Source organism: Heterocephalus glaber, unplaced genomic scaffold (assembly GCF_053883595.1).
Source record: "Heterocephalus glaber isolate CG9 unplaced genomic scaffold, H.glaber_assembly_v1.0 deba00001613, whole genome shotgun sequence".
Taxonomy (NCBI): Eukaryota; Metazoa; Chordata; class Mammalia; order Rodentia; family Bathyergidae; genus Heterocephalus; species Heterocephalus glaber.
The window spans coordinates 15,056,114-15,128,202 of NW_028258384.1; the positions used below are offsets into that span (position 1 = coordinate 15,056,114).

A 72,089-nucleotide genomic window follows, 5' to 3' on the forward strand; every position below is an offset into this window, starting at 1 on the left:
TACTTTTTATTACTTATATCAAAGGGATAGTTCAGAGCTCCTTGTCAGGGATTTATATTCCTAGCTTGTTCTCCTACTTATTCAGTGGGTGACCTCAGCAAATACTTTAAACTTTTCCAGTCTCAAATTTCTCATCTATAATATTAGCAGTATAGATAGAATAATTCTTTAAATGTTTTACTATTCTAAATTTAATAAATCTTTGATTTAAAAAATGTAGGCTGAATATCATACATCCATTCTCGGCTCCTTAAATTTTGCTAACTGTTGGCAAGATTGTTTAGAAAATATTTTCCTTTTGAAAACTAATTTACTATAAGGAATTTAAGACAAAATAATTCATTAAGTATGTACAGGTTAATAACATCTCCGAAATCTGAAACTCTGATTGTGAATAAGATGAAAACTTGGAAATAGGCACAAAATTTTGATTCGATATAAGAAAGAAGTTGTAGCATATTTACCACTATTCAAGTTAATATTTTAATTATATAACAACCAACATTGTATAGACACTGAGAAAACCAAATGAGGCTAAGGAAACATCAGCTAATTTGTCTATTATGTAAAATTGGCTGATTCCATAACATTATACTCAAAAAAATTTTATGGTAGGGTAGAATTGAAGTTTCTTCTTTTGTGATATATCTTACTTACTGTGAATGTTTCCTTAAAATAAGATGTTGAGAAGAATACTGGAGCATTATTTAGATTCAAAGTGATAAATTAGTCAAGTATCCCAGGAATATAAGAAGGGGAAGTGCCATTTGGAGTGCCCCATGATAGCCCTTTTGGTATTAGACACTTGTTTGGACCTCCCTTACTCTTAGTTAACACACTAGCCTATCTGGATTCTGAGTTTCTAGCAAAATGTCAACCAGGTACAATATCATACATCAGAAGACATTTAGAAATCTGAACCTGTTCAGTAGCTAAGGGTTAATCGTGTTAAATAGCAAGTGCCATTTAAATAGCCCATGCCACATTAAATAGCCAAAGCATTGCCACATTCTAAATGAAATTCATACTTCTATAGTTTAAGAAAAACAGCAATTTAGAGAATATGAAGAGGGACTGCTAGAGGTTGGTATGATTACTTCCTTGTAATGTAACACCAACAGCAAAAATGAAACAGACAAAAACACTATGAAAACATTTGTAACAAATCAAAACGCAAAATAATATAAGATGATATTAGCAGAGAGTCTACAAGTCTTAGTAATTCTACAAAACAGTAGAGTCAAATAAATGTTCATCACATGTATCAAATTATTTACTTATGGGTGCATAAGGTAACAATATATAGTGATTTGCAACAAATTTTCAAATGATTCCTATCCAAAATGCATAATAAGGAGATTTAAAATTTTCAAGATGTGGGAAAATACGGCCACCTACAATTGCTTTCCTTCATTTTCCAAAGATGTTTCTTTTAAAAAATTAGTTGGTCTTTCCTTGCTCATCTGTCAACTCACTGCAAACTTACTTTTATTCGGTTTCTCTGAAACTTCTTTAATTGAGCTTCCGAATGAACTCCCTAGTGCTAAAACTAATGGACATGGCTCATGAGATGTATTCAATATTTTATACTATTTATCTCAATTTTCTTACTAAAACATCCTTGTGCAAGGTTTCTACATCACTAATCTGTTGTTACTTTTTTTCATTAAATAAATCATCCTCAAATTCTTAGTCTTAATTTTGAGTTACTTTCGTGTTTGCTCCAGACTTACCCATGGACCTTTTGTGCAATTTTACTTTTCCACATATTCTCTGGAAAAAATTATCCATTGATGCCCCAATTAACATCTATATGGTTATAATTCCTATCTTTATCTAAATTCTCCATCACTCAACAAAGAGATACAGAAATAGCACATTTGCATATTGAACAACTCAACTTTAATATCCTATTGCTTAGTTAGTTTCTCATTGCTGGGACAAAATACCTAGAACCCACAAGTTAAAGGAGCAGAGAATTATTTTAGCTCACAGTTTGGAAAGGTTTCAGTCCATAGTCAGTTGGTTCCAAGGCAGGTTGTCATGGTAGAGGGGCATGGCATAAGAGAAACAGTTCATGGCATGGCAGGCAGGAAGCAGAGAAACTTCCTTCTTTCTCTTTTTATTCCATCAAGGCTACAGGTTTATTGGTCAGTGCATCCCACACTCAGGGTGGGTGTTTCATCTTCAGTAAGTCCATCATGCACACCCACAAGTATGCTAAACCAATCAGTGGATTTATCCATGATCAAACATCCATGCTCCAGTCACTTCCCAAAGTTCCACCTATAAGTGCATGAGGCTCTGGTACGACATTTAGATATAAGCCATACCTGATTGTTCATAGCAGTCCTATATCCCTTAGGCTATTTATCCTGTACATTCTGTTGGCACTACTCATTATTCATCTTTTTTCTTAGCATTAAAATTGGGTTCATCCTTGATTCTTTTTTCACTCTACTATAATGCTGAGTGGGAAAGTGGATTTCATCAGTTCTAGTTATTAAATTTAAAATCTGTTCTCTTATTTTTATTGTCATTATGAGTTTAATTCATATTTTCATTTTATGTTTGAAATATTTCAATAACATGCTTCATGATGTCCCTAAGTTCAGTATCTCCCACTTATGGAAGCATCCTCCCCTGTCATATATATAGATATTATGCCAGTTTCCATTTATGTACACATAGGCACATTAGTTAGTGACACAGCCTTGTGTTAATAGATTTAAAAGATGTTTTATGTTACCAAACACTTCTTTATTCTTTTACAATTTTCTTCTCAAAGCTCGAAAATAGTGTTTAACTATTGTAGACACTATAGTACTATTAAATTGCAAAGTAAGTTTTGTAGGTCACCAGGGCTTAATGATAATCAGTATTTTAAAATAAAAGTCTTTTCCTTAGAAGCAGAACTTTTGAAAGTTAATGATATTTGACAGTTTCAATTCATAAACCAGTTAAAAGCATAGTATTTTAAACAGCATGTAAAACTCCAGAGTTCTTTATAAATTGTATCTTGTTCATCCAATCAATCCAATAACTTCTGCAGCAACTACTAGTCTAATTTCACAGCATATGAAACATAAAAAATTACATTTTATTTGTTTTCTATTCTTTTAGTGACTAATGGAACTACAATTGGCTGAGCATCTATTACTCAGCATTGTTAGATATATTGTTTTTATACTTCTAAAAAATGAGTAAGTATTAGACCTTGTACTCAAACTCAAACCTGACTCCAAAGTCTGAGGCTAGCTCATATCACACAGTTTATCTAATGTTACTCAATGAGTCCAGAGGGATTAAGATACAGTTTTAAAAACTTTGATCATTTAATAGATTTGATATTTTAAGGTTCTTTTCCACTTCTGATGCAAACTTGGTTATTACATTTATGAAAAACACAATCAGTCATGTCAGTTATCTCTTTTCACACTGACTTCCCCTCCATCACATTTCATGTCATGTATGGTTGAAATATTATTAGAATTTGATTAAGATAAATTTCAACTGGAGATATATTTACTTTATATTTAGTGGGATATATTTGTGCACTTTACCTGCATTTCAGTTAATATATTGATGGCCATCCTGGAGATTCCATAGGACTATTGTATAGATTTATAAGTGAATTTTCTTGGCCTAATTTTTATATGAGGCCAACATGTAAAAAAATGTTATAGAGGAGTAACCTGGGTAAAATAACATAATAGGCAGCTTCAAATGCCTGTTCTTTTACAGGAATATTAAAAAAACATTTTAGAATTAAAATTACTATTGTATGGGAAAAAAATAAATTCTTTGTACAGTCAAGCAAATGCTAAATCAAGAATAAAACAACTAAAATATTCTTGGAATGCAAATAAATGCCTCAAAACCTTAACTGAACACAAGTTAAAGAAAGAAGATATTAGTGACTACATCTAACAAGATACAGAGTCATTTTAAAAGTCACTCAAGAAATGAATGGCTATAGATTTCAAAGTTAAAAACAGCAAATACAGTTTGATGTGGTAGCACCTTCCTGTAATTATAGCACTCTGGGATACTGAGGCATAAAGATGAAAACTTTAAGCCCAGCCTAAGCAACTTAGTGATTTAGTAAGACCTTGTATCTAAATAAGATTTTTTAAAAAGACTGGGGATATAGCATAATGTGAAGACCCTGGGTGTACCAAAAGGGGGACGGGAGAGACTGGGGGGGCAGGGAGAAGAAAGAAAGAAAGAAAGAAAGAAAGAAAGAAAGAAAGAAAGAAAGAAAGAATCAAGAAGGAGACAAATGTGTAAAATTTAAATATGTTATTTAGCAAACACAGTATGCTGAGGTGTCATTTTTGACAACTGTAAAATAAAGGAGGGAAGAAAGTTTTATAAGAGCAGAGTTTTTTTCTTAATGAGGCTAAATTTTTAAAACTTCAAACTAGATTGGCATAAATTTGTGATGTTAATTGAATCTCTATGGTAACCACTAAAAAGTTCTGTAAAATGCACACGAAAGTGAAAATGGAATGAACAAATTATATTTAACACCATTAATCATTAGACAAATATACATTTAATCCACCATAATGTCATCACTTTTCTCTCACTAAGAAGACTATTACTTAAAAAGTACAAAATAACATGTGTTGGCGAAGATGTGGAAAAATTGGAACCTTAATACATTTCTGGTAGTAATGTGAAATGATTTAGTTACTGTAATTCTATGTTTACTTATTTAGTGTACTGCTGCACTATATTTTAAACATTTTATTAGTATATGTTTGTGATGCATATTATCACAAACATATACTAATAAATATTTTAATCACAAAAATATTTTAATAAAAAATAATACAGTAGAGCAGTTCACAGAATGAATAAATATAGAATTATGATATGTTTCAGCAATCTCACACCTGGATGTATACCAAAATAACTGAAAATAAATATTCAAATAGCTATGCCAGTGTTCATAATAGCACTATTATTAATAATTAAAAGGCAAATAGCCCAAATGTCACTCAACATATAAATGGATAAATTATGGTATGCACATGTATTGCAACAGTAAGCTATAAAAAGAACATGAAATATTGATATATATTTCAATGTGGATGACCCTCCAGAACATTATGTGAAGTTAAAGAATCCAGAAAAAATGTCATATATTGTGTGATTCCAATAATATAAGACTATCTTGAATAGATATATCTGTACAAACCAGATGCAGAATATTGGTTGCAAGAAGCTTGGGAAGGAAACAATGTAGAGAAGCTACCTACCTAATAATTTTTAAAGGGTTTTATCTGCAATGATGATAATGTTATAGATCTAGGTAGAGGTGCTGATATACAACATTATACATATATTTAAAAGGATGGATTTGTTCATAATAGAATAGTTAAATTTATGTTGTATGAATTTTACTTCAATATTAAAAAGAAAGTATTATAAAGGTATAAAATGAAGGAAAAACACTTTATCTGTAGTATTCAACCTTGTACAATTTGATGTTTATTTCCTCATGCAAACATCTTTATATTTATACTGTACTGTACAGTGGGGCCTTGGTTCATGAACTTAATTTGTTCCACTATTTTGAGGAAGATGACCACACTCCTGTTCATGTGGGGAAGATGGCTGCTGTCCTGTTTGTCACCCAATGTAGAGTTCATGAAGAGACACTAAATTTTGCCAAATGCTTCTGTTTATTAAACCAAATTGTTCATGAACAGAAGCATTACTGAACCATGGCATTATTGTGCCAAATGTGGGAGACTGCAACATTTATTATGCCCCAAAGCAGGCTGTAAGCAGTGCAGGCTGTAGAGTTCACCCCACAACTGGCTTGTTTACAGAAGTGAGTCCAGCTGAATCCTAGTGCCAAGGTCAGAGTAACTCACACCCAAATTCCATTTCCACAATTAAAACCTTCTTACTAAAAGGACAGTGTTCTAATTACAACCATATTTTTGTCTATTCTGTTTCTAATTCAAGAATGCTTTATCTTGCCTTTTATGAGCCTAGCTTACATTAATTTCCATAGAAACCACATGACTGCACATCCTTCCACATAGTTCTGCCCTTACAAATAGCTCACCTTTACCCCAATTGATTACCAATAAAAATCAGCGGCTTTGGACTAGCCAGTGCCTTTGTAGGTTACACCAACATTAGTCATCCTACCACCCCACTTTCTGTCCCTCTTAGTTCTGTCTTTCACTTCTTTTCCTTCAGGCCTACATCATACACTAAAAAAGAGACAAGCTTACTACAAAGGTTTCCGATAATGTTTTAGGGGTCCTCAATAATTGGCACCTAATGTGGGGGCTTGAACCATGCAATTGCCTACTCAATAAGAGTACTCAAAAATACATAGATAATACAGAGCACCTCATATCAAACTAATAAAAACATCCAAAGCAAAACAAATCCCCTCAAAAAAGGTAGGTGTTTCATATAGGTACTAAAACATGGGGTAATCACTTCAGGTTCAAGCTTCAGCGTGCTGGCCCACAGTGTTTAAAAAAATGCTACAAGAAATTGTCAGAAAGGCCAGGGATTTAGCTCAGTGGCACCTCACCTGCCTTCCAAGCACAAGGTCCTGAGTTCAATCCCTGGTACTGCAAAAAAAAAAAAAAAAAAAAAAAGTCAAATATAATTGTTGGTTTTAACAAACAAAAACTTTAAATATGGAACTTAGGGAACATGTCATAAATAACATTCAGCAGCTCAACAGCAACAAAAATGTTATCTCCCTTGAGACTTTACCTGAGACCTTGAAAACTTTGAGCACTCTGTTTTGGGGCCCATACAACCGAGCCTGGGAGCTTCTGGCAATCAGCCACTGGTGAAAACTGTTTAGTGTTGATTTTAAAACCACTGCTTGCCAAGTTTGCTGTCTTTTACACGGCAGACTTTCCTCTCTCAGAAAATGTGACATTGTTACAGTCAAATTTCAGTGCTCCTCCTCCGGAGGAGGTCTAGATGCCTTCCCCTCTGCTTGACTTGCTAGGAGCACAGGATATCTGGGGAGGGGGTGGGAGCATGAGGAGAACTGCTTGGCTTTAGTGCACTGGGAATTGCAAGCAGAGTCCTGTGGTTAGACTCAAAAAATCAAAACACACTCAGATTGGAAAGAACTGTAATGAGAAAATAAGTAATGGATTGAAAACAGCCAGGAAAGCTCTGAAGAGCTTAAAATAAAACAGTGAGAAACACTCCCAGCTTTAAGAGCCCCAAAGCCAATGCTTTCTTACCAGCCTGATGCTGCCTGCAAACGTCTGGAATCCAAAACAGACCAGAGAAACTGCAAGTGCACTCTACCAGATATAGAGATTTTACAAGAGAAATCAAGTTATAAATTTTAGCTAATTGATAAATGTATCTTTGCTACAGTTTGAGTTGATGTTTAATTGGTGTGCTTAAAACATTTCTTGTGCATTGCAATTTCTTGAATTGTAATTATAAGGTTAACTTGCTCTTTGCTGTACTTTGTTGATGAAGAACTCAGGGTTAATGTTCTATTGGCAGCCAGTCAAATTTTAAAATGTAACAATCCGAGAACAGAAAAGAGAGGATACTTTAAAATTAAAACAGCTCTTTAGAAAAAATATTATAGGGAGCTAATTCAGTTAGACACATTATAGGTCCTTATAACATATGCCCATTGGATAACCCATGGGGACAAACTATTGTTGGACATGCTCACCTTTCCCTAAAAACACAATTACATAAACAAAAAAGGGAGAGTGCAGCTATCTCCATAAGCTTAATTAGATTTTGTTACTTGTTACTTTCATTTAAAAATTTTTAAATCCATTTAGGTAAATACACTCCATTGATTCAAAAAAAAATCTGTAGACATGTCCTAGACATTAGCAGACACTAGTGTTGTTAAAGGATGTCATACTAAAGGTAAATGACTCAATACACTTAATAACAAGGGGACCAGGATATGCTTATTTTTCATCAGAAAATAAAAAGATGCTGTTGCCATCATCCCAGAACATATGACCATAGATAGAGATGATGGATTCACTGAGATTACCACAATGTGACACCCCTGCAGAAAGCTATGCAAAGGCTGCATCTGAGTGACTCCTCTTTCTGCAAAAGACCTCAGACTTGCAGAGATCACCAGACCTGATACACTGCCCGCCAATAAGACTCAGGAACAAACAGGTCCAAGGACAATAGCAGCTCACCCTGATGCAGCTGCTGCCGTTTTCAAACAGAGAAGGGGGTGGTGCAAGAGACTGCTATATTGATTATGCTCCAAAGCAGGCTGTAAGCAGTGCAGGTTATAAAGAGTTAACCCCTCAATTGGCTTGTTCATAGACATGAGTCCAGGGAAGCCTAGTGCCAAGGTCAGAGTAACACACACCCAAATTCAGTTCTCACAATTAAAAACTTCTTACTAGGACAATGTTCTAATTACAACCATATATTTTGTCTCTTCTGTTCCTAATTAAAAAATGCTTTGTCTCATCTTTTATGAGCCTCTTTTACATTAATTTTCATAGAAACCACATAACTGCATATCCTCACACATAGTTGTGCCCTTACACATAGCTCACCTTTACTCCGATTGATTACCAATAAAAATCAGTGGCTTGGACTGACCATCACCTTTTTTGGTTACACCAACATTATTCATCCTAATACTCCAATTTTTGTCTCTCTTAGTTCTGTCTTTTAGCTTGTTTTTTTTTTTATCCTCAGGCCTACATCATACACTAAGCACATGACTAAAGCCTATGACAAAGTTTTCCAATAACATTTCAGAGATCCCCAGTAACAATTGTTAATTATTATTTTAATTGCTTTTCTTGAAACAGTATCTCTCTCTCCATTCAACAATGCTTACATAATCTGCAGATCTCCAAAAGAATGATTTTTTTTAACCTGGATAGAAAAGGCATAGATCAGAGACCATCCTGACATATATCTATGGATTCTGCATAACACAATTAGTAACTTTTAGAGAGCTGAATCATCTCATACTTTGTAAGGCAAAGTGACTTGAAAATCTCTTATAAGTTATAGTGAAAACAAATTGATGATACCAATGGAGTGATCTTTTCAAATCTGTCAGATTCTTAGAGCGTTCCCAGATTTCAAGCACATGGAGTGACATAGTATTTAGAAAAAGGTTTGTTTATTTTAGTCTCTGATCATTTCCTGTAAACTCATGGTTTTGGTTCGAGTCATTTTCTGTACAGAGGCAGGGAGCATCAATTAAGAGATTGCAAAATAAAACTTTTGTGGACAATTGTTATTTTCTGATTCACATAGATGTTTACAGAATTCTATAAATGCAGTCCTAATGTATTTGTTCAATAAAAAATGTTTCTTAAATATAGGTATATTTGAATTGTAAATCATTTTTTTAATTTTAATACTCTTATAATGAGACAAGTAATGTGCCTTGGATTATTTTCTTTAACATTTTAATTTTTATGAGTAGCTTTTCCAATATATGAATTTGTAAGCATGTAATTATACACAAGATATGACTTTAAAGACTAATCATGTCAACTATTCTTTGAAATTTTTCCAAAACTATTTATATTTACTTATATAGTTAATATTTATTTATCTGTATTCATTTCTATCTTTTTTGAAAGGACACGATCAGAAATTTCTGATTTTATTGATAAATTTTATATTGCCCCGGATTTCCAATAATTGTTTTTGCTGAATTTCTCTGCCTTTTTATGTTTTTATTTCATATCAAGCTAGTCATTAAATATAAAATTCATAGAATAAAGTACATATTTATTGGTCAAAATGGAAGCATTAATGAATACATCTAGTTGTACTAACAGACTTCTAGTGGCCCAATGTCATAAATAAACTATGTGTGAATAGTTTCTTCAGTTGATTTCCTGCCTGCCACCTCAATAGCTATATTTTCTTAATTTCTCTAGCTGTATAACTTTTCTCTTGATGCTCTAAATCTTTATATACCTCAAGACATAGTTGTAGGATATCTTTATCTACATTTATTAATCCATTTAGTGATTGAACCCAGCTTCATAGCATAAAATATGTCCTAAAGTCATGATTTCCAAATTTATATTTCCAGCCCAGAACATGCCTGAAATGCTCAATATAATATCCATCTCCATACTCAAAATGTTCACTTGTGTGTCTACCAGTTAGTTCATATTTAACATGTCTAGAAATGAGATTTTGATTTCCACTTGGACTTTCCCTAACAAAATTAGCAAACAAGGTTCCTAACTTTACTATATGATATGATTATTCATGCAGATCATCAGTCTAAAATATTTGGACAAACCCTGGATCCCATTCATTCTTTCATCAGCTTTAATCTATTTCATCCAAAAAACCAGTGGACTCTACCTGTGAATTATATCACTCATCTGATAACGTCATCTTCTCTTCACTATTAGTAGTGTATTTAAAGCCACTATCATCTTTACCCAGATAACTACAAGAACCACCTCATCATTCTCCCATCTTTCACTGTTAACCTCCTTGACCAAATATTTTGGCATAGCAATTAAAGCAAACACATCTTTCAGTTCTTATGACACATTAGGTTCTCTCCTTATAAAGCTTTGAAACATTGCCTCCTTTGCTTGAAATACCACTTACTCTGGTCCTGTTCCATTAGTTGGAAAAGTATAATTCTCTTAAAACTCCACTCTGCTTCCACATGAAAGTTTTTACTGAATCTCTGAAACTAGTAACACTATATTATATACTCACATATCACCATGTTCATGTCCATTTTACCACTATTTGGAATTTAAATTTTACAATTCTTTTCGTGATTACATGTTAATGTCTTCTTTATAATTTTAATTATTTTAAATCAACTCAGAGAAGGAAGCGATTAGGTCTTTGCTTGCTCACTCCATTCTATCATCAATATTTACCACGGGGTCTGGCATATTATGGAAGGAAAAAAAGAAGCAAAGGAAGGAAAGGAATGGAAAGGAAAGGAAAAGAAAGAAAAGGAGATGGAAGGGGAGGGGAGGGAAGGGGAAGGAAGAGAATAGAAGGGAAGAGGAGAGGTCATGTCAAAACCAGGACAACAGAATCATGATCTGTGCATTATTGCTTCTGAGGAAGTAAGGTTGTCTTGAATCCTCTTATGAGGCCAGTCATAGAATGGTTCATTTTCTTCTCATGAAATTCATGTCAGCCTTAAGGCCATATGTATCATATCAGAAATCCTCATGATTGTGAATCTTTAATCAGTTTCTTTTTCCTAAAATCTAGAATTTAAATGATATGAGTTGAGAAATTGGTTCTAGTTAGACTTTTTAAAATGTAGTCATACATTGTATGTATCTGTTTGTATTTTATATAAGATTATGGAAAAATAGGTAAACACAGTTGCATATGCATCATAATTATATAATTTATTATTTGCATATATCTGTTCCTTAATGTTCATAGGAATAAATGCTGCTTTCTCATTCCTTATTTTAAAATTTAATATCTCATAAAATATAGATGTACTTTATTAAACTCAGATAAAGATAAATAGATATTCAGAAAATATATAGCAATTTAATTTTATGCACATATTTGAAAAAGTTTTGGGAAAACTGAGAAAAGCTATATATGTTGAAACAAATTTTTAAATACAGAGATTGAATAAAATTTTACTTTCAGTGTATGAAGTGCTGTATATTTTTAATTGTGCAATATGTCAGAAATACAAAAATACAAGATATGTTACCTACTTATAAAGTACAAAGATTTAACCATAACAATTTACCATATTTATTCTAGATTTATTAAGAAAATATACAAATTAATGTTATGCTGCAAATTAAAGTGTATAAAATTATGACATCCAATTTCTTTATCTATAAAAAAATTCTAGCTAAAAGTTAAACACATCCTTCTCAAATGGACATAACTAAACCCCTTTAAAATTTCATGGATTCAAATATGAAAGTGTAAACTCTTTTGTTTGGAATTGATTTTAAACAATGTATCATCCAAGGCATATTTATATAATATATTATATATATTTATGAGGTATATGATATATACAGATAGATATAGATACAGATCTATCTATCTATATCTATGAAAAGATATAGATATAGTAGATATATAAATATATATATCTTTAGATGGAGCTCTGGGACTTCTAAGTAATACTTGCTGTTTAGGGTACACAAATCAGACACTATGTACTATCCTCAAATGTCACAAAACATGAAATTAGTACAAACTTCTAATCCAGTGTGAAAATTTTATATAGAGTACTGGCCTATTTTTTTGATATGATTGCTTTGGGCCTTAGTTTAAGTTAATAATATACTACTTGCCATTGCTTACTATGATCAATAAATGTATTCCACTTGAATTTATTGTCAACATTTTATTTACATTTTATCTGCAATCTCACTTCCCTATTCACTTAAATACCTAATTTTATATATGTAATACATATTCTTGCAATCTACTGTTCATAGGCTTGTTACCTCCAGAAAAAGCCTTGAAAAAATGCAGTATTTGTGTGGACATATATGTTTTCTTTTATATAAATGATATTGTGTTTTGATTTTTATTCTTGCTGATTTTTAGTCATTTCCTTTTTGTATTCTAGATACTAAGGATTTATTAATGTTGAATATTGCAATTACCTTCCTCCAGTCAGCCAGCCATCCCCTAATTGTTACGGCATTTTTGCAGAATACAGACATTTAATTTAGCCCAGTCAAATCTTGGTGCCTTTAGAATTTTGTTAGTAATATCTTCATTTCCTTTTCTTCTACAGCAGATGTTTTTCAATCTATAGTGCATATTCTTTTGAATGCTAAAGAAACTGATTTGGGGTTTTTCTTTTTTTCACAGCAGGATCAAAATTTCTTCACAGACCATCTGTGAGTTATGGATCCACAAACATGTGACACATATCTTTATCATCCTAGAGACTTCACACTCTTTCAAAGGTCTACTAGATAATTTATCAAACTAATGTCCTCTTCCATAAATATTCTATGACCCATACAAAAGACACGAGCCTCATGAAGGGCACTTTTACAATTTTCAGTCACATCAGTCCTTTCCAGTTATACCATGTCGCTAAATTAAAAACCATCTCCCTTGATGTGATTCTGAGTAACTTTACAGAACTTTGCTCTTGATTTTGCTCTTTTATTTTACAAAGCTCACTCGCTACATGCTTTCCTATAACTCAGAGTCTCATCCACTAAGATACAAATGGAATTGTCCCATGCACTCATAACTGACCAAATTTTCATCTCCAAATCTCAAATAATCTTCATTCCCTTTAAAATGACCAGTAAAACAAAGAAAATAGACATTGTATCCTAGGCTCTTTCAACATGAAAATGTATGGTTTAATATATTACAATTATCATAAAATTGTTTCATTTGCATTCCAGAAAATTAAGAAGAGTAGCTCCTGAAATTATATACTACTAGTTGTTTGGCATTAACAGTCACTTATTGGTTTTGATTCAAAAGCAGGAATAAAATAGAGATGTACTCATAGACAAATTTGAGAGCTCCCTTGGACAACCCTTTTAGGAAATAAATACATGAGTACCATCAAAGGGACTTTATTTTTGTTGGACAATTTTATTTAGATATATCACTTTTATTTCATATTATTTTAAATGATAAAAGCTATCATTATCTAAAACCAACTTCCCTATAAATGATATTTGTTTTTCTCAAAAGATACAATTTACTTAGAAGGGACTTACTATTTTAAAATTCCAGTAGTCATCAAATTTCTCATTGCTAAAATACTAATCATTTTTGGATACAGTCTAAATCAAACATGTAAATCTTTGTCCCCATCCTGGTGTCTATTACCCTTTTTAGATGACCATACAAGAAAAATATTCTTACAAATTAGTACGCATCTGCTAATATGGACAATTTTAACTTTAACACAACTTCATCACATTTAAAGAACCTTTTCATGATTTTGGACATATTTTTCTATGGGACTTTTCTTTAACATTTAATCACATAACATCCATTAAATTCATTAATATTTCTCCAGCTTTGGGGGCCTGAGAATTCTTCACTTTATTACAGAAACGTAAGCTTTATAGAGAAGTCTCAAATAATTCACATCAACTAACCATCCTAAAATGACTATAGAAATAAAAATATACAGATTCTCTTAAAAATGCCCTGCTGTGGTTAAATTAATCACAGTGTCCACCAAGGGCTTTCATTCAAATTGTATACAAATGTTTATGCATTTTAGACAAAGCAAATTCACTATAATTTTTTCTGTCCTTATACACATTTTTCATATAGCAAGGCTTCCAGCAAAGAAAAGGAATAAAAAAATTCAAGAAGGAAGTCTTTTAAGTCAAAAGCCATTTTTAGACCCACACTGCATATTCATGAGCATGGTGAGCAAATCTGGTCATTGGTTATATGTCTATGTATTATTGAATATACATATACATACACATACATATATATATCACTACCATATATATACAATATATAGTCTATATAAATATATAATTTTATCTATTATTTATTAATTTATTATTACTCAATATGTCTCTTAATTTATTATTTATTAATGTATCACTTAATAATTTACATTATTTAATAATCTATTAGTAATTATTAATTTACTGATTTATTAATATATATTCTTTTGATATTCTAATTTATTAATATGTTACTTATGTATTGATATATATTGATGCTATTTATATTAATATATATTATATACACTATATATTACTACCATATGTATGGTATATATACAGTGTATATATAATATATATAACATATACAGAACTTGCTCAAACATCATTTATGCAGCAAGTACATATACCTGCCCCATAATATATATTCTTAATATCACAATTATCAATTCTGTTCTATCAGGCACTTTTAGGTCTATATCACATGCTCCATATGAAATTCACTATGCCTGACAATTGATGATCACTTCCCTCCCATCAATAACATCAGTCTATTTGCTAAGCTTTTGTATCTTTCTGAATCAACACTAGGATAGCATAAAGCCTTTAAAATAGTCACAAAGGTTTTCTTATAATTTCTAAAACTCTCACAAGTGTCGATATTCATACTGTAAATAAAATCCCATGGAGAATTCATGATAATTTTAATTGTGCTTATTATTTGAAATTGAAATATTAGAGTGATTTCCCTATGTTGTTCTATGCTCTTCTTTACAGAGATTCACCATGTAAATAAAATTAAACTTTGAAAGAACCACAAAAAATATATTACTCTTTTCTATATTCTTATTTTCCTTCATAATGCAATTTTTATTTCTCATAAATGATAATTGTCTTACACATTGTACATGTTTATTGGCCCATTAATCTGGTTTTCAGTCTGTATATATGATAATTAACTTTATAAGGTCTTATAAGATAAATAAATGAATCTGATACTGGAAAAAAAAAGAGTGGAAGGAGGGTGGTAAACAACGGAATTGGAATATGTTATGTACATGTTCCTATTCCCTACATATAATCATTTTGTACTACAAACATGTAGGAATAAAAGTAAAAAATAAAATATTTTAAAAATTAAACTGAAATTTTCAATACATAAAATTTCCACTGCTTTTCAAAATTACATACTACCCCACCATTGATGTCTTTTCTAATATTTTAAAACAATTACAAGTGTCTGTGCCAATCAGATAACTTAACATGAGTCTCCAGAATTTTGCAACAACTTTTTAACAGGATTTCATTAACCTTATAATCCGTAAACCACATCCACAGTAGAATAAGTTTGATTTATAAAATTGTACTTTTAATATAAGGTAAATGTATATCAGTTACAATCTCAAAGAACTTGGCTAAACAGTCAAAGATTTACATTTATGACATGAAAAGGAGCCCAGTGATGGAAAGTTCAGGAGTGTTACTGAGAAACACTAATACCAACAGGGAACTAGGATCTATCCAACTTTCAATTTTGTTGATTTTAGAGTGTGCAGTCAAGTTCAAGGGTATTAAATGGTCACATAAGACCTGCTGCCTTCAAAACTGGTTAGTCATAAGAGCAAATGATGAAATGATGAAGAAACTCTTCATAGTATATTACCTTTTTTTAAAGAATGGATTGCCTCCTTAGGGATTTTTGCTTATACAGGTATCTCATTGGATAGAATTGTGTAAACAGTAACAGTATCTCCCAGAGAGGCTGAGAAATTAGATATTTCTATTTGAATACTTTGACGTTTGAAATAAATATGACATTGTGTTAGGAAGGAAAAGAGTAGAGGATTTTGAATAGGCAACCAACATTTTGAAGACTACAAAATAACACTGAAATGATATAATAAAGGTGCAGAAAAATAGGTTTAGTATTTATAATATTTTTGACATATCTTCCCTTCATACAAATATGTTAGTCACATATCAAGGATTTCACAGATATGCAAATAATTGTGGATTTCAAAGGACTTAAAGTTGCTTCATATTCTTATTGCATATCCTTTGGAATGTAGAAAATTGTTGATATTGACAAATTCATTTCTCTCATTACAGAAATTACCGTGGAAAATGCTTTGTTTCTTATTTGCCTCCTACATGATAGGAAATAAATAACTTCAAAATTCTCTGCATTGAATTCTCAAACTTCAAAATTTTTCCAATTCTTTTCACATTTCCTTGTATATTTTGGATATAACTATTGAACATATATTTTATATCCTATGCCAGCATCAGATATATTAGAATTTTAAATGACCACTGTTATGGTTTGTGTTTAGATGTCCCCCCAAAGCCTCATGCCAATGAGGTGAGTCTTTCTTTTTTAGAGATAGTTGAATCTGGAATGTATGATGCTGGGGTTTAGGGCTTGTAATTACTAAACCATTACATGTGAGTGATTAGTTTGGCACCACCCTAATCCCGGTAGTTTGAATAAGATAAAGGGGTCAGAAAGATGTTGTTAAACTCTCTTGTTACCTTTGTTGCCTTATGTGCACCATGTTGTTTCTCCTCTGCAATGCCTATTTGCCATCCCTGCCCTGAAACCAGCTAATTATGGACTGAAACCTCTATGAACAGTAAGCTAAATAAACCCTTTTCTCTTTGGGTGCCAAGTATTTTGTCTCAGCTGTGAGAGAAAAGTAACTAATATAATCATTATGCACTTCAATGAGTTAATATTTACAAGACTATTCATTTCAACTTATGAAGGCTTTCCTATGAGTTGTGAACAAAAATGTATTACTTTATCATACCGGTAACGTACAAGAGCCTCTAGGATTTTTCAAGTTCAAGACATTTCAAATCCATATGGCATGTCCACTTTGAATTATGAAATAGCCTTATAACTGATGGACTACTCTTAATAGAAATAAAACATTATTGGCTAGCCACTGTAGACACTATCCATGCAAAAATAACATGATAATATGTCTCTTAATCTTACTGAATCTACAGTTTTTCTAAAGACATTTTTCTACATCTAAGGTAAAAATATCTACATGAAATTATTTCTATTTAAGCCAAAACACAAAGATTTTAATAGGTTTTATTTTGTATCTCCCATAACTGCAGGTTCATCTTACAGTGTTCTTCTGCTATCTACATTCAATATGTTCCATGATCTCCTGACACCATAGGTCATACCAAACCATACATATGCCATTTTTTTCTATGTACACATACCTATAATAAAGCAACAATAATAAATTTGGCGCAGAAAGTGATTAGCAACGTATTAAATAAAGCAGAAAAATCATAAGAATTTACTGTGAAAAAATTATTACTCTTGTGCTTAGGAGTCATTATTAAAATAAAAGTTGATTGAAAATAAGTACTATGATGTCATGATATTTGATCTGATAACTTAGAAAAATATGTGACTAATGGATGTGTAATTTATGGAGGAATTATATGCTGAGAAAAATGGATGATGATCCCAGGTGTAATGAAGCAAGACATTAAAAGGTTTCTTCATGCTCTTCAGAGTGGTATAAAATATGAAATTTATAAATTTATTGTTTCTGGGATTGTCCAGTAATATTTTTGGACTGCAGGTGAATGTGGGTAATTGGTACAATGGAAAGCAAACCAATGAATAAAAAGAGCTATACAGTAGTATAGTTAAATATTATGCTCCTCAAAATCAGTTGGAGTCTTTTGCATTATTATAGACTTTTGTCTTACTTTAGATTCTCTTGTGTCTTGCCAAAAGAATATCCAGTAAATTTAACCCCTACAACTTGCAGACACATAATACTCTTAAATAGGACTTTTAGGAGTTTGTCTTATGGTTAGGACGTATATTGAATGGAAGACATTTTTGTTCCTAGCGTAACATATTAAAATGAGATGAATTGAAAATTACATTACAGAGCTAATGGAGAAAAATTAATAAATTAAGTCCAGATGAATTGAATCTAGAGAAAAATAAGCCCTTCCTAAGTGAGCAGAGAGCTGTAGCAGCTTCTACAGATCATGCAGATAACTAGAAAGGATACGGTCAAACTTGCCATGCATACAAAGTCTAAACAAGGATTTTAAAAATCAAACAGACTTGGACAACAGTGACCAAAATCACAACTATAATGTAAAATCTTTTCTATATCAAGTAAGTCTTGTGATTAGAATTTACAACTTCAATTGTTTTTTCAGAGTCTCTTTATATTTTGGCTGATACTAGTTACAAGTTCTTTAAAATATTTTGGGATCCCAGATGGCATAGGGGAAAAATTCAGTACAAGTTTTAATTCATGAAAAAGAGAAATATACAGTTGGATAAATTTTGGTATATACATATGTCATATGAATGTCATATTGCTTTTATTTGACATAGTGTTGACATATATATATATGTGCATATAGTTATGCCACACTTCACTGAGTTAATGTCTTTGTTTTACTCAGCTCTAAGTAGAATCTTTTGGGTCAAGAATGGAATTGAGGGTTGGAATTATCTGAAAGCTTGCTCACTCAGTTATGTAGCTGATTTGTGATACTGGTTGAGATCCACACCTATATGAACACTTCTATTTTATGTGACATGGGCTCCTTCACCATTGGTGAGTGATTAAGGGTGATCATCACGCAGGCATAAATCACAAAATTTTGTGGTAGTCTTACAGTAGTAGTCTTACAATGCTAAACCAATCAATGGGCTGATCCAATTATCATACTTAATCCACATTCACACACCTTAGATCCAGCCACCTCCAGAAAGCCCCACCTATAAGCACCTGAGGTTTGGGAGAACATCCAAAAACAAGCCTTAAAAGAAATCTACCAAATTTTTACTGGATTTATATAAGCAGAAAAAATTTATGGCAAATAAATAAAAATCAACCTCAAATCAAAGCAACAGAGATTAATGGACCCTTAAACAATTTCCAGACTTGAACTAGCTTGCATACCTAGATATGAAGAAGAGGAAGAGGATGAAGCTTTAATGAAGAGGAAGGTGTGTTCCATTGAGGAAGGACCCGGATGCACTATAAAAAAATGTACTGTCAGTCTTTCTTCCAGCAATCTCCAAAGACACCTAAGTCCTTTTACTAAGGTAATGGTACATTGAGCAAAAAATGTATTACATTCCAGCACTATACTTGCACATACTGAAATTGAAACAAATTTCAGGAATGACAAAATGACAAACTTTCAACCGATGTCTGCTAAATATTCAAGGACGGCAAAGAGTTTAGAATTAATCTGCATAAATAATTTGTTTCTTAGTAAAATTTTAAAAAATGTCTTCCAGAAAAAGATGACATGTTTCTATTCAGCACAGATTTCCTGTTATACATAGGGAAAATAATGCTAAACATAGAGTTAGGAAAGCTGAGTGTGTGAACTTCACATTAACAACTTAATTCTAAACATGTCAATTCATCTTTCTGGATCTCTGATTCTTTATAAAATTGAAAAACATAAAGCATTTCTTTTTGTAACTTATACAGGGTACAAAAAAGAGAAACAAAAATAATAATGCATTTAAAAGTATATACTTGTAAACTTACTAAGTATTATACAATGCCTACATATAATAAACATTATGCCTGCATTATATGAAACCAATATTAATAATTCTACTTGAGACTAATTATTTTCATTCTAATTGAATTTGTTTATTTTTTTTTAGGAGGGCTGGGGATTTAGCTCATGGTTCTGTAACCTGCCTCGCAAGTGAAAGGTCCCAAGTTCAATCCCTGGTACCAAAAAACCCACAAAAACAAACAAACAAAAAAACTCCTACTATTTTTTTTTTTTAGGAAAAATCCTATCTCCTTGTAGAAGCATTATGCTTGTAGGATAAATGTTTTGTTTATTTTCATTTTCACAGCTCTGGAGGAGTTCAGAAGTCTAAAATTAGGTTTTCTGCAGATCTGGTGCCTGGGAAGGGCTCTCTACCAGGTTGCAGTCTGTCAACTTCTTGTATCCTCACACAGTTGAATTAGATTTAAAAAGCTTTTCGTGGTCTGTTTATAAAGGTAATGATCTCATTCATGACTACTTAAACACATGACCTAATCCTCTCTGAAATGTCCCAATTATTAATACCATCACATTAGGTGATAGTATTTTAACTTATGAATTAGGGTGGACATTGTCAGTTCATAATAACATGACAAATAATAGAGGTACATATTGTTGATATTTAAGCCATCTCAAATTCAGAGAAAATAAGATACATTGTGCTTACCTCATAGATTTTAAAGCCTACTGAAATTTAAATATTTTTTCTCTTTTTGTCTTCTTGTATTTCTATTTCATTAGTTTGTTTTGCTGATTATTGTTGACTGTCAGTTCCACATCAGTTTTTCTATACTCTGCTCTATTTTGCTGTGGCTGGAATTTTGTTAATAGGAAGCATTAGGAGAAGATTAAAATTTGGGAAGAAAATTTTAAAATATGGTTCATTCTGCCTTTTAAAATGTGGAGGCAAGCACATATTGACACTTGCATAGCATCAAGGGTAGGTGAATCTGATACTCCAGAAGCCTAAGTGAAAACCATGTATTACTTTAGTGGTTACAGCTCTGCAAAAGGTAATCATTTCTCAATTGATCCAGAACAGCAAGAACAGGTCTCATGGACTCCAGTGCAGGGTTGTTAGCATTTTCTCATTATTCATTCTTCGTTTTTTATATGCTAGGCCCTCTGCTCATTCTATCATCCCCTTTTATTCTTCCATCACTTAAAGTGCCTTGGAAACAAAATCTATTTGCAGTAAAATTAGTGCTTTGTATTTTCTTGATTAAAGTTTGACTGAAAGATTCATATAAACTTGTGCTTATTTGAAGATACAAATAGACTATTTTATGTGTGTACAGATAATCAAAGAGTATAAATAACACAAATATGATGTGCAACATTTAAAATCTATCCCAGAAATTTTACATAGTTTCATGTAAGTTTTTTTCATCATAAGGCAAAAGAACGTCTAGCAATCCAGTTTTTCAGAAAATTTATAATTTTCTGATAAAAATGAACATTCCTCTTGCTTTTTAAACTTCCCATATCTCACAAGAAAATTTTGGTGAGCAAGTACTTTGCATTTACCCTAAAATAAATTATCAAGGTAATATAAAATATAAATTAATTTTTCCCTCTATTCATTAACAGTATTTCATTAACTCAGATTTCATTAACAGAAATCAATATTATTACAGGTTTAAAAAATTAGAAAAACACAAGTCTTAATCAGAATATAAAGCTCTGTAACACTTTCCAAAGAATTTACTTTATCCAAGGATGTCCATATTCATCAGATAAGGAATATTATATGCAATTCAATGTTATTCCTTCACTCTAAAAATTAAACTAATTGTGTAGGGTTTGGCAAATTTAAAGGACAATGCAGAAAATTTTGATATTTCAAAATAGAAACTGAAAAGACTTATTGTTGATAAGGAACTGTATGGTAGATAAGACATACTTTTTAGTGCATTGCTTAGCAGACAGTAAAAGTTTTGATATTGAAGTTTCTCTTCACCAAAAAAAAAAAAAGAAGAAAGAAAAAAAGAAATTGTGATCTTTTACTAGATCTGGGAGTTGTTACTGATAGCACTAATATCAAAATAGGAAATTTGAAGACCAAACAATGACAGAATATGTGTTCTTGAAGTACATGGGTCATTTACAAAATCATCCAAAAGTATTAATGAAGTCTTAAAAATTTGCAAGTATCACACAAACTATGTTGACTGACAACATGCAATTAAAATAAAACAATTAATTAAAATATGAATAAAATCCACTTATATTTTCAAACTATAAGACACTGCTAAAGAATTCATTAATCAAAGAAAAAATCATAATCAAAGATTTAAACAGAACCAAATAACAATGAGAAAAATAATTATCAGTCTTGTGGTTGTGGAGTTATGGAGTAAGGAGAGTTGTAGATTCTCACCCAAACCAAAAAATATTTAACTTTTTAAAATTTTAAATATTTTACAACATTATAAGTTTATGTCTAAGATGTTTATTTATTTATTTATTTATTTTTGGTACCGGGGATCGAACTCGGCCTTTGCGCTTGTGCAGCAGGGGGCGAAACCACTGAGCTAAATCCCGGGCCCTAAGATGTTTATTCTTAAGACCCACCACAAATGGAAAATTATTCATTCAAAAATGTCTGAAAGGTCAAGAATCTGTGGTATTTCAGTCATGACAATCTCTTAAACATTTTCTTGAATTAAAGAAGATTTTCACTGGGGAATGTTACTCTTGGCATGTATGGTCTTGAAGACACAACTCTTTTTCACCTCAAGACCCAGTCTGGCATTATAATCTTAATCTGGGAGAGGCAAGCCAGTGGTGTTTTGTTTATCATTTTCTTCACCCCCATGTTGCAGGCCTATTCCAGGAATGAGTGGTTGAGAGTCTGGTATACCTGGGGCTCTTTTCCTTCACTTAGGACCCATTTATAGCACAGTAGCTGTATTCCAGGTGTAGCAAGCCAGGAATACTGATTCCAAAATACTCTAGCCCCATCTCATCCTGCAAAATTCTATCTGAGAAAGGAAAGCAAAACTATTATCATCCCCACCACCACCAGTGCCAGCTCCACAAGAGGTAAGTATATAATTTGTAGCAGACTTTGTAGAATCCCATGCATAATTTTATTGCTAGAATAATGAACAACTTGATGAGAAACTAAGAGGACACTCATGGCTCCACAAAACAATTAAAAATAAAGAGCAACACAATTTGAAGCTTAATAGCCAAAAATTAATGAAAAAGGTAGACAAAAATAGTAATCATGGGATTGCAGTCAACCCTGGATTTATGAAATTCTGCTACAATTTAAATTGCACCCAATCAAGAACAATCCCATCAGATATGCAGACTTTAAAATATGTCTCAAATTTCATTTAAACAAATTAACACAAGGAAGAAAGAAGTCTCAATGACACAAGGAGATTAAAAATAACTTATCATTCAGTTAGTTTTTGGTGAAACCACTGTTATCCAGCATTTAGCCGTAGTAAAGCAGGCTTAAAAATTAATAATAGACCTAGGCATATCAATCTGGAAGATTTCATGCATGTAAATTCCATATCCTTTTTCCTCTTCTTTATTAGTTTATGTTCATGATATATAATAAGTACATTCATTGTCAGACTTGGTAAATATACATATTTCATATTGATTTTACTTCTCCTTTTAAAAGCCAGCAGAAAGTCAACGTCCAAAACACTAGTCACGAATTAAACAAGAGGCCGGAACCATAACGTCACTTAAATCTGATAACATCCCTGAAAACATATTACCCTAAGAGCAAGTAAAGCTAACTTCTTAAACTGGTTTAGGAACACTTTTGACCAATATGTGCTCCATGATTGGGCCTTAGGTAGTCAGACAAAAACATAAGACAAAGAAAAAAATTTGAGTAGGTATATCAGAGTTTCCCACTTCAATAGAAATAGATATCTCAGAATGCATTCATTCAAGGCACTAACAAATAAACAAATGACCAAACAAGGATAAATGTGAATACTTCATATGAATTGTATATAAAATCAGTGTCTGCAGTTGGTATAAAAATTATTTTAAAATTCCACTTTCCTTCTATAAGAACTACTGCAATTCAACAAAAAATCAAATTAACTGATTTTTTCAGCAAAAGATCTATGTAGACATTTGTCCAATGACAATACACAAATAGCCAACACAGCTATGCAAAAATGGCTGCAACACTGATTATCAGATAAATGTAAATAAAAGTTAAAATATTATATCACCTAACAACTTTTAGGATGGCTGTTATTTAAAAGACAAGATATAACAGTATTTTGTGGATGTGAAGAAAGGTAATCCTTTTACAATATTGATAGGTATATGAATTAGAACTGACTTTATGGAAAGCATTATGGAGGCCCTGCAACAATTAAAAATAAACTACTATATGATCTCATTACTCTACTTATGGTTTTATACCAATAAGTGTCAGTGTCATGAAGTGGTACTTTTACTTACTACGTGTTCGTAGCAACAGAATTTATGATTGCCAACATGCAGAAACAACCCAGATGCCCATAAAGGGGTGAGTGGACAAACAAAAGGTATTTACTAGACTACCTATTTATCTATCCACGTGAATATCCACAAATGGAATTTTATTAAGCTTTATAAAGGAAAGAAATCACATAATGCGTTACAACATGAAAGACTCTTGGGGACATTAATCTACATGGAATAAGCCAGTCACAAATACAAAAATATTGTGTGATTCAAGTTAAATTAAGTATCAAAATATTCAAATTAATAGAAACAAAGAGTAGAATTGGGGTTGCCAGCACATGGGATGTGGAAAATGGGATGTCATTATTTCATGGTTATAGAATTTCACAATGACAAGATGAAAAATTTTGAGATATGTTTCATAGAAAAGTGAATGTATTCAACATTGCTGAACTGTATATACATAAAAAGTTAAGGTGATAAGTTTTATGTGTTTTTATTATAATTAAAATCATTAGGGTGATGAGATGATCAAATTATTTAAAGCATGTCTTTCAAAAAATTTTAAAAACTTCCTAAAGAAAAAGGTGTAATACATTCAATAGAACAAAAGTAGACAATAGGAAATAACTTTGAAAAAGCCTAGATAGTTAATTGAACAAAGGCATCAAGGAAGCTTTTGTAAATAGTTTAAGAGTATGAAAAGAAATGATTCTTAAATACATTGGATCCTTGAATTATGACTGGCCTGACATATGAACAACTTGGGTTATGACTGGAATTTTAGTTTTAACTTACAAACCAATTCTTGTATTATGACTTGAAACTGGCCTCTTGTACTTCCAGATGGACTTAGATACAGATTTCACCTTTAAAGAGTTCTGGAAGGAACATTACCACATCCTTTCCTGTGTGGGACTAATTGAGAAATCCTGGGCCAATGACTGTCTAGGCTCACTGAGATATGCCTGTACACAGGAGAGAGACTTTGAAGGTTGTGTAGATGAGCCTGAGCCTTCAATTGAACAACTTGACTTACAACCAGCCCTTGTGAATGACTTTAGTTTGTAAGTCAAGGGTCCACTGTAATTGAAAGAAGTTATGATGGCAATTTCCTATTAAATATAGTATAGCAATAAAAAATCAATCATTAAAAAGAAAGAACATTCTGGTGTGAAACACAATAAACTGACTGAGAACTAACCTTCCTTTACAATCAACATGGAATGGAAAGAAGATAATCAGAAAACTGGAAAGTAAATTAAAAGTAATTATATAATCTTTAAAAACAGAGAAAAAAGAAAACTGAGCAAAATCTTAGAGAAATGTGGAACATTTCTAAGAATATGAACAGGAGTTTATTGAGAGTATCATAGAAAGAGAACAATAGAGAGAAAAGAATATTCAAATGAGAATGGCTGAAAACTGACAAACTTAATGAAAAATTTAGCTGTACATCCAAGAAACTCAAAAGACTTAAAGGAGGATAAAAACAAAGGGAAATACATCCTGATATATCATATTCAAAAAATTAAAAACCATAGAGAACCTTAACAGTAGTAAGTTAAAAAGATAAAACATTATAAGAAAACCTCAATAAGATAATAAATTGGCATCACATAATCACCAAAAGAAGTCGAGAATTAAATAACATGACATATTCAAAATGTTGAAATAAAACATTTGTAAATCTAGAATATTATATGTAGAAAACCAACTTTCAAAACATGGAGGTAAAATTAAAACATTCTCAGATTTAAGGATTAATTGAGCCCAGAACTTTCCTTTCAAATGAGACTAAAGCTTTTCATGATGAATGTACTTACACTAGGCAATAATTCATACACATAAAAAACTTCAAAGCACAGGTAGCATCATTAGGTAATTACAAAATACAATTTCCCATTTCTTTACTTTATTAGAAAACAATTCTATAAAATATTATGTAAGAAATCATATGGTTTTAAACATGAAGCAATTTATTATATCTGAAAATAAAGTCACAAATTGAGTGGGTAGTTTTCTAGTAAGGAAACAGTACCAGATGGTATTAGACTCCACAGAAAGAAATGAAAATTGGGAATGATATAAAGTAAATTTAAAATAATAAAATCTCCAAATACATATTTCTTTTCATTTTTCAATCCTGGTGTTGTAGCTTGTGTTTAGATGTCCCCTCCAAAACCTTATGATTTTTCAGAGGTAGCTGAATCTAGACTGTGTGATTGATTCGTGGTGGGGTTAGGCCAGAGGGCACTAAGATTACAAGCATAAGTGCTACCCACCCTAAGTAGGAGGGGTTGAAGGGAGAGCAAGGGAATGGAAAAAAAATAAGAACCAAGGTACATCATGTCAAGGTACAAATTCCCAATGATGAATGTCATACTATTGTATACTAAAACGTACCAATAAAATTAATAAATAAAAAAAAGTTAAAAGAGGAAGAAAGACAAACGCTGTTAAGATCCTTTGTTGCTTTTGCTATCTTGTACATGTCATGTTGTTTCTCCTCTGTGATGCCTGTCTGCCATCCACCCTGCCTTGGGGCCAGCCCATTATAGACTGAAACCACTACAAACTGTAAGCAAAATAAACCTTTCCCCTTTCAACTTTGGGTGTCAGGTATTTTGTCGTAGCATCAATAAAAGTAACTAAGACATCTGGCTAATATAGAAGACTTAAATTTTGTGAAATAACAATTTTGAAGTATATATTTGGTTTGTAAAATGTATAGAGTTAGTAACAATAATAAATAAAACATATAAACATAAAGGAACTATACAGAATAAATTTTCCATATATTACTAGATTTATGTACAAATATGATATAGATTCTGATAAATTAAAAGGTAGGGGGCTAAGGAAACAACTTAATTGTAGAGTATGTTTGTGGCATATGGCACTTATAAATAAAAATAATTCATTCAACTGCAAGATTATTTCATAAAATTTTGTATCAAATTTGAATAGTTCAAATAAGAATTTTGCAAAAAAGAAAAGTGAGTAAAAGATGAATATATCATGGACAAAACACTGTTGACTCAGTAGAAGTAAATAGTAATAAGAGTTAAACTTAACAATTTAAAGATGGTAATATGTTAAAAAGAAGTGCAGGGACATAAAATGAAAGAGGAAATATTTTATTAGTGCATACTAATTTTACAAAATGCTATTTTTTCATGATGAAACCTTAACAGGTGCATGAAAGATATTTTGATCATAGCCAACACCCACAAGTTAAGGGAGTCATCATCCCTACTACCCTCCCTTGCAACTGTTTTCCATTTCTTTTTAATCCATTTAATTCCATTTTTATGACAATAGTCTCCCTTTTGACTTTATGGACATTAGGATTTTTTCTTGTTTTAAAATTTCATATACCAAAAAAAAAATCCGTGTAATATTTATATTTCTGTTTCTTGCTAAATTTGCCAACAGGATAATCTACAGTGATATCCATTATCTTGCATATGAAATAATTTTGTTCTTTCTTATGATAGAATAACAATTGTGCATATACACCACATTTTCTTTATTATTCATCTATTGATAGGCACCTAGGATAGTTCCACATCTTTGCTATTGTGAATTGTTACGGTTTGGGTGTAGATGTCCCCCCAAAGCCTCATCCAGTCATAGGTGGGTCTTTTTCAGAAATGGCTGAATCTAGAGTATGTGATTATTAAATCAGTCCACTGATTGGTTTGGTACTGCCCTAATCCTGATAGTCTGGATACAATATGAGGGACAGAAAGACACTCATTTTGCCCCTTGCTTACTTTGCTACTTTCTGCCCATTAACTGGTTCTTCTTGATGATGTCTCTCTGCTATGCCACCCTGCCTTGGAGCCAGCCAATTATGGACAGAAACCTCTACAAACTGTGAGCTAAATAAACCTTTCCTCCCTTAATTTGTGAGTGTTGAGTATTTTCTCCCGGGAACAAGAAAAATGACTAACACAGAATCTGGTACCGAGAGTAGGGTTGTTGCTGTGACTATCCATGACCAAGTGGTTCAGAGCCTTTAGTATTGGCTTGTGGGAAGAGTTTGGAAAGATTCAGATATGGCAGCTGACAAAGTAGAGCTGGAATGCCTTAGGCTCTACTTGATTGAAGATTCTGGTTAGAGCTCAGACCAGAAGGCTGATAGAAATCCTGCTGGTAAAGACCAAGCTCGGGAGGTTTCTGCTGGGAAGGACTGCAGTGGTTGTTAGACTCCAGACAATGTGTGTTATACCTTGTTGGAACATTTGTCTGCATTTTGCTCTTGTCAAGAGACTGCCTGAGATTAAGATTAAGGGAAGGGTACTAAGTAATCTTGAAGAAATTTCAAGGCAGTCTAAGGTTTAGGCAGTGGCATGGCTACTGTTGGGGGCTTTTAGCCAGATTTATGTTAAGGATCAAGAGCAAAATGGCCAGCAGAATCATTTAAAACATTCTGAAAGAAAGCCCTAGTAGCATTTTGGCCTGCAAACATGGAAGAGAGGAGAAATTTGTCACTGAAAAGACTAGTTTAAAAAAGCAGAGTATTTCAGAAGACAACAGGAAAGACAGCCTGAGGACACCACAAGAACCAACAGGACTCCAGCCTTTGCAGTCTCAGAGTTACAAAGGTGAAAGACTGCTTTGAGAAGAGAGCCCCAGAGTACCATGTTCCACAATGAAGGTGGCCCATGGAAGTTGTTCTTCAGGGTTTGGTTTATAGGTTTTCGGCTCCTACAGCCAGAAAGAAGGAAGCCTGGCTACTGCTCCAGCTGGCAGCAGACTTTTGCATCATCCACATGATGCTGGTTTTAGATGCATTCAAAATGCAACAGTTGTGGAGTTAAGAAGGTTTCCAACCAGATTTCAGAAGAAGGCCTGGGAGGCCAGACAGTGTGCCCGAGAGGGTAGTGTATAAATTTGTGAGTGTGAAGTTGAAGATGCACTGAAGAGCCACAAAGTTTGGAGAAGCCAGGAACATGGATTTTCTGAGGAAAACTGCAAGTAGATAACAGAGCCAGCCCAAGGGAAAAGCCCTGGGAACTACAAGTGGGGGTGGAGCCACCCAAGCCCTTTGAAGTTCACAACTTGCTCCAGGTTGTCTTGGTTATTGGACATGGAAATACAAGACTTAATGTATGCCCTGCTGGATTTTGGACTTGTTTAGTCCCATTCATTTATATTCCCTTACTTTTACTTTTTGGAATGATAACATCTATCTTGTGGCATTGAATGTTGGAAGTGTTTAACTTTCTTTTCACTTGTACAGGAGCTTGCAGATAAGAATTTGACTTAAACCTCAAAGGACACTTAGGACTTGGACTTTTCAGAAATGCTGAAACTGTTAGGACTTTGGCAACTCTTAGAGATGGACTAAATGCCTTTTGCATAAAGGAATGTACATGAGTCTTTGAAGAGTCAGAGGCGGAATGTTTTGGGTTGGGTCTAGATGTCCCCCCAAAGCCTCATGTGATCATTGAAGGGGATTTTTCAGAGGTAGCTAATCTAGAATGTGTGATGCTGAGATTAAAGGTATGTGGTTACTAAATCAGTGCATTGATTGATTTGGCACCACCCTTATCCCCAGTAACCTGGATACAATATAAGGAACAGAAAGAGGCTTGTCTTACCACTTGCTGGCTTTGCTACCTTCTGCCTACCATGAAATGTTTCTCCACTCTGATGCCTGTCTGCCATGCCACCGTGCCTTGGAGTCAACCACTTATGCATTGAAACCTCTAAAAACTGTGAACTAAATAAACCTTTCCCCTTTTAACTTTGGGTTTCAGGTATTTTGTCTCAGCTACGAGAAAGTATCTGAGACATGAATTGTGCCACAATTCACAGATATGCTACAATTCATACATATTCTGGTATTCATAGAGTATTTTGAATTTAATGTGCATAACATGTTTCAATTCCTTTCTTTTTCCCCCTCCACCAAGCCCACTTTTATTTTTCCAGCATCAGATTCATTTATTTATCTTATAAGATTTTATAATATTAATTAACATATATACGGATTGAAAATCAGACTAATAAGTCCAAAAACATATAAAACCTGTAAGAAAATTGTACTGTCAAGGTACACCCACACTGGATTACAAACCTTTTGTTTTCCTTCTGTTTTTTTCCTATTATCTGTCATATATATGTGTGTGTGTGTGTCATATATGTATATATGTCATATATATATAATGTATATGGAGAGAGAGAAAGTTTTTCATATAAAAGAAACCATGCAATATTTAAGCTTGTTTGTCTGAGTTACTTCACATAACATCAAGATCTCAAGGTACATTCATTTACTTACAAAGGACTAAAGTTTATCCTTCTTTAAGCAGGGTAGTACTCCAATGTGTAAAAATATCACATTTTATTTATCCATTCACCTGTCAATGGACATATAGGCTGTTTCCAAGACTTAGCTATTACAAATTGTGCTGCTATAAATATGGGTATGCATACATGACTGTGGTATGATGTCTTTAGCTCTTTTGGGAAGCTATCTAATGGGAGAAAAGCTGAGCCAAATGGAATTTCTATTTTTAGTGTTTTGAGGAACCTCCATGCAGATTTCCACAGTGATTGTATCAGTTTACAGTCCCACCAACAATGGAGAGAAGACTTCCTTTCTTACCACAGCCTTACCAGCATTTGTTATTGGTTGATTTAAAGGACAGAGTGGAGGAAAGGGGAAAATGAATTGAAATGTGTTATGTACATGTACCAATTCTATACTGTGATCATAATCATTATGTACTTCAAACATGTACTAATAAAAGTCAAAAATTTAGTGAATTGATTTTTTACAAGGTGAGAAATAAAGTTATTGTTTTCTTTTCTTCTGCATATGGATATCTAATTTTCCCAGCACCATTTGTTATATAAGTTGTCTTTTCTCCAATGTGTGTTCTTTTGTTTTTGTTTTCTGTTGTGCTTTGCATTTTGAGAAATACCTCACTATGTTGTTCTGACTGACTTTGAACTCTTAATCTTATTTCCTCAGCTACCCAAGTACTGGGATTACAGGCAAACAGCGCCATGTCTGGCTCGCAAGATATGTTTTTTTTTTGTTTTTTTTTTTGTACTGGGGATCGAACTCGGGTCCTTGCTCTTGCGCAGCAGGCGGCGAAACCACTAAGCTAAATCCCCGGCTCCCTCACCAGATATGTTTTGATTGTCAAGAATTAGGTGGCAGCAGTGTGTTTGTTTCTGTCTCCTTTATTCTATGACACTGATCCATGTGTCTATGTTTGTTCCAGCACCATGCTGTTTCTATTGCTATCTTTTTGTGATATATTTTGTAGTATATTTTGGATATTGTGATGCCTCTATCATTCTTTTTGTCTATGACATCATTGCCTAGCTTGCATCTTCCATGTTTCCATATGAATTTTAGATTGTTTCCCCAGTAATTTGAAGTTCTGTTTGGTATTTTATTGAGAATTTCATTGAATTTGTAAATCATTATTGGAAATATGTCCATTTTAATAATATTAATTTTTCTAGTCAATTAACATGGGAAGAATTGATCTTCCAGTGTTTTCTTCAATTTCTTTCATCTGTGTTTCATGACTTTAATTTGAGAGATATTTCACCTTCTTAGATTGATTCCTAGGTTTTTAAAAATGTACTGTGAATGGAACTGTTTTTCTAATTTATTTCTCAGCTGATTCATTATTGGTGTATAAGAAAACAATTGATATTTTAACATTGACACTGGGTCCTGTTTCTTTATAGAATACATTTATCATATGTAACAGTCGGTTAGTGGAGTTTTCAGGGTATCCTATGAATAGGATCATATCATTTGCAAATAAGGATAATCTGAGTTCTTTCTTTCCTATTTGTAAATCTTTTATGTCTTTTTCTTGAAATAATTGTTCTGGCTAAATTATCAAGTACCTAACTGAAGTAGTCAGAGTGATTAACCTTGTTTCTCTCCTGATTTTTTGTGTACATGCCTTCAAGTTTACCCCATTGATTATGACATTTGTGATAGTCATGTTGTTATGTTGAGCTATCATCCTTCCCTAATGGGTTTATTCATGGCTTTTATCTTGAAAATATGTTGAGTTTTATCAAAGCAACTTTGTTTGTCAGTGCAGATGATCACTTGATTTTTATGCTTGATTTGATGCGCATGGCGTTTTATATTTCTTGACTGACATATGTTGAACTATCTTTGAAACCAAGAAATTAGATCAACTTGATTTTTTAATATTATAGGTCAATTTAATATCTAAATGTTGTATTAATTATATGTGTTTCTATATTCACTCAAGTTACTGGTCTATAACCTTCTGTATTTTTGTGTTCTTATCTGGTTTTAGGATCAACTTGATATTTGCCTTGCAAAACAAGTTGGCAATGTTCTATTTCTTTCTATTTCATGGGCTCATTTGAGGAGCATTGCTGTTTGCTTTTCTTTAAAATCTAGCAGTGAATCCATCTGAACCTGGGCTTTTCATTGTTGAGAAGCTTATTGCTGCTTCAATTTCATTAGTCATTATTGATCCATTTAAATTTTTATACCTAATTGGTTCAATTTTTCTTGGTCATATATGTATAGAAATGTACCCATTTCTTCTATAGTCTCTCATTTATGGGAAAATAAGTTTTCAAATAGTCTTCACATGATTCTATGGATTTCATTTTTTTCTGTTGTAATATTTTTTTCATCTCTAATTCTACTGACTTCAATTTTCTTTCTTTTCGTTAGTTTGTATAAGGCTTTATAAATCTTATATACCATTCCAAAGAACCAATTCTGTTCTGCTGACACTTTGCACTGATCATTTCATATGTATTCCATTGAGATCAGCTCTGAACTTTGTTTCATTTCTCCTATCAGTTCTAGACTTGGCTTGTTCTTGTTTTTCTAAGTCATTCTATGTTTCTTAAGAGTATATGAGTTCTGTCTAATACTTTGATTTAGACACTTGTAGCCATAAACTTCTATCTTATAACTGCTTTAACTTTATCCCAAAGATATTATTGTGTTGTGTTATGAATTTTAATTCATCGTAGGGATTTTTTATTTTTTTCTTGAATTTTTCAATGACCTCGTTATCATTGAAATGAAATTGTTCAATCGTTTTATGTTTGTATACATTCTGTAGTTTCTCTTGCTATTGTTTTCTACTTTTTTTGCATTATTATCTGATAAGTTATAAGAAATTATTTCAATTATTTGTATTGCTTAAGACATGCTCTATCACTCAAAATATAACCTAGTTTGGAAAAAGTTCTTTGAAGTGATTATAAGAATTTGTTTGCTCAAAGCTGGACCAGCTAGGTGAGAGGAGCAGCTTGAAGCTACGCGGCCTTCCCGCGCCCCGCCCACGCTACGGTGAAGTCTGCTTAGCCCCGCGGGTGCCTTTCAAGGCCCAATCCCCCCCCCCCCCGTTACAGAGGCACAGGAGATTATAAAGACCCTTGTCCTGAGTGCCACAAGATAGAGCAGAAGTTAGTAACAGAAAGAGGGCTTCTCAGGCTTCTGGAAGAAAACTGAAGCTCAGCAGAAAAGTAAAGAGAACCTCTACAATAAAGGCACATCAGGCCACTGTACTTGGTCTGCTGCTGGCTTGCTGAGACTCACTGATGCTTATATGCACCGGGATTCCTATGTTGCCTATTGTGACAGCAGAGATATACCCTGAAGGAGGCCCATAATTGCCAGTGCTATTTGCAAAAAAGAAAAAAATAATTTTTTTCTCCTATTTTCAATTCTTAATTTTTACTTTCTCTCTACTCTTCAAAGTTTTTCTTTTCTTTGTTTTCTTTCTTTTATCTTTTTTTCCCTCTCTCTCACTCATTCTCTCGCTGTCCCACATTGCTCCCCATCTCCCCATTTGTTCCTTTCTGCACTGAATTCAGATTGCTCCCTTACTGTTTTTTTCTTCTCTTTTTCCTTCTCTTGATTATCATTAGGTTTAAAGGAAAGTAAATCTGGTATCTAGCCTCCCTGTTGCTGTTAGGTGATTCTATTCACATCTTTGTTCTTTCATTCTGCCATTTTCTCTTGCCTTTAGCAACTTCTTAGAGTTTGTGTGATCTTTCTGTGTCTTCAGGCCTCACCGCTAACCTTACCTGTTCTTTCTACCTGTCCCTCCCTCCCCAACTCCTTTTAACTCACCACCCTGAAGAGGAAAGATGCTATATCGAAGAGGATATTCATTATAAATTTATGTTGGGTTGGTCCTCAGGTTTAATTTGACTCACATAGTTAAAAGTGATAGATTAATAACTACCACAAATTGTCATTTTCTAAGTTGTGCTTGATGCTATGGTATTGCTGACTATGTCTTTTGGGCTAACATGTTGTGATTGATCTAATTAGTTTTCCTTCCTGGAATAAGGAAAACAAAATAGCCTCAGAGTCATTTTCCTACCTGGTATAAGGAAAATAAAATAGCCAAACACAAGCTATACCTAGAAGACACTTCTGAAAAGCAATCATTCCACAAGGGTTCTAAACACAAGCAATAATGATACCTACATTAAGCAATTTTGAAATAGCAACCCAGAAATTAAACCAAGGACAGTACCAAAAACAAAAATGAGAAGACACTTAAGCAAGGCACAAGCACAGGCTTCCATGCCACAAAAAGGAAATTCTGGGGGAAATGAGGTGGAAAGTCTGACAAGCAACCACTTGGACACCCTGAACTGATAGCACAGGAAGTAACAAAGCAGATGAATGAGGCTCTAGAAAAATTCAAAGCAGAAATAATCTCCCAGATAAATACAGACTTGGTGAGCAGAATGAAAGACATGATTAGAAGCTCTAGAGAAGAAATAGATAAGAAAATAGATGAGATCAGAAACATGCTGGAAGCCACGAATGCCCAGCATAAGAAAGAAATGGAAACCATGATCGCCCAACATAAGAAAGAAATGGAATCCATGAAACAGATTAAAACGGATATTCAAGAGATGAAAAACTCCATTGAAAGCATGCAGAGCAGACTAAGAGAATCTGAAGACAGAATATCAGATATAGAAGACAGGATTGTGATTAAGGATCATGAAAACAGAGATTTCTTAAAGATAGTAAGGGACCATGAGAAATCAATCCAACAGCTGCTACATGATGCAAAGAAGAATAACATAAGACTCATAGGAGTCCACAAAAAAACAGGAAAAAGTACAACTGACATAAAAAAAAACTGTTCACAGAAGTAATAGTAGAAAACTTCCCAGACAGAGGTAGAGAATTGGGCATACAGATAAGTGAGGCATATAGAACTCCACCCAGCCATGACCAAAAAAAATCTACACCTAGACATATAATAGTCAAGATCCCAGAAACCCAACAGAAGAACAAAATACTACAGGCAGTTAGAGAAAAGAAACAAATCACCTACAAAGGAAAGCCCATCAGAATCACAGCAGACTTCTCAACACAAACCCTCAAATCAAGGAGAGCCTGGACTGAAGTATTTCAAGCCCTAAAAGAAAATAACTTCCAACCTAGACTGTTGTATCTGGCAAAATTATCTTTCAAAATTGATGGGGAAATTAGACACTTTCGGGACAAAGAACACCTGAGAAATTTCATGAGCCCCAAACCAGCACTCCAAACAATTTTAAGCAATATCCTAGAAAAAGACAATGAAGGTCACAACTCCATGAGGCCCAGCAGAGAGAAGGCACCATGCAAGGTAAGACAATAAAGCAAAAGGGGGGAAAATAACAAATAAAAGAGCCAGCAACAGTAAAACATCATGACAAGGATGAGTCAATACCTGTCAATTATAACTATCAATGCTAATGGTCTCAATTCACCAATCAAAAGAAATAGACTGGCAGAATAGATTAGGAAGCAAAACCCAGCAATATGCTGTATACAAGAAACACACCTAACTCAAAAGGAAATCCATAGACTGAAAGTAAAAGGATGGAAAACAGTTCTCCACACAACAGGAACCCAGAAAAAAGCAGGCATAGCAATTTTATTCACAGACAAAGTAGATTTCAAAGCAAAACTAATTAAGAGAAACAAAGATGGTCACTACATCCTTGTGAAGGGAACAGTCCAAGAGGAAGAAATGACAATCCTAAGTATATATGCCCCAAATACAAATGCCCCCAACTATACAAAACAAATGTCAGTGGACAGGAAAAACCAAATAAGCACTAATACCATTATAGTGGGGGACCTCAACACACCTCTATCACAAATAGACAGATCAACTAGAAAAAAAATTAACAATGAAATTCTAGAAATGAACCAAGCTACTGAACAAATGGACTTAATAGATGTTTACAGTGTTCCACCCCACAAAATCAGAATACACATTCTTTTCAGCTGCACACAGGTCATTCTCCAAAATAGATCACATGATAGCTCACAGGACATATCTAAGTAAATCTGAAAGAATCGAAGTTATCCCCTATATATTATCAGTGCAATACAATTGGAGATCAATAACATAAGAAACCGCAAAACTCCCACAAATACATGGAAATTGAACAACACCCTCCTGAACAACCAATGGGTGACAGAGGAAATTAAAGAAGAAATTAGACAGTTTCTACAAGTAAATGATAATGCCAGTGTAACATACAGGAATCTGTGGGACACAATGAAAGCAGTTCTACGTGGGAAATTCATAGCAGTGAATGTCCATATTAGGACAACAGAGAGAACTCAGTTAAATAACCTAAGGCAGAACCTCAAGCTCCTAGAAAAAGAGGAGCATAACAAACCCAAAGCTTGTACAAGAAAGGAAATTATAAAGATCCGAGCAGAAATCAATGCAATGGAGACTAAGAGAACAATTCAAAAAATCAATGAATCAAAGAGTTGGTTTTTTGAAAGAATAAATAAAATTGATAAAACTTTAGCCAATATTATCGAAAAAAGTAAAGAAAAGACTCAAATCCATGCAATTAAGAATGAAAAAGGTGAAGCCACAACAAATTCAGCAGAAATTCAAAGAATCATCACCTACTTTGAGAACCTGTGCTCTAATAAAATGGAAAACACAGAAGAAATGGACAGATTCCTAGATGCATACAAAATGCCAAAATTAAATGAAGAAGATATAGAAATTCACCCCAATATCAATGAGTGAAATTGAAAATGTAATAAAAAACTTACCAACAAAGAAAAGCCCAAGTCCTGATGGCTTCACTGCTGAATTCTACAAGACATTTAAATAAGAACTATCGCCATTACTCTTTGAACTCATCAAGGAAATTGAAAGGGAAACAAGTCTTCCAAATTCATTCCTGGAAGCAAGTGTTACTTTGATCCCAAAACCAGGGAAAGACCCAACCCAAAAAGAGAACTACAGACCAATCTTCCTAATGAACATAGATGCAAAAATCCTCAACAAGATACTGGCAAACAGAATAGAGAGGGTCATCAAGAAGATCATACACCCTGACCAAGTTGGATTTATCCCAGGGATGCAAGGACTGTTCAACATTTGTAAATCAATAAATGTAATACACTATATTAACAGAGTCAAGGACAAAAACCACATGATCATCTCAACAGATGCAGAAAAAGCATTTGACAAAATCCAACACCCATTCATGATAAAAAAAGCTACAGAAAATTGGAATAGAAGGGCTTTATCTCAACCTGATTAAGGCTATCTATGAAAATCCAACAGCCAACATCATACTAAATGGTCAAAACCTTAAAACTTTCAGGCTAAAATCAGGAACAAGACAAGGATGCCCACTATCACCACTCCTGTTCAATATTTTTCTGGAAATGTTGGCCATAGCAATTAGCAAAGAGAAAGAAATAAAAGGAATAAAGATAGGAAAAGAAGTGAAACTGCCATTATTTGCTGCAAATATGATACTTTACATAGAAGACCCAAAAAACTCAGTCAAAAGTCTCCTAGACCTAATTGAAAGATTGAGTAGAGTAGCTGGATACAAGGTCAACACTCAAAAAACAGTAGCCTTCTTATAAGCAAATAGCAGACCCATTGAGAGAGAAATACGGGAAATAATTCCTTTTACAATACCATCTAAAAAAATGAAATATCTAAGAATCAACCTAACAAAGGAAGCAAAAGACCTCTACACTGAAAACTACAGCTCTCTGAAAAAGGAGATCAAAGAGGATATAAGAAAATGGAAAGATATCCCTTGTTCCTGGGTAGGAAGAATCAATAGAGTGAAAATTGCCATACTTCCAAGACTACTATATAGATTCAATGCAATACCAATTGAAATTCCAACAATATACTTCACAGAACTAGAGAAAACAATGCAAAAATTCATTTGGAAGCAGAAGAAACCTAGAATAGCAAAAGTAATTCTAGGCAACAGAGACGTGGCTGGGGGTATCACAATCCCCAAGTTGAAACTATACTACAAAGCTACTGTGATAGAAACATCATGGTCCTGGCAAAGAAACAGACCTGAGGATCAGTGGAATAGATTAGAAGATGCAGAAACAACTCCAGACATACTCAGCCACCTCATCTTTGACAAAGGAGCTAACCACCCTCATTGGAGGAAAGATAGCCTATTTAATAGATGGTGTTGGAAAAACTGGATTTCAACTTGCCAAAGATTAAAACTAGACCCATACCTATCACCACGCACTAAAGTAAGATCGAAGTGGATTAAAGATCTAAATATTAAAAAAGAAACACTGAACTTGCTGGAAGATAAGTTAAGTAGAACTCTTGACATTGGCATAGGAAAAGACTTTATGAACAAATCTTCATTAGCATGAGAGCTAGCACAAAGAATTAACAACTGGGATCTCACTGTATTAAAAAGCTTCTGCACTGCAAAAGAAACTGCCAACAGAGCTAAGAGAGAACCTACAATGTGGGAAGAAATATTTAGCAGCTGTACCTCAGACAAAGGTCTACTATTGAGAATGTACAAAGAACTGAAAAAACTCAGACCCCCCAAATTCAAAGACCCAATTCAAAAATGGGCATCTGAAATGAACAGACATTTCTCAGACAAAGAAGTAAAAACAGCAATTAAATATATGAAAAAATGTTCAACATCACTGATTGTTCAAGAGATGCAAATGAAAACAAGATTCCACCTCACCCCACAAAGATTGGGAGCTATCAAGAAATCAACAAATAACAAATGCTGGCAGGGGTGTGGAGAGAAAGGAACCCTTCTCCGTTGTTGGTGGGAGTGCAAACTGGTGCAACCACTGTGGAAATCATTATGGAGATACCTCAAAGAGCTAGGACTAGAGGTCCCATTTGACCCAGCTAGTCCCCTACTGGGAATCTTCCCCAAAGAATTAAAAGAATCATACCACAGCAATATATGTGCACCTATATTTATAGCAGCACAGTTTGTAATAGCTAAAGCTTGGAAGCAGCCCAAGTGCCCATCAACTGGAAACTGGATAAAGGAGAAGTGGTTTTTCTCTAAAATGGAGTACTACTCAGCCATAAAGAATGAGAAACTAGAGACATTTATAGATAAATGGATGCATATTGAGGCCATACTGTTAAGTGAAATAAATAGGACACACATGTGTAAATACCGAATAGTTTCTCTAGTGTGAGAAATTGAAAGTGTAAATAAGGATGAAAACGATTAAAATGAATAATTGATAATTTGAAATAAGAAAAGGTCCAAGGGTTAGGGGATGGTGGGGGGGGGAGGGGAAAGCTAAGAAGGGAAAGGAAAAATTGTGAGAAAGAAAAGAAAATGGAATCAAACTCTGTAAATAGGGAAGGGTGGAGGGGCCAAAGTGTGCACAGGTAATGGGAGAAAAAATAAAAACTAAGATACATCATGTTCTGGTACAAACACCCAATGATAAATGTAAATGTATTTTATACCTAAAATGTACCTATATATATATATATATATATATATATATATATATATATAAATTTTTTTTAAAAAGAATTTGTTTTCTCATTGTCAAGATCAAGACAGATAGTACATGCTGATATTTGTCGCTAACTCACCACTTTACATGGCATCTCTTTTATTTTAGGTGACTTCCGGGATGACAGAAAGCATCCTGATTGCCTGAAAAGCTTATGGGGACCTGGAGTGAGAGAAGGGGATCGAAACTCCCAAAATGGTGGTTCCCATAAGTGCCCATGCTGCATTTGACAAAGCAGCCAGTTATTTTGGGATGAAGATGGTGCATGTCCCACTGATCAAGATGATGGAGGTGGATATGCAGGCAATAAGAAGAGCCATCTCCAAGAACACTGCTATGATCTCCTGCTCTGCATCACAGTTTCCTCATGGTGTGATAGATCCTATCCCAGAAGTGGCCAAACTGGCCATCAAATACAAAATACCTCTTCATGTAGATGCTTGTATGAGGGGTTTCTTCACCATCTTTATGGAGAAAGCAGGATACCCACTGTAGAAAGCATTCAATTTCTGGGTAGAAGGTGTGACCAGCATTTTGGCTGATACCCAGAAGTATGGCTACGCTCCCAAAGGCTCATCTGTGATGTTGCACAGTAACAAGAAATACAGAAAGTGCCAGTTCTTCATTACCATAGATTGGCCAGGTGGCATCTAAGCTTCCGCAAGCATTGCAGGTTCACTGCCTGGTGGCATCATTGCAGCCTGTTAGGCCACCTTGATACACTTCAGTGAGAACGCTATGTTGAAGCCACCAAACAGATAATCAAAACTGCTCACTTCCTCTGATCTGAACTGGAAAATATCAAAGACATCTTCATTTTGGGGGGTCCTCAGTTGTCAGTCATTTCTCTGGGCTCCCATGATTTTGACATCTACCGGCTATCAGACTTGATGGCTGCTAAGGGGTGGAACTTGAACCAGTTGCAGTTCTCACCCAGTATTCATATCTGCATCACATTAGTATATACCTGGAAGCGAGTAGCAATCCAGTTCTTAAAGGACATCAGGGAATCTGCCTCCCAAATCATGAAGAATTGTAAAGCAAAGGTCACGGGAATGGCTGTCATCTATGGCATGTCCCAGGCAATGACAGGAACCTGGTTGTGGAAATCTCCTCAGTCTACTTGGATAGCTTGCACAGTTTGGATGCTGTAACCCAGGGCAGCCAGATGAATGGTTTTCCAAAATCTCACAGAGCTTGGGGCTTTTCTGGGCCGTTCCATAGGGCTCCGGGCCTTCAGAAGGTTCTCTGGGTATGGAACAAGCCACCCACAACTTCGACATCTGGTCTTGCTCCATAGAGCACAAAAATAGGCCATGTGACAGCCTGAGCCTCAGGATTCTTACTCCACCTTTTGTTACCATTTTTGTTTTAAATTTGAAGGCCTTGAAGGATTCTACTGCATAATGAACCTCCCCTTGTTATAAATGTAGCTGTAGGAATTGATTTAACCATAAAAAAATTTGTTTGCTGCAGTTGTTTGATGAAATATTTTGTGGATGTTAAAATCCATTTGATTATGATGCAGTATAATTTTGGTGGTTTTGGTTGGTTTTTGCCTTGATGACCTATCAGTGAGAGTAGTGCAGTAGTGGATTAAGGTCACCATGTTATTCTATTGGGACATATGTTTCCCCTTATATCAAATAGATTTCATTTTAGGGAATTATTAATTGTCCATATATTTACAATTATTATACTTTCTTTGTGCATTGTTACCTTTTCTAATAATCATTGCCTTATTGTCTTTCTACTGATTTTATCACAAAATCTGCTTTGCTAGATATAAGTATAGCTACTGCTAGATATATTTAGATTCAATTCCATGGAATATTGTTTTCTATACTTTCAATATCAGTATGATTATGTGGATACAGATGAGTTGTGTTTTTCGCAGGCAAGTAAGGAATTGTTTCTTTTTATTAAAATTTATTCATTAGTACATATTTACAATATAAGATGGCTCCTTCCATTGTGTTTATTTGGTAAATGTTCTTGACAGATCTAAATTTCTTTCAGATCCCCTTGCCCTCACCCTCCCCTCCATCTATTGGACCATTTTTCATTTACAAATGATCAACCACCTTGTATCTTCCTTTTTATTTTTTACTTTGCTCTTTAATTTATTTATACTTTTGATTTCACATATAAGAGAAGCCAAGAAGCCATAAGTTATTTAAGCTTGTGTGTCTGATTTATTTCAGTTCATATTATATTTTTAAGTTGCTTCCATTGTACTAAAATGATTCAAATTTATCCTTCTTTATATCAGAGTAGTATTTCATTCTGTATGAATACTACATTTTCTTTATTCAGCAATCTGTTGATGGATATATACACTGAATCTAACATTTTGCTATGATGAATTGTGTTTCTATAAATATTGGTTTGCATGTAAGACTGTAATATTATGTCCTCAAATTTGTAGGGAAGATACCTATAAGGAGAAAAGCTGTATTGAATGGAATTTCTAGTATTAGCTTTTTGAGGCATCCCTGTACTGATTCTTCCAGTGGATGTACTAGTTTGTATTCTCATAAACAATGTAGAGGGCACTTTTTTCACAAAGGCCTTGCCAGCATTTGTTATTATTGATTTCTTAATGATTACTATTATTTCTGAGGTAAGATGAAATTTCAGTGTAGTTTGTTGTTTGTTTGGTACCGGGGATCGAACTTGGGACCTTGGGCTTGCAAGGCAGGCTCTGGAACCACTGAGCTTAATCCCCAGCCCTCGGTGTAGTTTTAATTTGTATTTTTCTAATGCACAGTGATATTGAACAGTTTTTTTCTGTATTTATGGGCCATTTGTATTCCTCATCTTATTCATTTCAGGTGTCCATTTTTTTATTGGATATTTTACTTGGGGGAGAGGCTAATTATTTTGAGTTCTGTTGCGCTGTGTCTACTAAGTGAAGAATTAAGGTTATTTATATTTATGGTTATTAAAGAAAGGTATGTACTAAGTAGTGTCATTTTGATGTTTTTCTAATATGTGATTAATTTTCAAAGCTTGTTTGCTTCTTTATTTCTGTTGTGTGCAGAATTTATCTAAGTATTTTCTGCAAAGCTGGCTGAGTTTTATGAATAATTTGTTCTTTAATTAATTAAGTTTATTGGTACATTTTAAATAAACATAAAGATCACATTCATCATACAAAATTTATACCTGTACATGATATATCTTGATTCTTCTTTTTTTCCCATTCCCCACTCCACCCTTCAAACCCACCTCTCCTCCATCTTTACAAAAGCTTTGTTTCCATTTACTCCTTATCTCTTTTTAAAATTTTCTCTTCCTTTCCCCTCCCCTCGCCCTAGTTCCACTTCTCATTTGAATATTTTCTTCCTATTTCACAAGATCTATTATACATTTTGGTCCTTATTTATACTTTCATTTTTTCATACCAGAAAAACAATGTGATATTTAGACATGTATGTACAATTTATTTCACTTAATAGTATGGTCGCAATGTGCATCCATTTACCTAAAAATGTCTCAAATTTATCCTTACTCACCCTGCCCTAATCTCCTTTGGGTAAGAAGGAGCTTTTGAAAGGAATAGTTCTGGCTTTTTGGTTTGATTGAGCCAGAACTATTCAAAGCAAACATACATATTTCTTTCTGTAAACAACTTCCTCCACAAACTTGCTTTCAACATACTTAAGCCTTCCAGGTTTATCATTCTTTCTTTCTTTTTCTTCATCATGAAAAATCCTTTTACATTAAAAATATGTATAGCTTTCTTTATATTCTCTTTCCTACTTACGACCTTTTAAAAACAATTTTGGCTGTTGCTGCTGCTTGGCTTCTCTCCCCCACCTCCTTTGGTCATGTAGAAAAGCTCAGGTTGTTACATTGTAAATTTGGCTGACTGCCAAGAAGCCTCTGTTGGCTGCCAATAAATACTCTATAGTGATTTTGTCCGTACTGAAGCAGCAGAAGAGCAAACTGACCCTGTAGTAGCAGTTTAAGAAGTTACAAAGCACAAGAATTGATTTAAGCATTTCAAATAAACAAAAATGCCAAGTTAAATTGAAAGCCAAAGGTAAATTCATCAAGCAACTAAGATTTGTATAAGTGGATCTTGTAAATTCAGAGCACATCATTCACTTTTCAGCAGACCATCTGGGCAAAGTTCCAGGAAAAATAATTGTTTTATCTTCATTTTCTAAGACTTAGAATGTCTGCTTGCTGATTTTGGTTGGTTCCTGTGACTGAATTTTTATCTGTAATGTCCTCCAGTGAAGGTTTCATGTGTACTATGAGAGCAGCTTTCTCATACATTTAGGAAGCAGTATTTATAGTCCAATTGTTTATTTTGGCTCATTCACGAGTTTATTTGTTCATTGCAAGTGTTTGTTTTTATTTTCACTTGTGTCGATTTTGCTTCTTAAAACAGCAGTCACAAGAGTTCTATAGCTTCTGCTAGGATGGAGTATCTGGGTAAAGTGAGCTACTGAAAGATGAAATGTGACACATCTCCCTCTTTCCTAGGATCCATTACACTCAGGGACAGAATATCCTGGGCAACTCCCCAATTGTGAAATAAATTAATTTACCTATTTAGATCCAAATTGAACTCCAGAGGGAATGAAAACAAAGCTGTAATTTGATTCTAAGAGTGAATTGTTGAGCTCAAACTAAGCATTATGAGATTCTGTGTTTAGCAACAGCATCTTTGAACCTCTGTAAAAATACAAGTAAGAATTTCTTTGAGAAGAACATGATGTTTTAAGCCTTTTGTCATCATTTTAAATTGTTCCATATAGTCTAAGGTCATTTCTGAACTATTTGTGGCAAATATTTTTTATTTTGACTAGTATTTGGTTTATTATTTTTATAGTCCTTTTAAAATTGACCCTCCTTGCCACAATTATAATATTTCTGGGTCTGCAAGCCTTGAGCTTCATGAGATTCTGCCCCTAAATTTTGGCAAGTCTTAAAGATTTCTGCAATATTTGAATTTTTTCATTTTTGAAGAGCCTCTTTGAGAGACAAAGATGGATAGGTAATTGAAGCTCCTGAGGGAGGATAAAGAAGGTGGTGGAGGGGGAAATTTTCCTCTTTTGGAGACTCTTTTGTTTATATGGTGGGAGTAATGACTCTGCAAAGGTGCCACATAACAAGATAAGCACCCTTTGCTGAGCTGAGATACTGTTTCAATTTGTGTTCTAGTTACGCTTCAGTGGGAACCAGGGACAGTGCCAGTGAATGTCAATTAATAATTCAGTAAACTGAGGCTCTAAAAACTTAAATTTATACTTTTTTTTGGTTTATTGAGACAGGATGTCTCACCATTAGTTCAGGCTTGCCTTGAACTCACTATGTATCTCAGGCTGGCCTCAAACTCATGGCAGTCCTCTTGCCTCAGCCTCCACCACACCCAGCCTGCATCTATCCACGTTTAAATGACATTGTAAGTGGTGTTTAAAATGTTTTCTCCTCTTTAGACAAAATTTGACCCATGATATTAACACAAATGAGAAAACACAAACAAAAGATAAGAGAAAGAGTATGTAAAGAAACACTGCTCCTACTCAGTAAAAAATTGGACAATGATAAACTCTGGGTTGAAAAGACCTATACTGCATCTTGCAGAGTGATTCTAGTCTACTCCATGGTCGTCTTTCTCTTCCTCACTGAGACTAAAAGAGTCGGACACCCTGGTTCCTTTTCAGGCTTTGGGAGACCAGTCCTCTATGCTGAGTTGTAGTTGTAGGTTTTGCCTTGCAGTTTCATAAATCACAGTGCTGCCCCAGTGTTCCTTTGCCTCAAACATGACTTTTTTTCCCCGTGTTAGGCACCATTTGCTTCAGTGTGTGACCATGGCTGCACAGAGGATGAAGAAAATTACTAGGAGGCAAGATTAAGTTCAAGTCTTGAGAACTCAGAGGGGCTGCCTCTTGTGCATAAGAGAGCCTCACAGATACAGCCTCCAGATGCGAGAGACTTCTGTGATTATTTACTTGTGACTCAAGTACATGAGAACAAAGATGTAGAAGAAAAGCATTTTGCAACATATTGTATAGGAGGTTTAGGGACAAGGCTGAAATGGGATGGTTTATTACATGGCAGTGTTGACTTAGTTTAAACAAACTTATTGTAAGAGAACAAATTGGCCAAAGCAAACATCTTTGACAGTAACTTGCTCTTAATTTTGCTCTAAACTCTAACCATGCATTCCAGGAGCGTGGAAAATGTTGTTCCCTAAGGTCCATTTCTGAGTGCACTCAGGTTAAATCATTCCTTTGACCAAACTCTCCCCACAAATATTGTGATATAATGAAAATTAGCTAGAAAATAATCAAAGCACCCTTTTTGAAATAGTTTTTGAATACACAAAAAGGAATAAGTGTTGTATTTTCTAATTATTATACAAATAAACAATTAAAACATGCAGTTCTTACTTGGAAGAATTAAACAGTAATTTTCTGGACACATTTTAATTTGTTTATGTACCAAGAGAAATTTAAGTTCAAACTTAAGTCAATTTCTTAGTAAATTTTAGAAACAAGTATCAACTGGGACTGAAAAATCTATACAACTAGATTATATTCACTGAGTGATTTTACTTCAATTTGTTTCTAAGATAATAGTGTACTCTGACTCCAATCATGAATAAGAGCCAACGTCTGAAATAATTTCTTGATATAACTTTCTCAAGTTAGCATAAACCAAAAATGTAAATTTAAAAATTTGAACTGTGTTGGCATAAGCAAAACTAGGTTAGAATTACTTTATATGGGAACATGTGTTTTAAGCAATTTGACAATGGCCATTTGAAAATACATTATTTTCAATGTTCTTTACAGTTACATGAGATTTATCAAAGCATTTAAACGGAGGAATAAATGCAATCATCATTTTTACTATTCTTTATATTAGTTTTTAACTCAATTTTCCTATTACTGTCTTTCTCATTTAATATGTGTAAATTTTTACTTGCTGCAGTAGTTTTCCATTATTAGCATGGTAATTTACTTCTAACATATTAAACTAGTACATTTATTCAAACTACTTGTTTTCTAAATTTTTTTAGAGTTTTAAAATATAAACAGGAAAATAAATTCAAATTAAGAACACAATGTAACTGTGATTCAAATATTTTATTATATCATGATACAAGTAGGAATAGAAGACCTTGTAAAAGTATCATAGACAATGAAAAGCTAAATTGTGTAATGTAAACCCTTTTGGAAAATAAAAAGTAAATTTTAAATTAAAAAAATAAGCCACCCAGAAAATTTTAGTAGATATTGTAATTTAGTAGTTTATCTTTTAACAATCCTTCTTTCTGGGCTCTCTGACATTGTGCATTCATCCTACAAATTCACTAGTCAGCTTAAAGGCTTATGTCTGGCCTAAAAAAATATCTCTTAAAGACTATATGGAAAAATGTCTTAATGCCACGATATTATGATCTGACAGTGTTTTTGTGAGCTATCTTGAAAATGAAATAGAGCTTAATGTTTTCTCAGGACTTTTCTATATTTTTACTAAATAATTGACTTGCTTTTTGCTCAAATGAAATATCAAAAGCTGTTCATATTGGAAGTCTGTATTTATTACAATACCTATTGCGTTTCAGTTTTCTTGTTTGAGAAATGACCTAATCCTGAATTTATTTTTATACTAGAATTTGTGACACACACATACACATGCACATATTATTTTTAATGCATAAATGTATCTGTTTTGCTCAACAAAGCAACATACAAAAATACCATGACATGTGATTATTGTCTTTAAAACATAAGAATGGTGAACACAAAGGACCTTCTTTCTTTATTAAAAGCTTTCACAAAGAATCTTTGAGCTGAAAAACAGAAGAGCAAATCTAATGTTTCTTTAAAGCCTTACAGTAAATAAGCAGGAAACTGACTTCACTACTGGTTTTCTTTTGATTTTCTCTTTTCCACTCATTTCACATATTAACTTGAAACTAATTACTAATTTTCAAGCCTTTTTAGAAAAGAATTTGATAAGGTTGGAGTTAAAGATGATACTAAATTTAAGAATATTGAATATAGATTTATCAATAAATTCTTATTATTTAATTTTCGGTATATGTTTTGGTTTGATTCATGGAATAAGTACTCCATAAAAGTACTTTAGCTCTTTAACAGGCATTTATTTAAGTGAATATGAGTGTAATTTATTAGTCTCCTATGGTAATTCAAGATGTTCCTCACTTTCTTTTTTTAATTCATTAAGTTTATTGGTACACTTAGGTATACAGCATGATGAAATTCATCATTGGGAATTTGTATTTTTGCATGATGTATCTTGGTTCTTATTTTTTCCCCATCCCCCTGCCCTCCCTTCAACCTCTCCAACTCTCCCTATGTACAAAGACTTTGTTTCTGTTTTTTCCTTTCTCATATTTATTCCTTTCCTTTCTTTCCTTTTACCTACCCTTTCCACTTCCATTTCCCCTTCCCTTTTGGATATTTTCTTCCTATTTCGCATTATCTATTATACATTTTGATCCTTATTTACACTTTCAGTTTCTCACACTAGAGAAACTATTTGGTATTTACACGTATGTGTCCTATTTATTTCACTTAAGAGTATCACCTCAATGTGCATCTATTTAGCTATAAATATCTCTAGTCACTCATTCATTATGGCTGAGTAGTACTCCATCTTATAAAAAACCCCACATTTTCTTTATCCATTCCCCAGTTGTTGGGCAATTGGGCTGTTCACAAGTTTTGGCTATTACAAACTGTGCCACTATGAACATAGGTGCACATATATCGCTGTGGTATGATTCTTTTAATTCTTTTGGGAAGACACCCAGCAGGGGAATAGCAGGATCAAATCGAACCTCTAATCCTAGTTTTTTGTGGTATCTCCATACTTATTTCCACAGTGGTTGCACTAGTCTACTCTCCCACCAACAGTGGAGAAGGTTTCCTTTTTCCCCACAGCCCTAACAGCATTTGTCATTGATTGATTTCTTGATAACAGCCATTCTTTCCGGAAAGAGGTGGAATCTCATCATTGTTTTCATTTGCATCTCTTGAATGGCCAAGGATGTTGAACATTTTTTTGTATGTTTATTTGATGTTTCTACTTCTTTGTCTGAGAAATGTCTGTTCATTTCAGATGCCCATTTTTGGATTGGCTCTTTAAATTTGTGAGGTCTGATTTCTCTAAGTTCTTTATGTATTCTAGATAGTAGGCCTTTGTCTGAGGAACAGCTGATAAAATTTTATTCCCATGTTGTTTATTGTGTTTCTCACCTTCTGTCCAAATGTTTGAAAGGGACTGATTTGCATATATTTTTAGAGTTGAACATGTTGAGAGATAGAGAATAAGATGTTCTTTAACAAGATATTCATTGCACATACTAGTTTTTAAGAAACATCCTTAATTTTAAATTTTAACACAACAAAATATAATACATCTTTTTTTTTTTTTTTGGTACCAGGGATCAAATATAGGACCTTGCGCTTGCGAGGCAAGCAGAGGAACCACTGAGCTAAATCCCTGGACCAAAAATATTACATTTAAAAATGCTACTGTAGTTCCCATACTTCAATCTGATATGCAGTTTGGAAAGATACTTTTCGATGACAAAGCTGACTACTGGATCTACCACAGAAAAAACTTATTTAAAACTTACCACATTTCACATGAGTGGATCAAAAGCTTTCACATTTTACTGCAGTATTGTTAATCTTTAATAGAATTTTGAATGTTTTGAATAATGACTTTTTCTAGCCTATTTTAAGTGACTAGAAAAATATGTAAAATTGTTCCAAGAAAGTGTCACATTTGTTAATGTTTTGCTCTAAAATCATTCTTATACAAACCTTTGAAATATATATATATATATATATACATACATAACATGTACAGTGGTACTTTGGTTTACAAATGGTTTTGGTTGTGAATGATTTGATTCACTAACAGAAGTATTTGGAAAAATTTTGTTTTTATTTGTGAACTCTGCATCATATGAGGAAGACAGCCATGGCCATCTTTCACACTCGAACATGAATGTGACCATATTTTCCAGAATCATGGAACAAATTAAGCTTGTGAACAGAGGTACCACAGTTATAATTTGTGCTTATTTATTAGAAGCTGAAAATAAGAATGTTTGGAGAATAACAAACAGTAGAAACATTGACACTTGTAATATCTTGGAATATTTGTCCCATACATTTTCATCTGAATATGTTTGACAAAATTTGAACCACACTTCATATACAGTTTATTTAAATCATATACTGAAGTCATTATCTGATTGTTATTCTTGGTTTCAAAATTTCTAGAATTTTCCCATATATGAGAGTCTTTTTTGAGCCCTGAAAAAATATGAGTTAATACTAACGAAGTGACTTCAGGTGAACTCCTATTTATTTGATGTTAGTGAAGTGTCAGTCAGGGTCAGGGCTGGTAATGGAAAAAAAGGGTAATAAGTGATCAGAAATTTGGGACTGAGAGAAGGTGAGCCAGTCCCAGCACCCGGAAGGAAGCTCCCTGCCTCCATCCCAGGCTCCTAGGGCACCAGAAGCACCCCCTCCAGTGGAAATGAGAAGACACATAAACAAGTCTCAAAAACAGACTTCGGGATCAACTACAGCAACCCCAAAGGGAAACGAGATGGAACAATCTGACACTCAAGCACTTGGACTCTCTGAACTGGCAACAAAAGAGGATGTGGGAAAAATGCAATCAGAAATAATTACTCAGATAACAGCAAAGATTTTGCTCATGGTGCAAGATATGATTAATAAATCTAGAGAGGACACAGATAAAAAAATAGAGGATCTGAGGAACATGATGGAATCCCAACATAGGAAACAAATGGAATCCCTAAAACAGACACAAACAGATTTCCAGGAGATTAAAAACTCCATCGAAAGTCTGTGCAGCAGAATGAACCAATCTGAGGATAGAATTTCACATATAGAAGATAGGATTGCAATTAGTGAGGAGGAAAAGAAAAATTGCTTTAAAATTGTAAGGGAACACAAGAAATCAATCCAGCAGCTGCTAGACAATGCAAAGAAGAATAACATAAGACTGATTGGAGTCAATGAAGAAAGAGGAGAGAGTGCAGATGACATAAAAAAACTCTTCACAGAAGTGATGAGAAGTGATGGCAGAAAATTTCCCAAGGAGGGGAAAAGAACTTGACATACAGATAAGTGAGGCATATAGCACTCCAGCTAGCCTTAATCAAAAAAATCTACACATAGGCATATAATAGTTAGGATTCCAGAAATCCAACAGAAGAACAAAATTCTACAAGCAGTGAGAGAAAAGAAACAAATCACATACAAAGGAAAGCCCATCAGAATCACAGCAGACTTCTCAATGCAAACCCTCAAGGCAAGAAGAGCTTGGAGTGATGTATTTCAAGCCCTAAAGGAAAACAGCCTCCAACCCAGATTGATGTACCCTGCAAAACTATCTTTCAAAACTGATGGAGAAATAAGATACTTTCATGACAAAGAGCACCTCAGGAACCTCATGAGTACCAAACTGGCACTCCAAAAAATTTTAGACAATACCCTAGGAAAAGACAATGAGGATCACAACCCCAGGAAACCCAGCAGAATGAAAAGATTGGGTGTGACAAATTAAATGCAAAGGGGGAGGATCCAACAAAAAAAAAAAGTCATGACAAAGGCTTTTAAAACTTTTAACTTCATCTCCCTAATGAGTGTATAATTCAATATTATTATTGTACTGATTAGTATTTTTCTGATTCTAGATTTGCACACCATTCCTTGTGCTATACTGGCTATTTATCATCTTCTTATGTCTACATTTTAATTGGGTTGTCTATTAATGAGCTCTAAGAATTCTTTATATATTCTGCTCATAGGTTATATGTATTGTAAATATGGTCTGTTTAAGGACCACTTTTCATTTTAATGATGTCATTTAAAGTTCTAAATTTTGATGGAATCTCATTTATCAATTTTTTTCTTTTATACATCATGGTTTTTGTATCCTAGGTAGTTCTTGCCTACCCTGAATTTATAAATATTTTCCCTTATAATTTCTTCTTGAAGTTTTATACTTTTAGGCTTTCTTATTTAGGTTCATAGATCCCTTCAAGTTATTTTCATGTATGGAAAAATAGGGTTGAGGTTAATTTTTTATATATGGATACCAGGTGCTCTAGTGCCATTTGCTGAAAACACTATCTCTTCCTCGGCTCTTGAATTGAGTTTATATTCTATAAAATGCTAATGTTAAATAATCTTTCAAAACTCAGTGGACCATATATGTGTGGTTCTATTTCTAGATTCTCTATTTTATTCCAATGATCTATATGTCTTTCCTTACACCAACACTGCCTTGATTACTGTAGCTTTAGAAGAAGTCTTAAAATTAGGTACTAAACGTCTTCCAACACTGATTTTTCTTTCTTTTTCTTTTTACTTTTCTAGGTTCTTTGTACTCCTACATAACTTTTAAATTTCAATATCCAATTCTTCATTTATAGCAAGTATACACAGACCTGAATTTTCATATATACCTTGTGTTTTCTAATCCTGCTAAATTCAAGTACAAGTTCTAGGGGCTCCTAGAGATTTCTTAGTATTTTCTCTGTAGATGATCATTTCATCTGCATATAAAGATTTTGCTTCTGCCATGCCAATCCTATCCTAATTGTGTCATTTTATTGCCAGACTATTTTGGTGGGACTAGGTTTCAAAGTTTAATGGACAGATAAAGAGTAAGCATATCTGCCCTTGTTCCCCACCTTAAGGAGAAAGCATTGTATCTTCTCCATTTATATAAGGCATTCTCGATGGAAGTATGGAGTACATGTCTTTAATCTGTTGAGAAGTTTCTGTTCTACTTCTAGACTCCTGATAGCTTTTACCATGAACAGCTTTAGAATTTAGCCCAATACTTTTTCTCCAACTAGTGACAGGATCATATGACTTTTTCCTTTCCTCTGTTAAAATGATGACTTTTGTGAGTGGATCTTCCAATGCTGAACCAACACTGCCATCCCTATAACAAAACCACTTTCTACATCCTTCCAGATCTGACTTCCAATAGTTTGTTTTGTTAAACAAATTTCTATCTATGTTCATACTTTTTCTTCTATTATTTTTATCCAGTTTTAGGATTAGCACAATGTTGAGTTCCTAAAATGAGGGGAGAACTGTTCCTTCTTTTTTCTGCTTTAATTGTTTGATATAATTTATCAGTTAAAATGTTTATGAGCCTGCTGTTGCCATATAGGTAGGTTTTCAAGCTAGGAATATACTTTCTTTAATAGGTGCTATTCAAATTTTATATTTCCTCCAGAGTTAGTTTCATTAATTTGTCTTCCAAGGTACTTCTTAGAAGTTGTCAAATTTATTTCAAAAAAGATTTTTGTAATATGCTTTCTATATCCTTTTAAATTCTGTAAAATCTGTAGTAATGTCTCCTAGATCTTAATATCATAATTTAAAAAATGTATAACTGATATTGTGTAACAGGAAGAAAAGGTCTAAAAGACCAGGGTAATTGGGAGGGGTAGGGGAAGGGAAAAAAGGGAGAGGAAAAAATATGAGAAGAGGAAAAAAATGGAAACAAGGTCTCTGCAAATAGGGAAGGGTGGAGGGGGTGAAGGAAGGGCAAGGGAAGGGGAAAAAATAAGAACCAAGATACTCATGTAAAGGTACAAGATCCCAATGATGAATGTAACTGTATTTTATACCGAAAATGTACCAATAAACTTAATGAGAAGAAAAAAAGAAATTTGGGACTTTGAGCCAGGTTGTATATGCCTTTCAGATCTGGGTATGGGGCTAGACATTCAGCTCAGTTATGTGATCAGTAATTCAATCAATCAAATCTACATAGCAATACCCACAAAGGTGTAGGCACCAGAACTCAGGTGAGCACTTTTGGCTGGCAATAGTCTACATTTACTTTTTATGGGGGTTTTTTGTTTGTTTTGTTTTGGTACCGGGAATTGAACTTGGGACCTTGTGCTTGCAAGGTGCATTTACTTTTTATAGTATAGTATATTAATGTATTTTAAATGAGTGAGACTAAATTACTAAATATTATAGATAAAGTTATTATTTACATTCTTATAAATAAAGCAATGTTTACACTTTCAATTACTTTCTTTGCATAAAATTCTAGAAGATAAATTAGTGCTGAATGAGAGTGAATATTGTTAAAGGGACAAGAGAGCAAAGACTTTTTTATGTTACATACTAACAATATCTACTTGACTGTATCCTCACAAACTCTAAATTACTATTATTTTTAAAATATTTAATAAATGAATAGTTAAAAGTTATTTCATCATCTTACTAGATAGATAGATAAATTAATAGGTAGATATACCAAATACATTATGAGCATCTTTCTTTCTTTCTTTCTTTCTTTCTTTCTTTCTTTCCATCTTTATTTCTTTCTCTCTTTTTGCAATACTAGGTATTGAACCCTGAGGTGTGGTATAACTGATCTACAACTCCAGCAGTTTTTTTCAATTTTTAAAAAAGTTTGAGACAAAGTCTCCCTAAGTTGCCTAGATGAGACTTAAATATTGATTATCCTGACTCCCACTAAGTATTAGGGTTACAAAGTGCTCCACCATGCCTACCTCACGTATTTTTTTTTTTTTTTTTGGTATCAGAGATAGAACTCGGGATCTTGCACTTGCAAAGCAGGCGGTGGAACCACTGAGCTAAGTCCCCGGCCCTGCCTCACATATTTTGAATATATTTTTGTCATTTCTTATTTTTATCGCAATGATTTGCTCCAATCTTAAAGAGTATTCTTTTGTATTTTTAGTTTAAATTATGGTAAAATTTACATGGCATAAAATACACATAGCTATCTTAGCCATATGTAAGGCTGTAGTTATATATTATTAGGTATGGTACATTCCAATTATTGTGGAGACATATATTCTGTTTTTTATAAATTTTATAAATTTTATAAATCAAGTATTTTCTTACAATGACATAAAACATATTAAGATATCTTCAAAAATCAATATAAATTTTGAGATAGGGAGAACAACTTACCAAATACTAGTTTCCAAGTGAATATTTGAAAAAATTACCTCAGTAATCTTTTTGGTTCTACTGAAAAATACACAATAACACACACACACACACACACACAAATAATACCTTAATTTTACACATACACAAAGATAGATGTTATAAGATTCCATATGGAGTTGTGGTACAGGAAGTTATTTCCCCCACCCCAACATGGCCCCCAACCTCAGTGTCTCAGCAGCCTCCAAAGCATCTGTTTGGGTGGAAGGACAAGATCCCCAGGCTGAGGTAGCCCACGTGGGCAGAATCCTGAGGCAAAGCTGCTGCAAGAGATCCTGGCCAGCATCTCAGGCCTGTGGAATGCAGTTGAACAAACCTTGGGCAGGACCCCCTAGAGTGAAAAGTTTGCCTTCTGGAGACCACAACCGTTCAGGGAAAATAGGCCAGAAAGAGGACATGGCTACTAAATGAAAGGATGCAACAACTCAGGTGTCAGTGACATTCTAAGAGGTGGCTGTCTTCTTTACTCTGGATGAGTGAAGAAAGCTGGATTTTTTTCAGAGAAGCTTGTACCAGGATATGGTGCAAGTGACCTGGCTTCACTCAGATTCCCCTTCACCTAACCAAAGGCTATCTTCCTATTGCAGCAAGAAGATTCCTAGAACGTTGAGAAAGAAAATCACCGAAGCCCCTCTCAGATGGAAGAGCAGGCATAAAACCACAAAGTCAACTCAAACACAAGACTCTTCGTTTAAGGGACTGATAATGAAAAAACTCAAAAAGAGTGTACCATGGGAGTTGAAATCAGAAAAATCGTTGTGTATATGAAGACAAACTAGAGGAAAAACAAAGGAAAAAAAAAGAAAAGTTTTCAGATAGTTTCAGTCCTTCCCCCGAAAAAACCTACTGTATAAAAAAGTCATAAAAATATTTAATTCAACCAAAACCTCAGCCCAAAGTCAGTTGTTCCCAGAGAAAAATATACCACCAAAATGTGAATAGCAAGAAAACATTTTCAAACAGAACTGAAATTATTTTGTTAGCCAAAAATGACAGCAGAGAAATGCTATCAGTGTAGTATGTGTGACAACACCTTCATTAACACTTTATCTTTTCTTAACATGAGCAAAAAACATAGTAGAGAGAAAATATTTAAATTCAAATAATGTTGAAAATCCTTTAAACAAAGTTTCATTCTTATTCAACATCAAAAGACTCACACTGGAAAGAAGCCCTACATATGTAAAGGATGTCAGAAAGCCTTCATTTTGAATACATCCCTTTTTAAACTTTTAAGAACTCACATAGTAGAGAAGTTTAATAGTTGCAAGGAATGTGATAAACCCTGAAGCCAAAGATCAGGCTTTTTTAAATCATTAAAATATCCATGATAGACTCTAAAATTTTCGCTCTTACATTACCAACAATAATTCAACTCTCCATATGCAAAGTGTTAATTAAATCCTCATGTGGCCACAGGATAAATGGATAAATAACAGAACAAAAGAATACCTGTTTATAATCAGAACTTAGATCACAAAATATACAACTTTTATGTAAATTGAAGTACCTATTAGATATATAACTAGATTACAGTTAGCCAGATATTGATCAAACCAAAAACTGTAGACTGAATTATCCATAAAATTAAACAGTGTATTGAGCTCTTATTTATTTTAGCAAAATTGAAAATAAAAGACTCAGTCTTGGGACAAGTTTCCAAAACTCCCTGCAGCAAAGCTAAGTACTATTAAGGATATGTCTATGAGACATAGAGAGATAGAGAGAAGAGTATTTTTATAATATTTGGGGAAAAAGTATAAGTTGTTTGCACTGAACTTATATTTGCTATTGATGAGAAAAATCAAATTAAACAGTGTAGGAGATTAGTTCATAAGGAGAAGTTCTTGATTTTTCTGGATTGCATGAGATTAACAGTCTGGAAAGTTTACAAATGAACTGGGTATTGTGGCCTGGATGTTTGGCTGTGATACAATTTAAATCAAGTTTCTACCTTCATTTAGGGAAATAGAAATATTCTTGTTGGGTACACCATAAACTAGCTTTTAACTGATTAACTTCTTTTATATTTTTCTCCTCTTTCTTCTGCCCCTTATAATTAAATTTAAGACATCTGTAAAGTTTTTCTTTTAACAACAGATACTTACTTCAGTAAGTAGCATTAAAATGAGAAAAGCAGCTGTGGGAATGGCTCAGTAGGAAAACACCTTCTTATTGTTTGATCCCTACATTGAATGAGAGAGAGACAGAGAGAGAGAGAGAGAGAGAGAGAGAGAGAGAGAGAGAGAGAGAGAGAGAGAGACCACAAATACACATTAAAATATAAATGCAAAATTGTAGGAAAATAAAAATGGTGAGAAAATAATTTATTCAAGTTGACAAACATAATAGCAAAGATCTGGATGAAATTCTTGGTTACATGGCACTTATAAAATAACAAAAATTCTTTAAAAGCTACAGATGTCTAAGCAGAAAAAACTTCATTAGAAAAAGATGGAGACTTGAAACAATTATATGGAATTGTAACTAAAATCTATCCAGGAAATTTCTGCTATAGGAAGAAAAATAATTACTTGTTTTCACCAATCTTCTTCATTCCAGTGTCAGTGATAGTAATTAAAATTAGTTGATATTTTTCCTGAGTAGAATAATAAAGACAAGAGCACACTGAGAGTTAATCGTGGTACCAACTTGAATAAGACATGCCTAGTGGATTAGTTCAACACAGTTCTGGGTGTGTCTGGATAGTTGACTTACTAAAGAGGGAAGATCCAGTCTGGATGTAGGTGGTACCAACCTATATACCTGTAGTCATGATGGAGTAAAAAGGGAAAGAAAGAATTCTTGCTTTTCCCTCTTCAGAGGTGTTCCATCCTTTGCCATTGTCTTTGGACATCTGTTTCCAGGGTGGACTCATCGGCCCTTCAATGTAGACCCTTGGACTTCTTTATATGAACTCACATGGGACTCTGTAGTGAGCTCCAAGATTTAAACGTTTGACTGGATTCTCTGGGCTCTCCAGTACTTAGGTGGCCCTTTTACATGCTTCCACCCATGGCTCTGCAGGCAGCCCTTATAATCTTACTTTGTAAGTCCTTTATATATCATGTATATGATATATATGTATATATATTTTATTAAACTTTTTCCTCTAGTGAACCTCAGCTGATACACACATACATTTAGACATACATTCAAATATATATCAGACATTAAATACAAGTGAGGTCCAATTGATTAAGATTTCTCAGGCCTGGGATTTAGCTCAGTTGTTCTGCAGCCTGCCTCACAAGCCCAAGGTCCCGAGTTTGATCCCTGGAACCAAAAAAAAAATAAAATTTCTCCTTGTGGGGCTGGGGATTTAGCTCAGTGGTGCAGCTGCCTGCCTCCAAAGGGCAAGGTCCTGAGTTGGATCCCTGGTACCAAAAAAAAAAAAAAGAAAGACTTCTCCTTGTGATTTCTAGCATGTGAGTTATTCTTAGGGAGGCTCAAGTCTTGTCAGACTATAAATGTATTCCTTACTTGTTTTCATCTTTGCTCAATCTGTTCATTTTAGTACTAGAAGTGCTTTGCAAACAGGAAAATATGAAACTGTTTAAATAGCACCAATGATGTGTTACATTACATCAAGGTAACCACTGATGATTTGAAAAGTAAATGTCCACTGTTGAATAACATGAGAGAAATTAAAACTTTCACATTTTCAGGTAGAAATGTAAGTTGGCACCTTTTAAAGGGGATATTGACAATATAATTTGGTTTATTTATTTGTTTGTATGTATTTCGTTATTGACCTATTCACTTATTCTGCTGCTAAGCAGGTGCTTGTTGAATTGGGAGCAGACTGCTCTATTAGATCCACTGACAGAAGCATTTAATTTATCTTTCCTTCTTTTATCTTTATGTCTCTACTTTTCATCTCTTTTAAAATTTTCTTTTATTTTATTTTATTAGTACATGTTTGCTGTACCTGCATTCTATAATCATCTTGGGGAGTTGGTACATGTGCATAATCCAGCTCATTTCTTTTTTAAAAGTCCCCATTCTGTCTCCCCTCCCACCTCCTCTAGTTTTCCCTTCCTCTTTTTCATTCTTGTTATTATTAATTTTAGTTCATGTTTATCATGTATATTGTCTACATTCATTGAAGTCATTAGGACATTTTACACAGCATATCTTCACTCTACCTATTTCCCCATCCCCACCCCCTCATCATTTACCTTTGGTCCCCTGGACTCCTTTCTATCTTCAAGAGATCCATCTGCATGTCTTATGTTATACTGCATTTTTCTCTTTTTACTTTTCCTTACTGAGATGAGAGATACTATACACTATTCAAGATTGTGTATCTGATTTGTTTCATTCAACATTATATTTTCCAGGTGCATCCATTTTCATACAAATGTTTGGAATTTATTCTTCTTTGTGTCTGAGCAGTATTCCATTATATATTGATACCATACTGTCTTTATCCATTTTTCTATTGATGGACATATAGGATGTTTCCAGGATTATGCTGTTATGTATTGTGCTGCTGTAAACTTTGGTATGCATGTACTACTGTAGTATGATGTCTTAAGATCTTTGGGAAAGACCCCTAGAAGGGGGGTAGCTGGGTAATATGGAATTTTTAATTTTAGTTGTTTGAGAAATCTCCATACTGATTACATAATGGTTGTACTAGTTTACATTCCCACCAACAACATAGGAGGCTTCCTTTTTCACCACAGCCATCTACCATTTGTTATTTTTAATTTCTTGATGAGTGCCATATTTTCTGGATTAAATTGGATTCCTAGCTTTGTTTTAATTTATATCTCTCTAATGGCCAAATATGTTGAACATTTTTTCATACATTTTTACTTCTTCTTCTGTAAAATGTCTATTTCAATTGCCCATTTCTTGACTGGTCTTTAATTTTAGGTGGCCTAAATTTTTTTGAGTTCTTTATATATTCTAGATATTAGTCTTCTGTCTGAGGAGTAACTGGCAAAAATGCCTTCCCTTTCTGTAGGTGATCTCTTCACTCTAATAATTGATTCTTTTGCTATATAGAAGCTTTTTAGCCTGATATAATTCCATTTGTTGATTCTTGATGTTATTAATATGCAATTTTGAGGTTTTCTTTAGAATATCTTTCCTACACCTATATTTTCAAGTGTTCTACCTATTTCATATGCAGTAGGTTTAATATTTCTGTTTTAATGTCTAGATCTTTGATCCTCTTTGATTTTAATTTAGTACATGGTAAGAGATATAGGTCCAGCTTCAATCTCCTTCAAACAGGTAACCAGTTTCAATCACTACTATTTAAAATATAATTCCCATTTCAAAGATTATTTCAGATTATTCTGTATCTAGAAATTTATTTCTAAATATTAGGTTAATAGATTGGTAGTATGCATGTATGTTTTTCATCTCTCACTGTCTTCTTTTGCACCTCATTTGTTTTCTTTGTGTATATGTTTATAAACCCAAAAATAATTTCTTGAAGGATACACAAACATAGAATTTGTTGATATTATGTTTGTACAGTGAAGTTACTGCAGTCAGTGGATATGAGGCAATATAAGCCTTTTCATTTCATATATTTCTATTCTATTCTTCTACATTTTTACCATAAAAGAGTGTTTTTAGTAGTAAATGTTTTATTTTTTAAAAGTTTATATGAGTATCAACATCATATGCAAATATATCATAGCATAATTTTTATTATGATTTATTATTCACTAACGCATGTAAAAGCATAATAAGCAGGATCACACATTTGTATAAACCCAAATCCAACTGAAAAAAGTGGATTTCAGTATCTTTTATCTGTATCTATTCTAAAAATTATGTACGTATTTCAAAATTTCCTTAAGTATACTCTCCTTAAAAATAATCTTATTCAAGAAAACCCTTTAATTTCAAGCAGCTAAATATTAAATAAACATCTTGTGTTTCCGAGTATACAGTTCATAGAAACAGGGGAAAATAAGTGTAGATGTATTTATACCTATATTTAAAAATATATGTGTGTGTATATATAATATGCATGGATATATTCAACATAATTCTTTAAATATTTTTTCATCAAAAGCTTAAAGTAAATCAGAAATTTGCTTCAGAAACTGTTTATCATTTACTGAACATGATTTGCATTATCCTTTAAATAACTACATCATTTAACTAAAAATACTTTATTTACAAAGAACACTGAAGGGCATATTATTTGATATACAAATTGGCTCTTTCTTTAGGAAGTTGAATACAACCCAATAGTACTCATTTGTTGTTTGCCAAATTCTTCAATTTGGAAAGTATCACTATGTAAACACATGTACTGGAATCTGCTAGGAATTGTTCGTACTTCAGTAACTTACAATTCCTGAATTAATATATGATAGATAATATGTAAGTATTGGCAAATAATTTCTGACTTTTTATCTGCTTAATACGTTTGTACTATTTTAATCTGCAGTAAGAAATATCTCAGAAATACCCAAGTGCTTTTTAGGAATAACCATTTCAATTCTTATGAATTTGATAAATCCAAATATTTACTTATTGAGTTTTCTGATCTGGAAAGATAACAAGTCCCTAATATTTTTCAGTTTCCTGCAATGCAGAATGCTTACAAAGCAGCAAAAGAGCTATAGACAAGCAGCTATCTGTTGTCATTAATATAATTGCAGCAAAATTGCATTCTAATCCCTAGCCTTGAAGATATTTTAGAAAAATGTATTTTAAATAATTTTTAGGTCTGTAACAATTACTGGATCATGAGGAGTTAAATACCAAGTGTGTCTTTATGGTGTCTGGTATCTGTGTGTGTATTTTAGAGCTAAATACTGAAATATATTATTATTTATATTAATGTTCTATAAAAATGTCAAAGAAGAAATAATAGGCCAATGTCTATCTAGTAAAAAGTCCAGACAATTTAGTATAAAGAAGAGTAAATTAAAGCAATTAGAACAAATATACAACAGATATAGGTATTGTAAATATGATTTTTATAGTTTCAATATGGGAGAGATGTATCTGGCAGCATGAGTAGCCATTAAAAGAATAGTTGTTTATCTTGATAGTGTAAAGTCAAAACGAAACATCAGCCTGATTCAGAAAGCAAATGTATCTTTCTGATGTGTAGATATTTGCACAGATTTTCAAGTGAGATGACTACAAAGTGAATAAAAAATATGTTTCATCAAATGAACTCATGACCTAGCCATTAATATTTGTATTATTCCAAAATCAGATTCAACAACTTTATAAAATAACTCACCACCTTGAAACAGTTATCAAATTAGATATGAGGAAAGTTGGATAAAGTCAATATTAATTTGCTTGTTTGCACTCATTTTTAAACTCTAGCTAGAAGAGATTTGAGAAAAATAGAAGTCATAAGATAAAGCACTTGAATAAATTAAGAAACACCATGTAGAATTGCAGTTCTCACTTTTGAGTGTTTCTGTGGTATGTTGACAGGGATACTGGCAAGTAGGCAATACAAGTGTGTGGAGGAAGGGAATCTACCCTGACTGATTATGGTACCAACCATTACGCTTGTAGCCAGGGTGGAATGAAATGAAAAGGCAAGAAGTGGCATGCATTTTGAAAGACCCATTCTGCTGAAGAAGATATATCTTTTGCTCTGTCATTGTCTGTGGACATCAGATTCCAGTTTCTTCAGTCTTTCAATTTGACCTCATACTAGTGACTCTGTAGTGAGCACATAGGCCTTCACCCTTGGAGTGGTGATGCACTCTTGATTCTTCTTTTTCTGTGCTTACAGCTTCATGGACTGAGCAGCTATTGGATCTTCTGATTCTCCAGATCACAGAGAGCCACAGTGGAATATCCCATGCCTCTGAGCTCCACAGAAGGATCAGAAGAGGATCCATCCTTCCTCATTTCCCTTTTACACCATCCAGGTGAGGAGCCACCCTAGGGTGTTGGCAGGTCCTCCTTGCCCTAAGGAATGGGCAATGTGGAATTGCTGAGCTGATTTATTGAAGCTTCTCTTAAACAAAATTCTCAAATTGACATAATCAATCAACCAGCACAAGCCTGTAGAAGTTGTCAGTCATTCAATGTGTTGAGCAGAGCAGAGTAAATACAGTTTTGATTATATAGCCAGCTCATCAGGATATAAAATCCCAGGAAACTGGAAAGTATTGGGAAAAATTTTTAGGAAGAATATGTTTAGGAAAATTAATCCAATTGTTGGTTTTTAATTCCTGGACTTTTTTTCTATACAAACCATCATGCATTTAATCAGTCAACATTACAAAGTAGTCCTACATGCCTAAGATGTATGACTTCTTATTGAATGATACACATAAGGAGAAAATTTGCAAATCGCATTGATTTTTTTGAATTGATGCAATATATTTGCTAATTTTTACTTTTATCGTGTGTCCGTTTAGTGTCATACATAAAATCTTGTTACCAGAGCCAATGTAAAGATGCTTTTTCTCTATGTTTTCTTAAAGGAGTTTATGGTTTCAGTACTTACATTCAAAACTTTAATATGTTTTGAATTTTTTAATGATGTAATATAAACATCTAACTTCATTTTTCTGAAGTTAGATGGCTTTGTTACTTTTCTCTTGCAGCTGAGACAAAATGCCTAACACTCAAAGTTACCAGAGGTAACTAGGTATAACACAAATCATCTGGAATCCAGCCTAGGTATAACACAAATCATTGGGAGTCCAGCAGCCAAAGCCGTCCTTCTTTCCAGCAGAAACCGCCTGAGACTGGTCTTTACCGGCTTTCTGGTCTTCTGAGCTCTGACCAGAACCTCCCATACAGTACAGCATAAGGTGTTCCAACTCTACTTTATTAGCCAGCATCTTCAAACTTTCCTAACTCTTCCCTTTCTCACAAGCTAGTTCCAAAGGCTCTTGAGCCACATGGCCAGATAATGTCACAGCAAGAATCTTACTTCTTTGGTACCACTTTCTGTCTTCATTACTTTTTTCTTGCTGCTGAGGCAAAATACACAACACCCAAAGTGAAAGGGGAAAGGGTTTATTTAGAGCACAGTTTGTAGAGGCTTCAGTCCAAAATCTACTGGCCCCAAGGAGTGGCACATGGCAGAGAGACATCACAGAGGAGAAACTGTTCATGACACCCACACAGTTGCAAAAGCAATAAGGGAAACTTAACAGCATCTTTCTGCCTCTTTTACTTTATGCAGGCTACTAGGATTAAGGAAATCCAAAACCAATCAGTGTACTGGTTTAGTAGCCACAGGCCCTTAATCCTAGCATCACACACTGTAGATACCACCTCTGAAAAATCCACCTATGACCACATGAGGATTTGGGGAGACATCTAGACTCAAACCATAACAGTAGATATCCAATTTTCCCACACTATGCATCAAAGAGTCTGTGCTTTCCTCATAGTGTGCTATTGCTAACTTAATGAAGATTAGTTACACACATATGCTGGGATTATTCATGGGCTTTTGTTTAATTTCCTTAGACTATATGTCAAATTTTATTCCAATATAATATTCCTTTGAAAATGTAGTCTTGTAATATATTTTGAAACTTGTGAACATGGTGCTTGTAGCTTTGTTTTTGCTCACAATTTCTTTAAGTATTTGTGGCATTGTGTAGTTCCTTATGAATTCAGGATTGCTTTGCAATTTATATAAAAATTATATTGAAATTTTTATAGAAATGGTGTTGAATCAGTATATTGCCTAGTAGTGCAAATGTCTTAGCATTATTAGTTTATAGACCATGAATATTGTATATATTGTCATTTATTTGAACCCTTTATAACTACTTTCAGCAATTTTTGTAGTTTTTAGTATTCAAGTCTTTCAACTCTTTGGTTAAGTTTTTTCTTAAATTTTTTTTACTTGATATAAATGAGTTTCTTTTCTTGTTTCACTTTTGGAGAGGTTATTGGTAGTGCATAGATATGTGCATTAATTACTTTCTGGTTGCTAGAACAAAATACCTGACACCCACAACTTAAAGTAGGAAAGGTTTATTTTGGCTCACAGTTTGTACAAAGTATTATATAAAATGTTTCTATAAAATAATATATAAAAAATATAAGTCCATAGTTGGCTGATTTCAAGGCAGGGTGGCATGGCAAAGGATGAATAGCTCATGTCAAGGCATGGAGGAAGCAGAAAGACTTCCTTTTTTCCTTTTTATTCTATGCAGGCTACAAGCATATTTGTTGGTGTCACCCACACCCAATGTAGGTCTTCCCTCAAGTAAATTCATCATTCATACTCAAAACTATGTTAAACCAATCAGAAAACTAATCTAGTACCATACACCCATGATCCAATATCACATAAGCATTATCCAATAACTCCCCAAAGCCCCACCTATGAGTACAAGAGGCTTTGGAGGAGCATCTAGATATAAGGCATAACAATATGCAATAGATGATGTATCCTACTTTTGTACCTTACAATTGAATTCATATATTAGTTCTAACAAGTTACATGTGAGTGTGTGGAATCATAGGTGTTTTCATCTTAGATCGTGTCATCTGAAATCATAAAAAAACTTATTTCTTCATTCATAGTTAGGTGTCTTTTTTTTTCTTGCCCATTTATTCTGGCTAGAGCTTTCAGCACTACATTGAATAGAAGCTTGCAAGAATGAAGCTATTGATTATATCTAAAATTCCAACAATTTCAATGGCTGATATTGGGTTGTTTAGAATTTCAATATCTTCTAGTTTCACCTTTGGTAATTCATAGGTATCTAGGAATCTGTCCATTTCTTCTATGTTTTCCATCTTATTAGAGTATAAGTTTTCAAAGTAGGTATTGATCTGGATTTCCATAGGATCTGTTGTGATTTCACTCTATTCATAACTTATTGCATGAATTTGGGTCTTTTTTTCCTTTTTTTGGATAAGGTTGGCTAAGGTTTTATCAACTTTATTTAATCTTTCAAAGAACCAACTCTTCCATTTATCTATTTTTATTTTTTTCTTAGTCTCAATTGCATTAATTTCTCCTCTGATCATTATAATTTCTTCCCTTATATGAGCTTTAGGCATGACTTACTCTTCTTTTTCTAGAAGCATGAGGTTCAACATTAGGTTATTTATTTGAACTCCTTCTGTTTTTCTGATGTGAGAATTCACTACTATAAATTTCCTTCTTGGGGCTGCTTTCATTGTATCTCATAAGTTTCAGTATATTTTATCAGTATTATCATTTAATTGTAGATACTGTTTCGTTTCTCCTTTAATTTCATCAGTGTGGAGATTCCTAAAAAAACTAGGATTAGAGGTCTCACTTGAACCAGGTATCCTCTTCTGGGTATCTTCACCCCAAAATTAAAAGCATTATACCACAGCAATATATGCACACCATGTTTGTAATAGCTAAATTGTGGAAACAACCCAAATGCCCATCGACCAATGAATGGATAAAAATGTGATTTTTCTATACAATGGAGTTCTATTCAGCCATAAAGAAGGATAGATTTGAGACATTTATATCTAAATGAATGCACCTTGAAGCTATACTTTTAAGTGAAATAAATCAGACACACAAATAAATATTGCATTGTCTCTCTGGTGTAAGAAACTGAAAATAGAGACCACAATGTGTAATAGATAATGTGAAATAAAAAAAAATGGTTCAAAAGGAAGGGGAAACTAGAGATGGTGGAGGAGGAAAGAATGGAAGGAAAAAGAAAAATGAGAAAAGAGTGAAAAATGGAAATGGGGCTTTTGTAAATAAGGAATAGGAAGAAAGGTTGAAGGGAGGGAAGGGGAATGGGGAAAAAGGAATCAAGATATGTCATGTAAAAGAACAAATTCTTTATGATGAATGTGATCATTATGTAAATTTAAATTGTATCAATAAAATTAAAAATTAAAAAAATACATTTGAAACACAGTAAAAAAATAAAAATGCCTTCAACAGTCTCATGTATTCAGAGGTGGAACTTTTAGAAGGTGATTGGATCAAGGACATGCTGTAATTGCCTGTGGGTGAATTCATTTATGAGTCCATATCTAAATGTTATATTAGGAGTTGAGACATTGAATGCAGAGGGTTGTCACTCAGATTGTGACTCATAAGGCTGTATTATTGTTTTGGGCTCCTCCTTTCTCTTTCTCAGTTTCCTGTCTTCCATGAGCAGCTTTCTTCTGCCATGGGCTTCCATTATGCCATTACTGCCTTGGAGCCAGCCAAATATGTTTGGACTCAATCCTCTGAATCCATAAACCATAATAAGTCCCTCCTCTTAAAGGTGCAAGTGTCGGGTATTTTATCTCAGTGAAGAGAAAGTAACTAATAAAAGTAGTCATTCTTGCTTTGTTCCTGATGTTAGAGGAAAAACACACTTTTAGTTTTCCACAATTATAATGTTAGCTATAGACTTGTTGTAATAATACTCTCATGTACTGTTTAAGTTCATTTATACCTAATTTTTGAGAGTTTTTATTAGGTAAGTGTGTTAAATTTTGTCACATGCTATTTCTGCATTATTGAAATGATCATGTGATTTTTTATCTTCATTCTATCTTTGTGGTGTGTCACATTTACTAAATTGTACATATTGAATCATCCTTCTATACTTGGGATATTTTCTATTTGGATAGTATATTATCCTCTTAGTGTAACACAAAATTAAACTTGCTCATAATTTTCTGTACATTTTTACATCTATTTCATCACTTATATGGGATTATAGTTTCTACTCTGAGGATGTCTTTATCTAGTGTTTGGTATTACAGTGAAGATGGCCTTATGGAATGAGTTCAGAAGTCCTCTTTCTCATGTTTTTGTGAAGAATTTGAGAAGACTCAGTTTTCATTTTTCTTTAAATGTCTGATATAATTAAAATAGGAAGTTTTCTGCTTCCAGTGTTTTCTTTTGGTGGGAAGTTTTTGATTACTTATAGAAAAAATTAGAGGGCAGTTTATGAAATAGGAGACATGGTTCAAACCACATATCCGATAGAACATTAACATCCAAAGTATATGAAAGAATTCTCCAAAGTAATATATTAACAGCACTTGATTAAGAAATCAGCAAAGAATTTGGAAAGACGTTCCTTCAAATAAGACATATAAATGCTCAATGGTGTACAAAAAGTTTCTCAATATCATCAATTATTAGGAATATCCAAATCACACCCATAATGAGCTATTAATTTACTTCTATTAAGATAATTAGTATCAAAAACACAAGAGACAAAGAGATAATTGATGAAACATAGAAAGGTACTCATTATTAACTGGTGTACGGAATGTAAACTGGTATAGCCTTATAGAATAAAATATAGAAATTCCTCAAAATTTAAAAATAGAACTATTGTACCAAAGGGGCTATTATTTCCAATTTTGGGTGTAAGTACTAAGGAAATGAAATCAGGAACTTGAATAGCTATCTAAATTTCCATGGTTTTTTGCCATATTATTCACAAAGCCAAAATAAAGATAAATGAATAAAAATATGATGCTTACATGGAATGGAATATTCAACCTTTAAAAAGAGAAATACTGGCATTTGTGAAAACACAGATGAAGCTGGAGGACAGTATGCAGTCTGTAATATGTCAGACACATAAGGACAAACAGTGCATCTCTCTCTCTCTCTCTCTCTCTGTCTCTGTCTCTCTCTCTCTCTGAAAGTCTCTAAAGAGTTTTTGAACTTGAAAAACTCTTTGAAAGTGAGAATACAATGTTGGCTAAAGGCATATCTTGGAACAAGAAGAAAACAGGGATTAATTGCTCAAATTTTACAACGTATTAGTTACACAATATGACTGAGTCCTGGTGATATACTTTACAGTTAGAGTCCTGTAGTTAAGAGTATAAGATTGCATACTTAAAGATTTACTAACACAGTAGGCCCTTGGTAAATGTTCCCATCACAGAAGATAAAGAAAGGAAGAAGCCAGGAGAAGAATTTGAATGTGATTGATCTATGTTTATAGCATTGAATGTTGTGATGGATTTTCACAATTTCCTGAAAATTCATTTAAATGTATATATAAAATATGTACAGATTTTCATGTTTATTATATGCCTCCAAAGAGGTTTAATAACAAAATAAAAAAACATTGATTCAGCATTAAAAGCACTACTCACAAACGACTAATCAGAATTTGTGTCCTGAACACAACTAATTGATTACCAGAAAAAACATAAATTATCACTACATAGTCAGTTCATGAGATTATACTTGAAACATATTGGGCAACATTTCTAAGAAAATACTTATAATATTTTTTACTGACATTAGAAAACATATTCTAAAATATAAATGATAAACAAAGGAATTGGAATAGCAAAATCTATTTTGAAAACAAAAATATAATTCAGAGAAATCAAACTACTGGATTTAAGACTTGCTTTAGAAATCTAATATGCAAAATAGTATGTTACTTGCTGAGAGATAGGAATACAGAACAATTGACAATATAATTAGTGCAGTAATCAAATGAAATAAATTGACATGAATATGGCCAATATTAACAAATTGGCATACATTCTGGTTCTGGAATATTAGATGTTCATATGTAAAATAAATCATTCTTTATCTAAGCTTAATACTTTATACAAAAATTAACAATTAAATACAGGTTATACATGTAAACGTAACATATACAACTATAAGATTATTAGAATAAAACATTGGTGAAAAGCTTTATGATCAAGAGGTAAAGAACCCTTAGCGCTGACACCAAAAGTGTGGGAGTGATGTTTATGATAGCTTCTCACTGACAGAAAACTAAAGCAGCAGAAGGCATTTCATAGCAATAGACAGCAGGTAAGTGTATGACCTCTCTGTCTCTTTCTCTCTCTCCCTCTCTCTGTCCCTCTACGTATAAATCCACCAGGCCATCAGTATTCAATCATGGGACCCAAGTCTGATGAATTTATTTAGTCCTAATCACCTATCTAAAGCTCCATTTCTAAATATAATGATTAGATTAAGTTTCTACTGCTTTAACACACCTCACAATAACGATTAAATTCCAAAATGAGCTTTAGATGGGACAAGCCATATTCAAACCAAAGCAGACATCTTTTAAAAAAAAGTAAAATTCAAAGTGGAATAGGAAGAAAACATCTTCAAATAGTCACTTATGTGAGGCCCAGCGCCGCGCGGCCCGAGTGATCCGCAGAGGGAGAGGCGGCGCCTCCGACTGAGCCCGCGCCGGCTGCGACCCCTCCGGGCGCCTGGCCACCCACATGGACTCCGCCCTGAAGCGGAGCCGCTTGGAGGCGCAGGCTGAGTTGCCGCCACAGGCCCCGACCACTTTGAGGACGGCGACTAGGAGAAGGAGGAGGGGGAGGGGGAAGGGGGAGGAAGAAGGGATGGAGCAGGGGCTGGAGGAGGAGGACCAGGACGAGGACGCCCCCCCCCATACACGGTGAACTGGAGAAGCTAAATCAATCCACTGATGATATCAACAGGCGGGAGACTGAACTTGAGGTATAATCAGATTGTCTTGGCTGTCCTTCTCACAGAGCTGTGAGAGCACCCATGTGGGAGCTGGGACTGAGAGAAGAAAACCTGATAGCCAGGAGGGCTCAAAGAACATGACAGACCTATAGCAACATCTCTCAACATGCAGCAGCCACAGGCAGCTATTTCAGTTATAATTTATATTCATTTAAAAATTCAAAAGTTACACCAGCTACATCAAGTGTTTGTTTAGCTACCTTGACTATGGCTTCTACATTGGACAACAGGTATGAGCCTGTCCATCCTTACAGGAAATTCATTCAGACAGAGTGGAGAGCCCTTGGTCCCTTTCCTCCCTAGCACTGTTGGAAATGGTTTCTTTGAATATTTTAGTAGCTGCTGCAAGTCTTTTGGATGGATTGGATGGGTTTAGAAAACATGGTTTCTGGTAAGCTTTTAAACAATTCAGGTAGCTCATCAATGGTCAGGAAATTAGAATATTTCAGTGGCGGCTTTCTTCATGATTCTAGAATGCTCCTAGAACATTCTAGACAGGACCATTGTTCTAGGATAGTACTTCCCTAACTTCTCAGTCGGTAGCCATTCATTTTGTTTTGTTTTTGCCACATCCTTGTATTTATGGCATGTGCTATTTATGCCATATTGTCCTTTAAAACTGATTCACATTTTTACTTCAGTTTATCTGAAAAGGAAACTTCATGACTATAAATGGAAAACTATCAAAGAAAACATTTTTAAAAGCAAGCTTTTTTAAAATTAGGGAATAGGAAAGTATCCAGCTCTCAAGGGCAAAACTTGGTGACTCTCAGAGTAAGGTTATGTTTTATTGTTTTGCTTATTAAACTCTAGTAGGTCCCACCTTCTCTGGCAGGCTCAAGGCCAGCCCCCCTTTCTTAAAAAGAAGATTAGTAAACATAAAGAGGTGCTGAAGACAGAGAAGTACCAAGTGGAGGCTTTCTTTCTGAAGGAATCAGAAAGATTAAGAAGCCTTGGAGGAGAAATATCTGCTTCTGTTTCGTTGAAAACACACTGGTGTCTCATCTTTGACAAAGGAGCCAACCGTCCTCACTGGAGGAAAGATAGCTTCTTTAATAAATGGTGCTGGAAAAACTGGATTTCAACCTGCCAAAGATTAAAATTAGACCCCTATCTTTCACCATGCAATAAACTAAAATCGAAGTGGATTAAAGATCTAAATATTAAAAAAGAAACACTAAACTTGCTGGAAGATAAGTTAGGTAGAGCTCTTGAAGACATTGGCATAGGAAAAGACTTTATGAACAAAGCCTCAGTAGCAAGGGAACTAGCACAAAGAATCAACAACTGGGATCTCATCTTATTAAAAAGCTTCTGCACTGCAAGAGAAACCA

The 72,089-nt window shown here is 33.7% G+C and overlaps 1 pseudogene; it reads left to right on the forward strand.

The window, feature by feature from the left end:
- Positions 1–26,155: 26,155 nt before the first annotated feature.
- Positions 26,156–41,566, forward strand: LOC101720571 (sphingosine-1-phosphate lyase 1-like; annotated as a pseudogene).
- Positions 41,567–72,089: the final 30,523 nt, after the last annotated feature.